At 39.6% G+C, this 61,888-nt stretch overlaps 3 long non-coding RNA genes across 3 annotated transcripts; 2 read left to right on the forward strand and 1 right to left on the reverse strand.

Moving 5' to 3' along the window:
* Positions 1–4,285: 4,285 nt before the first annotated feature.
* LOC129049268 (uncharacterized) lies at positions 4,286–56,240 on the reverse strand. Its single transcript, XR_008512234.2, has 6 exons — positions 56,068–56,240; positions 22,991–23,060; positions 19,001–19,376; positions 16,826–16,935; positions 6,990–7,094; positions 4,286–4,504 (listed from the first exon to the last, which is right to left on the reverse strand). It is a non-coding gene; the product is annotated as an uncharacterized LOC129049268 (long non-coding RNA).
* LOC112135855 (uncharacterized) lies at positions 43,727–51,796 on the forward strand. Its single transcript, XR_002917088.2, has 3 exons — positions 43,727–43,783; positions 44,776–44,843; positions 51,444–51,796. It is a non-coding gene; the product is annotated as an uncharacterized LOC112135855 (long non-coding RNA).
* On the forward strand, positions 56,237–58,263 carry LOC129049269 (uncharacterized). The gene is made up of 3 exons (XR_008512235.2): positions 56,237–56,620; positions 57,578–57,652; positions 58,102–58,263. It is a non-coding gene; the product is annotated as an uncharacterized LOC129049269 (long non-coding RNA).
* The last annotated feature ends 3,625 nt before the right edge of the window (positions 58,264–61,888 follow it).

Below are 61,888 nucleotides of genomic sequence, written 5' to 3' on the forward strand. Positions count from 1 at the left end.
AAAAAGCTGCCCAGTTATGATGACCGTGATTGCCCACAACTAAATTACAGGGCATGAGGTTATCAGAAAGGACAATATTTTACACAGGCCATGCCACGCTTGCGTGTGAGATTGGAGATGCACTGCCACAAACTCAGTCCTGGTTCAAATCAGTAATCATTACATTAGCTTTACACATGAGATACTAAAACACAGATCAATGGATAGAGAATAACATTAAATTTGCCAAATTTATAGTTTGATGAAATGGCTTCAGATCCCTACAAAAAGAAAAAGAAAAGCCTGCTGGCATTATATTTTCATAATTGATTTTATTTTTATTTTTAGATGAAGTCTTCCTCTGTCACCCAGGCTGGAGTGCAGTGGCACCATCTCAGCTCACTGCAAACTCCGCCTCCTGGGTTCAAGCGATTTTCCTGCCTCAGCCTCCCGAGTAGCCGGAATTACGGGCATGAGCCATCTTGCCTAGCTAATTTTTGTATTTTTAGTAGAGACAGGGTTTTGCCATGTTGGCCAGGCTGGTCTTAAACTCCTGACTTCAAACAATTCACCTGCCTTGCCTCCCAAGGTGCTGGGATTACAGGCGTGAGTCACCATGCCTGGCCTAATATTTATTTTTATCCTTCAGTTGATTATAATGAATCTTTACCTTTAATTTGAAGTGAGAATATGCTAAAAATATATAGATATCATCTTTATTGTATTGAACCAACTAATTTATTATTATTATTATTATTATTATTATACTTTAGGTTTTATGGTACATGTGCGCAATGTGCAGGTAAGTTACATACGTATACATGTGCCATGCTGGTGCGCTGCACCCACTAACTCGTCATCTAGCATTAAGTATATCTCCCAATGCTATCCCTCCCCCCTCCCTCCACCCCACAACGGTCCCTGAAGTGTGATGTTCCCCTTCCTGTGTCCATGTGTTCTCATTGTTCAATTCCCACCTATGAGTGAGAATATGCAGTGTTTGGTTTTTTGTTCTTGCGATAGTTTACTGAGAATGATGATTTCCAATTTCATCCATGTCCCTACAAAGGACAAGAACTCATCATTTTTTATGGCTGCATAGTATTCCATGGTGTATATGTGCCACATTTTCTTAATCCAGTCTATCATTGTTGGACATTTGGGTTGTGAACCAACTAATTATTTTTAAAGCAGGATTTATACTTTAGAAAAAGAGTATCCATGTTCTTTTCTTAAATTAACCAAGTCCTTGATACAAATACTCTCCAAACTCTATCTTCATGAAGAGTACTCTACCGAGAATTTTGGTAGATTAGTTCTTGATCTTCAGAAAGTCATAGTACGTTTGTGTGTTTATATTTTTTTATAAATATATGTGTGTGTATATATATAAATGGACACTTGCAAATATATAGTATATAAATGTAAAATACTTATAACAGGTACTTAGAATAATAGAGTAATTAGAAATATTATTTGAGTATTATTAATGTGCTAATTTTTAATAATATAATAATAATTGAGCAACAATTAAGTACCAGGTACTGTGCTAATTGTTTAATATGCATTATCTAATTTATTCCATCCAGCAATTATTAAAATAGATGTATAACACCTATTATTATTAAAATAGATATAGTTATTATACATCTATTTTAATAATTATTGGACTGAATAAATTCGATGTATGCCTGGATGTATAAACACCTACAAGCACAGAAGAGTTTATGCACAGAAGCCTAGATTATTGTCATACCTATTTTACAAATGAGAAAAAGAAAAAAGTTGATTTGTCTGAAGTCGTACAACTAGCATGCAGCAGCTGCCAGAATGAAATCCAGTTCCCTCTGACTCCGAAGCTGTGCTCCTCACCAGGGTAGAGAGAATTAGAACAGTCCATTCCCCAGAGCAGAAACTGTGGGTAGGTGCCAGGAGGGCCACTTGAAGTGGCATCTGTCATTCAAGAAGGATCTTGAAGACGACTCACAGCATTATCTGCTAGGGAGACCGTGCCCCCAGAAGGATGGAAAAAAGACAGCCGGTAGCCATAAACCAACCTTAAAACACACACACAGGACCTGGCAACAAAAGCAGCAGTGCACTGCGAGTCACTGTGTCTTAAGGGGTATAATTATATGTTGCTAGCACAAGTACGTACACATACATTCATCTATTTAAAGTGTTAATTTAGAGAATGTAAGCTTTTGAAATACACCACAGTTTCTGTAACCCTATATTAGCATTTTGCCATTAAAAAAAAAAAAACCAGCTTATCAGGTCAAGAAAAAGAATCATCTGGGCCTTCACCCACCTCTGATGGCCTGATCCATGAGTAAACTGCTGATGCTGGGACGGAAATTGCATGTAAATGATGGGGACGTTGGTGCTGGGGAAGTGGAGTGAAACTGGACATGTTCAGCATTTGTTCATCCAAATATAATTCCAGATGTGTAACCACCTACAAGCACGGGAGAGTCCATGCACAGAAGCCCAGATCCCCAGCAGCCTCATCTTCCCTTGAGCAAAACCTTTCTTCTCCATCATGAGATGAAGAAGGAACCCTAACCCCTCCATCAGGTAGAGAGGATGCTGGGAAAGAAAGGGGTCCTCTGCCTGCACAGGCCAGCGAGCGGCAGCCGACAGGGAGAGGTCACTGGGCAGGCAGAGCGGCCACACCCATATCCCCAATTCAGCAGCAGTGTCCTGAAGATCCCACAATCCAAATGGCAGGGGGATGTGGAGCCGCTCAGCCCTGTGGCTCAGAGATGGCCGGCAGATACCCGCCCAGGGACACAGCTCAAGATAACCCTCAGAGTTGACAGATAGTGCTGGTCTCAGCCACACAGTTATTCCATTGAGCCCTTTAATATCTTTCACTTCAGGAATCAAAACATTTAGTGTGCTCCATTTTAATCAGAGACAGGGCTGTGCCTCCTATTTGGATGCTATTTCAAAATAAATAAAATAATGGCCACAGCAGGTTTGACACATAGTTCAAAAATTGACTGCTGAATGGTGATATTGTTTTTATGTGTTTTTAAAAGGATAGTGTTTTTCAGGTTTAAAGCATTAATTGGTCAGAGTGTATATCTTAACTTCTGAACATGAAACACTGTTTGATGTAGCGATTGAAGCGGTAAAACAATTTCTCTTGAAACTCTATACATCTCAGTTCCTCTTCAGTGTTTCTCTAAACAAAATGTTAGAAGGCAAATGTTCTATTTTCTAAGGTGGAATATTAGTTTTAGTGTCAGGTATTTTCTAAATGAAGTGTTTGTTACATTCTCTGAGGTTTAAGTAAATGTTTTTTCTTTGATACGCAGGTACTTTGAAGATGTTTCCACTTCCCTTCAAAGATGTTCAATATCCCTGCATAGAATGAAAAGTGCCACCTTCTCCAGCATGAGACACATCCCCACGTGATCCCTTACCACACAGACTCCTGGCTGAGTTAGGAAGAAAGAACAAAAGTCAATGCATTCCATTTATTTTCAAGACACACCCAAAAAGAATGAACTTAGATATTTCACAGAGCTTCCAATTTACCTGCCTGTATTTACAAAATAAGTGTATGGTTTCTCCCCAAACATTATTTTTTGCAAGTTACATGCCAATAACTTTTTGCTGAATGAAGGATTGTGAATTATCCTTCTAGCTTTCTTTGACTTCATTACACATTTCAATTACTTCTCTAAACACTGACTGACCCCATAAAGTATCTTTAGTTCTTTTCCCCTACGAAATGTGCTGCCAATAATAATGTTTTACTAGAAAATAATGCACATAAATTAGTATGATCACAACCTAGAATTATAGAAAATAATATTTGCTTTGTATTCAAGCGAACCTTTCCATGGACAGAAACAAGCACCTTGTCACACTTTAAGTAAACATTAATTATGAAAAACAAATTATTTGCAAGGAGGCAATACAAAAGTGGATGCTGGACTTCTATGTTAGAGTAAATATCTGACAGATTTAATATGGAACTTTCTTTAAAAGTCTTAAGTTTTCAGTGCTCCTATTGGCAAATGATGTATTAGACCTAGTAATGTAAAACACAATGAAATAGATTGTATCTACTGGAAACGTTAGTACTTATTAGATCTGACAACTGTGAGTCTAAATGTGAAACCTCTACTTCATGAATTATCACAGATGGTATTGCAGATGATGTCTTCACGCTCTTTTGCCAAATAAACTCCTTATTAAAGGAGGCCCTGAGGATGATTAAAACAAAATTTAGGGCAATGGTTACATTAGGGGAAAGCAAGGGAGGAGAAAATTGGAGAAGTGCACCCAAGAGGCATGAGCAGTATTCATAATGTTTTATTTCCAAATTATACCTTATGGGCACCACCATTTGTTATATTATTCTTGATATCTATAACAAGATGTTATGTGCGGATTCTTTCAGGACTCAGAAAACGATGGAAGGCAAGTACTCCCCCTTTCCAAAGTGAGGTGCTGACCACTGGTAATGCAGTAAATCTTGAGGATATCAAAGGATTGAAATGGAAGAGCCCTGAAAATTGGACATTAAAAAGGCATTAATTTCAAGAGCATTTTCTCTGTACTGTAATTTCCCCTCCAGTATGAGATTACGGTGGGAAGATGCACCTCTCCACTTCACCAGTTGTGAGATGAATTTTGTTTCAGTTTGACGTCACTCAGAAATAGATCCTGAGACAAGGTGTCAAGTTCTCAGGGTTTATGTGGGAGATAATCCAGAAAGCACTAGTAGAGAAGTGGGAAAGTGATACAGGAAAGAGAACAAACAAAGGATGCGTTACCCCACTGATGTCAACTGGAGTAGGATCCCACTAGGATACGCATGGTCCTGGGTTCTCATCTTGGGCAGAACAAAGGTAAGAGGACAACCTGCGTCTTTAGATATGTGATATGAGAGAGATATGACATCTGTAATGCAGATACCAAAGAAATCAGAGAAACGTAAATCCCTCACGATTTTGCAACTAACTTAGGGAGGGCACTGGACTTCCCAGTCCCTTTGCCGGGGGAGGTGGGGGACATGGAAACACAACATTTTTTTCTTTTAATGCCAAATGACTGTATGATCACAGGTACTATTTGAGTTGAATATCCACTGTCATTTTTGGTTAAACATAATGAAATTTATCTACTAGACTGCAGACTCCACATGGATAGGGCGAGATCTATACTTTCCACTGTTTTCTTCCTAGTTTCTTGCACATTGCCTGGCTGGAGGGACAAAGCAAGAAAATGATATTACTAAAACCCAGATTCGGCAGGGCTCAGTGGCTCATGCCTGTAATCCCAGCACTTTGGGAGGATGAGGTGGGCAGATCACCTGAAGTCAGGAGTTCAAAACCAGCCTGGCCAGCATGGTAAAATCCTGTCTCTACTAAAAATACAAAAATTAGCTGGGCGTGGTGGTGCGTACCTGTAATCCCAGCTACTCAGGAGGCTGAGGCAGGAGAATTGCTTCAACCCCAGGTGGCAGAGGTTGCAGTGAGCCAAGATTGAGCCACTGCACTCCAGCCTGGGCTACAGAGCAAGATTCTGCCTCAAAAAAATAATAATAACAAATAAAATAAAACCCAGATTCACAGTGGGAGCTGGAGCCAGAGGAGACTTGGCCAGTGCTGAAAATCTAGCCTGGGGAGTGGAGCAAATGGAAGAAACACCCTGGTCTCTTTCTTCCTCGCACCTCCCAATCTCCCAGCAGTGCCTCTCACTGGCTAAATTGAGCCTGAAGCCAGCTAGGAAGGAGTCATGCACACTGCAGTTTCCTGGGATTCTGGGCAGAGGTGGGGAAGGTTTGGAGAAAGATCTGATCCGCAGGTGAGCATCCTCTATGCCCGGGGAACCATATGTACGAGAGAGCTTGTGGGGAAAGGAAGCAGACAGGTGCCCCCAGTGACTGCAGTTTGAGAATTGGCCCCAGGGCACCATTGTCCAGGAGGCAGGACGTCACAGCCTTAGCTATATCAGGATCCTCCAAAACTCAGACCCTTTCTTATGTGGGAGAAGATTAAATTGTTTTTGCATAAGGCCAAACCTTATTGTCACAGGAAAATAAGTTTTCTTAAAAAGTATGCATGATTAAAACTCTCATGTTACTGATAATTGTTTTTAATTTTAAATAAGTTGATTGGAGTGACTTTTAAGATGATCTTCGAATATGAGGTTTGTGTCACTGCCATCTAAGAATTATGCAAATTTTAAAAGAAAATAAAACATGGCCTCTGCAGAGCTCCAGTAGAGAACTAGTAGTAAAAGAATATTATTTACATTTTTATTATAAAAGCATTGATTTGAGCTAAAACAGGCTCCAGAATTTCCTTCTAAATCCTCCCACACCATTTCTTTATCTTTGGATCAACTCTTTATAGTGTTACATCACCTCTGATTGAAATTTTCTTTGAACAGAAAACAAGAAACTTCTATAATATGATGAGGCTGAACCAAGATATGTGGGTGTATAGGATTGGCTGACATTCGGCAATTCTTATATGGTTTATTTCTTTTTAAATATTACTCATCTTTATTTAGAGAAGAAGTAGAGTATTTCAGATGGGGAAAGAAAACAAGAAAATATTTGTTCAGAGTAACTTTATTTGCTCTGAACATGTCAGCTCTGTCCTTGAGTTTGAGTTCTCGCTCAAAAACAACAATAACCAACCCAGAGATTAATTAGAAAGCCTATTCTCGGTAGGTCTGACTGGAGACATACATATTCTATCCATATCCATATATGGATATATGTATTGACATATAATACAGTTCTGTACAAAACAAGCATTGTATATAATGCAAAGTAAGTATAATGTAATATGTAGTGCATATAGTATATATTATTTTAATATATTAGAATATCTAAACACATATATATAGAAATTATATTCAGTGATTTCATGAAAGGAGATTTGACATGGATCCCTATTCCTACATTCTTACATCATTTATACATAAATTATATTCAGTAATTTCATGAAAGGAGATTTGACATGGATCCCTATTCCTACCTTCTTACATCATTTATAGTCTTCATAAAAGTTCGGGGTCTCAACAATGCCCAGGTGAGCCATATTTTAATCTGGTCTTGATCGCTGATATGAAAGACTAGACACCTATGAAAACAAAAGAGCAGGCGAGTCTTGAAGAAGTGGAGCTTGGACATGGGATAGACTGAGTAGAGAGAGAAAGGAGCTAAAGGTCCTTGTTACCTGGCACAGAGGAGGTGGCATTTTAGATGGAAAATACTATGAACATGTGCTATTTGACCTTCTCCATTTTAAAGGCCAGTTGGTGCTCTGGGGGCAGCACCTACCTGGGGCATGTTCCTCTGGTGGTGAATGATAGCTGTGCAGGCCAAGCTGGGCATCATATTGAAGCCCTCTGCTATTGTCCCATCTGCTAACATTTCACTGAGCTAAGCAGGTGATATACCCAAGCCCAAAGTCTACAGGAGGGCTAGTATATTTCATCAGAGAGGGAGGGTGTGCATCACTGCAAGACCGAGGATGCAAAAGTATATTTTTATAAATGGTAGGAAGTGAAGCATTAAGGACAATAATGCAGTCTACTGAAAGCTGTTTAAATCCCAGATATACCACTTTACTTATTGCATAATGCTCCAAAGTGTCACCCTATTCATCTGGGCTTCTAGAGCAACATCATACATTCCACAGAGACCAGAGGAATAAGAGCCCTCTCTCTCTCTCTCTCTCTCTCTCTCTCTCCTTTTCTTCTTTTTTGGGATCAACAACTACTAAAGCATGAATGCTCACAGCCTTGTCCCACTATTGCTACCTGAAGTTTTATCGTTTTTCCATGAATAAACATTCACTAACTTATTGTGTCTTTGGTCAATTGCCAGGTCACTGAAATGCTTGCTTTTTACCACGTCGTCAAATGTCATAGTTGTTTTTCATTAAGAGATTTTGCTGAGCTCCTCAATATCTCAAATTGAAGTTCCCTTTATGCAAAATGTCTCAACCACACATGTCTTTATGTTTTTAACCTGTAAAAGAGATTATTAGAAATAATATCTAATTTATAAGGTTGCTGTGAAAATAAGTGAGTGTATTATTTATTAAAGACTGAGGAGAGGGTCTAGCACACAGCGTACTAAGTCATACTAAGTGGTGTATTTGTTAATGGAGTAACACGTTTCACAGCCTCATGAAGCTCACCTAAGGTTAGTTTAAGCAGATCCAAAAAAAAAAAAGATCCTGCTCCCTGCCCTGCCCCCACCCACACACAAGGCCCATTTGTTTTCTTATTTATTTCAATCATTTTAACTATTAGTATGAAGTAGATGTTATTATTCAGTTTTACAAACAAGAGGGCAGAGGCTCAGGAGCTTAATCTATCTGGTTAGGTTCCATATTTAGAAGGTGGCAAATCTGAGACTTGAACTTAGGTCTATTTGGGTAAACAAAGTCTGAGATCCAACTACCACATTAAACTGCCTGCCTCTGTAAACACGGAGGCTGTATAAAAATGGCATCTCTCAAAATGAATTTATTGTTTAATTAACAAAACAGTGAAAGTAAAAGCTGGAAATGTAGCCTGAAATCTCAATTTAAACTCACTACCCTTTTATAGGTTTAAAGTTATAGTTTTAAAGTATCTCCTGCTAGCAGAGCTGGGTCTCTTGTCTGCAGAGCTCAGAAGCAGCAGGGATGCTCAGACAGCTCATTGCCCTGGAGTCACTGTCAACTCAAACTCTCTGAATGTTTCTCCTTGGAGAAAATCAACCTTTCTTGCACATAAAGCATCACTAAGAATCCCAAATAGTTGTCTGTGTTTTTAATGACTTGATTGAGATAGAATTCACACATCATGAAATGCACCCTTTTAAAGTATGTAATTCCATCCAATAGCTAATAGTGTACTCACACACGGACATGTGCAACCATCACTAATACCTAATTTCAGAACTTTTTCATCATCGCAGTGAGAAACCTTGTACCCATTAGCAGTCACTCTCTGCCACGCAACCCTAGGCAATCACTCGCCTATTCTCTATCTCTATGGAATTGACAAATCTGGATGTTTCACATAACTTCAAACACCTAATAAGTGGTGGTCTTCTATGTCTGGCATCTTTCACTCAGCATAAGATTTTCAAGGTTCATACATGTTGTAGCATGTGTAAGAGCTTTATTCCTTTTAATGATTGAATAATATTCCATGGAATGAAGAGACTCCATGTGTTCATCCATTCATTAGCTGAAGAACATTTGGGTTGTTTCCATTCAAATGCTAGTTTTAAGTTTTCCATTTGTCTATAATTCATTTTAATAATATAAGGGGAAAAGAAGATGATGAAATATAGTATTTTATATAAAATATCTTAAAATACATTTTGATATCATACAGATGTTAGCAATGGAGGAGGCTTTAGGTGTTTCCTAGAATATATTTATTGCATTTCCCCATATATCACATTTTAGATGTGGAGGTGACTTGTATAGTAAAATAATTAGATATGGGGGAAATCTTGTCTGAGACACTTCATTTAGCCTAAGCTGAATTTCTGAATTTGAATAAACCCTCCTGAAACTCAGAGGTTAAGAATTTGATAATTCAGTTTCTGAAAAAAATCTAAGAAATTCATAATTTAGCCTCTGAAAAATCCTAATGAAAGGAAAAATAGTTCTAATTAAAATTAATATTAATCTTAAAGGAAAATAACAATTCCCTGAGTTTCTGTTTTTTAATGAGTCTCATAAAGGATTTGAATTAACTAAAATTTGTGTTTGATACTGTTTTTTAAATTGGTGATCTTTTGTATTTCAGACTAACAGTAGTCAACTGAAAAATTATTCCTTTTTTTTCTTAAGTGTCAGGGTAAAGACCCAAGTGCTCAAATGTGGCATCTCTTTTCCTGGGTGTTCACTGTTCTGTTTATGTTCCTTCCTTGACTCTCTAGCCAGACATTCGTTACTGAGCTAGAAATGGTTGGGGAATTCCTTTTATGAAGGACCAGCTGAGATAGGCACCTGTTAACGTCACCATCACAGGTCATAGGGGCATCATCCTAAGTGACCTTATTCACCTCCTTGTCTAAATATTGCTGTAAGTGTGAGATTGTCTGAAAAAACTGCAGTCACTCTGAATAATAAAATCTTATTAGAAATACCAGCTACCTAACAAAGACCCCAGTGTATATAAGCAAAAAATGACAAAGTTAAGGGCGGAAGTAGAAAGTTCTACAATGAGAATTGTTGACTTCAATATACTATCTAGACACAGCAGACAAATAGAGAAACTGTACTCCATATTCCCTGAAATGGACAAGAAATAGATTTGGTTTTCAGATTCCGTGAGGTGGTTTTCAGAAAGTAATTTAGCAACCTCATTATTCTATGGCATACTTACTTTTAATAAAATTTGTCATTCTAAGATTTGCATAATATCATATTTGATTCAATTTTTCTAGTATATTTATAGTTATACAACCATAGCCATGGTATAACTTTAAAATATTTCCTCTATTAGCATTAGGCAAACAATAATATATTATCTGTCTCTATTGATTTGCCTTTTATGAATATTGCTTTTATTTTCTCTTTGTTTTTAACCACATTATTGTAGTTTGATTAACATTTTGTATAAATGAAATGATATATTAAAAAATAGAACTAGAAATACCATTTGACCCAGCCATCCCATTACTGGGTATATACCCAAAGAACTGTAAATCATGCTGCTATAAAGACACATGCACACGTATGTTTATTGCAGCATTATTCACAATAGCAAAGACTTGGAACCAACCCAAATGTCCAACAATGATAGACTGGATTAAGAAAATGTGGCACATATACACCATGGAATACTATGCAGCCATAAAAAATGATGAGTTCATGTCCTTTGTAGGGACATGGATGAAATTGGAAATCATCATTCTCAGTAAACTATCGCAAGAACAAAAAACCAAACACCGCATATTCTCACTCATAGGTGGGAAGTGAACAGTGAGAACATATGGACACAGGAAGGGGAACATCACACTCTGGGGACTGTTGTGGGGTGGGGGGAGGGGGGAGGGATAGCATTGGGAGATATACCTAAAGTATAATAATAATAATAATAATAAAATAAGAGTATCAAAAAATTCCAGCTATATCATTATATTTTGAAATTCCTAGAATGCAACATTTTAAACAATTCCAACAGTGCTCAAAATAGTTTCAGAGGCTTGTTTTCCAGCCAATACATGTGGAGTTTTTGCTTCTATTGTTCATCCTGCTGAATATACAAGAGCTTACAGCCAAGGAAGCTGCCAGCCTTAGCCATTCTGGAAATCCCTTTGTTCACTGTTTTTGAAAAGGTGAGCGACTCACAGTCATGGAAATCCCACTCAAGAGCCCCATGTTGCTAAGGCAATGGAGAACATTTGACTACCTGAAGCACAGTTGCTTGTCTTAGTTTAAAATGTCCTTTCCCACCTCTTTTCATAGTAAAGAAAAAACGGGCTGTGCCAACTGGATGGGAACGGAGTGTGTGTGGCCAAAGAATGATCCCCATACAGGAGCAAATCCAGTCTTCAGAGTGGAGAGGGATAAAGCCACTTTACTTAAAATAAGAGTAAGGATCCTTGTATTTTTGTGCAACCTTGTCATTCCTGGACCAAACTGAGGGTCAGGGTGCTATTTCTCGCTGCTCAATAACGAGATGCAGATGAACTGAGAAGGAAGAGAGTTTTTATCTCCGTTACTGGTTCCAGGGAGAAGTCCTGGAAAATATTAGCAGACCAACTCAAAAGTGCAAAGTTTCCCAGAGCTTATATACTTTCTAAAGTATATGTCTATGTGTAAGTGCATTCATCTAAAGACATAAGTGATTAACTTCGTTTAATTTGTAACTAAGATCTGAATCTTGAAGACCTTCCTCTGGATCCTCAGTAAATTTACTTAATCTAAGTGGGTCCAGGTGCTGGGGTGGTTACCCTTATCTTGTATCCTGCTAAGTCATAGAGGCTTGGGGAGTTTCTTAAAGCTTGTTTGTGGAGACCTGGGGAGTTTCTTTAGACCCCCAATAAAACTTGTCTAATCCTAAACAGGTCCTGTTAAGAATTCTTTCATTATCTTGTCGTGCTTCAAGGCCCAGAAAAGGCCTAGGCAAAACTCTTGGGGGGCTTTTGTTACATTCCAGCTTTTGTATAAGGACACTGGCTCTTTCAGCTTTTAATATTTAACTTAACCACTCAGTCCGTGCTGAAACAATTGTGATGGAGGTCTGCGTTAGTGAGACCTGGCCTGCCAAACTGTCACATGGACCTTGGGTTAGATGCCTCCAGCTCTCTAGGCCTGAATTTCCCCAGGTACAAGAAGAGAGCAACAATGCTGCCTGTCTGCACTTGAGGCCAGTTGGAGAAGAGGGAAAAATTCACGGGTATTTTCCAGGAATATTGTTTGGTCTTGAGCTCTCTGCTAGCAACTCAATGTTTGAGCTTCTTTTGCCAGTGAGACTGAGATCCTGCTTTTCACAGGTAATTTATGTCTAAAGGCTTCCAAAACTCTACCATGTTTCTATCCATTCCAAATAATTAGCCACCACTGGACAATCTGTGTTCTGATTCTGATGTCACTACCAACACGCTCTGCAATTCAGGTTTTTGACTGCCAGCCTTTGCAACTTTATCAGCAGTGAACTGACACCTGTCTTCCCTGGCATGATTCTTACTTAGATGATTGAACTCCTGGAAACATTTGGCATCCGTTAAGAATGGACTGTTAGGGGCACGTCAGAAAAGCACTGTATATATTACCCATGTGAAGTTGTCATATGTTCTCAGGCAGCGTCCTCTCTAGTGGCTCCTCTTATAAATACCTATCCTAAATGTTGCCATTCCACCTCTCCTTACCCATGGAAGACTAGTCTAATCATTCATAACACCCTTCCACCATCCCTCCTATAGTTTGTCCTGGGACCTGCTTACTATCTAGAAAAAGAAATATAACATCTATCTTTCAAACCACAGTTTTCTCTTCTGTAAATTGGAGTAATAATACCTACATCCTAGAGTTGTTGTGAAGGTAAAATGAGATGATACATAAGATGCACGTCGTCAGAGGGAGGGACAGACACATAAAAATGATTCCACAAAGGGTAGCTGTTATTATTATACTTTAAACTTCTTGAGGTCTGGAATAGCATTTGTTTTTTTCTGGTTTGCTTGGGTCTTACTGCTGATGTCTTAATGAAGATACAGATTTAAACAAGTTAAATATGCACTTTACCAAAGACAGTTTAATGACTGTCTTTGTCGGACATCACTTGCTCAGACACTTGCTGTTTTGTTGCTCAGCCATGCCTAGGGGAATGTTGTGATGCCGCTGGTTTAAGATGTTCAATTACTGCAGCAATTGAACATGGGAGGGCACATGGGGAAGAGAAGGCCCTGCCCCTTCCTTTTCAATGCACATCCCAGATAATATACACTTCATTTAGTGTACACCCAAGTGGCCACAACTCAGTCACATGACCACACCTAATTATTTGCAAAGTATCCAGAAAAATAGTCTTTATCCTGGTCATCTGGTTTAAAACACATGTTCTATTACAAAATAAAGAAGGTGAAAGTATATTTGGGAGCAATTGGCCATCCCCATCACAGCTGTACAGTAACGGCAAACACAGTGACACAGGTCAAGAGATACATGGTCAACACATTATTATTATTGTATTTTTTTAACATTAATATGTGATACTTGCGGATATTCTCTTATTTGAAATATCTCCATCTCATTAATTCAACATTATCCAGGGTCAATAATTTTTTTAATTGCTAAATTCACAGTGTTGTAAAATTACCACCTCTATCTAGTTCCAAAATATTTTCATCACCCAGCTGGACACGGTGGCTCACGCCTGTAATCCCAACAATTTGGGAGGCCAAGGTGAGTGAATCACCTAAGGTCAGGAGTTTGAGACCAGCCTGGCCAAAATGGTAAAACCCCATCTCTACAAAAAATGCAAAAATTAGCTGGGCGTTGTGATGCGCACCTGTAATCTCAGCTACTTGGGAGGCTGAGGGAGGAGAATTGCTTGAACCTGGGAGGCAAAGGTTGCAGTGAGCTGAGATCATGCCACTGCATTTCAGGCTGGATGACAGAGCGAGACTCTGTCTCACACACACACACACAAAAATTCATCATTTAAAAGGAAACCCTAATAACAGCCATTCTCCAACAAGCAGCTACTCCCTAATGACCTCTCCCCATGGCCCCTGATAATTAGGAATCTGCCTTTTTTTCTCTGCAGATCTACCTATTCTGGATGTTTCATATAAATAGAATCATAAATATTGTGACATTTGGTGTCTGGGTTCTGTATCTTAGCATAAAAATACATTTTAAAGCAAACAAAAAATTGTTACTACTCAACAAGACAAATGACACAATTAAAAAGTGGGCAAAAGACTTAAACAGATATTTCTCCAAACAAAATGGCCAATGAGCACAGTAAAGAATGTTCAACATCTTTAGTCCTTAGGGAAATGCAAATCAAGACCAGTGATTATTGGAATAAAGTGAATCATTGTGCTTAAAGGTTTGATTTACAGGCCGGGCGCGGTGGCTCACGCCTGTAATTCCAGCACTTTGGGAGGCCGAGGCGGGTGGATCACGAGGTCAGGACATCGAGACCATCCTGGCTAACATGGTGAAACCCCGTCTCTACTAAAAATACAAAAAAAAAAAAAAAAATAGCTGGGCGTGGTGGCGGGTGCCTGTAGTCCCAGCTACTCGAGAGGCTGAGGCAGGAGAATGGCTTGAACCTGGGAGACAGAGCTTGCAGTGAACCGAGATCGTGCCACTGCACTCCAGCCTGGGTGACAGAGTGAGACTCCATCTCAAAGAAAAAAAAATGGTTTGGATTACAAATATGGGTAAATAATGATCCTTTGTTTCTGGATAGTTGTGTCATGATTGCTTGGGCAGAGTTAAGAGACGGCTCTCCAAGACATGGTCCAGTAGAATGCAGAGAGTTTGGAAATGAATTAATAGGGTTTTATTGTGGAAGAACTCCCCCCACTTACCCAGTCATTTTCATACACTCTCAATGTGGCTACCACTAGGCCATATTCCCCCATTCAAAAATGATGCAATTTAGGAAACCAACTAAGTACAACTCATCCCAATTATTGAAAAAGCTTTTCTCAAACTGCAAAATTGCAAGCAAGGACGAAGTCAGACATGAAAGATGATGCATCACAGAACAAAAGAAGCAGCTGCAAACGTTCTAAGCCCTGGCTCCCATGTGACTTTCCTGTCAACTCTGCTTTCTTAAATGGCCAGAAAAGCTACTTCGTGGGGAAAAATGTATTTTCTGCAAATAATTTCATGCTTCTATGTGATTCGTATTACTTTTTATTTTCATTATCAATGCAACATTTGTTTTTTCCATATTACTAATATTTATGTCTCTAAATTAAGAAAAATGATTTTGAAAATTAGAGGCAATATCCAGTGCAATATAGCACCATTTAAATGAGCATGAAATCATTCTTGTAAACAAAAATATCTGTCACTAGGTAACTGAATTGTTCATCTGTCACCCACATGTGATGCAGGCTCTGTTTATGCCTATTGTGCCCGCTAATTATTTATAGCATTCTCCTGTCACTCTTAGAAATGCCCTAATGTGGATAATACATTATTTTACCATTCTAATTAGAAGCTTCTTTCAGGTCCTTTACTTTCTTGGTGTATTAATAAATTACTTAATTTAAGATGCTTTTCAGAGTCCTGTTGGCTGAAGAGGATAAGGACTGCATCTCTGGCCACGTGCCTGTGTTCCCATGGATTTGTGCTTGGGTGTAGAAGGGAGATGGGGTGAGGCTGGGATGGTGGTACAGGGGAGGCAGCACCCTTTAGATCTGCAGTTCACACATGGGGCTAAGTGCTGGGGTGACTTCAAGCTGGCAAGGCCACTGTACTTAGAGTCCTGGAAACACGCACCATATGTTTATATTCGTGTCAATGTTCATGCATAGAGTTTTCCATTTTTCTTAAAGAAAACAAACAATAGCAACAAAGATGAATATTTTTGTTTTTTAAAACCTGGGCATGCTATTTGCTACCCCTGCAAAGTAATATATACCTTCGAGGATTTAGTGTTGAGATTCTACTACCTCCTTTGCCACAGAAAGAAGGGAATCTCCTGGGCATTACAATTGAAGCCTGTTTAGAGCAGTTAAACTGCTTCCTGAAAGCCCAGGGTCCCCCATCTCTACCAGTCCTTAAGGCAGAGGAAGCCCCTGTAAGAGTTAAAGAAAAAGGAAATAAACATGAAACACAGCCTGGCAGTTAAAGACAGGTTTACTTTAGATAAAACCTGAGAGGGACTTCTGGCTGATTTCAGTCAGGAGTGCTTTCTCTTACAGACTACATATTGGTTTTAGGATAAGGGGCTTATTACAATCTTGGAATGTTCCTGTGTGAGGGAGAAGTTTTATGGCGGGGTTGGAATGTCTCTGGGAGGAGGCAAGTTTGTCTAGGGCAGACATCTTTCTGGCAGGAGGGGTATTATTTTGGGGCTGACATCTTCCCAGTCAGAGAGGGGTTATCTTGGGGCTAGCATGTCTTTGTTTGTGGGGGGCGTTTGAAATGTTTCTGGTCAGAGATGTTATTTGTGGTTTATGATCATGCTGACCCTTATCCATTAGGTTGATGCCCTTTGGATTTAGGTGGTTTTTTATTAAGGTGAACTTTAGAATGAGGGGCTTGTCCAAGATGGCGATGCTCCCACTCTGTCAGCCCCTAACCCTGCAGAGGCCCCAGAAGAAACAGGTCTGCCTCTGTTGCCTCTAAGAGTGGAATGCCCTGCCTTGAGCACCACTCACCTGGGCAGGTCACATCAGCGCCACTTCCCTTTAGGCCTCTTGAGGGTCACGGAGTCTGTGTTCCATGCCTGCTGCTCATGGGAGGTGGAGGACTCAACATAGCTGATGTTCTGGAGGGTCAACCATGGACGAACATGAGCAAGAAGGGAAAGAACAGCAGCTGAAAGTGGGCCAATCTATCTGCTCTGACTTTTGTCCCTTCCTATTCATTCCAGAGGCCTCTTAGAAAGAATCATGCAGACCCTGAGGCTCCCAGCTTAAAACCCTTCAGTGTTCTCCATCAGCTTCACTCTGTGCACCAGCCCTGCCCACCTCTCCAGCCACATGCCTACCCTCTGCCTCTCATCCCTCACCCACCACGCTGGTCTTTCTCCTCTTCCTTAAACACATCAGGCTTTTACCTACCCCCCAACATGCCCTTCTCTTTGCTTGGAGAACTCTTCAGTCCTCAGTCCTGTCTAACTTCTTTCACCTGGCTAAACCCTACTCATCTTTCTAGTCTCAGCTTAAGTGTTTCTTCCTTAGCGATCCCCTGCCTTGACCATTCTTACCCTAAAAAGTGATCGAGTTGGTTGGGAGAGCACAGAGGATGTTCAGGTCAGTGAAACCACAATGTGTGGCACTATCATGCTATATACATGGCACTCTACATTTGTCCCAACCCAGAATGTACAACACCAAGAGTGAACCCTAATATATAAACTGTGGACTTTGGGTGACAGTGATGTCTTACTACAGGTTCATTCATTGTAACAAGTGTACCACCCTGGTGTGGATGTTGATAGTGGGGGAGGCTGTGCATGTGTGGGGGCAGGGAGTATTAAAGAAATCTCTGTACCTTCGTCTAAATTTTGCTGTGAGCCTAAAACTGCTGTTAAAAAAAATGTTCCATTACAATGAAATGTAAAACTGAAGCACCAACAGCAAAAAAATAAACAAAAACAAACAAACAAACAAAAAAAACCACCACCACCAACAACAAAAACTGGTCCAGTCTGCTGTAACTTTGTTTCGTTGGGGCAGGATGCTTTGTTATCAAATCACCCAGCGCTGGGCATAGAGTAGAAATCCATGGAGTTAGGCTTCAAAAGTGGCCACAAACTTTGACCCTCACTTAGTCACACTCCTTTGCAAATGATTTTCCCCTTTCTTCTAACCAAAGGGGAAATCTATTCATTCACATCTCCAATCTGAAGTTGGAACTGGGAATTGCTTTAATCAATAGTAATTTAGTAAATATCACTTAAATGGGGTTAAAAAGTGCTTCCTTTTTGAAGCCTGCCCTCTCTTGCTGCTCTTGGGAAGCCTGCAATGGCCACCCCTGAACAGGCTTTAGCTAGCCTGTTGGGTGAAGGACACATTCCCCGTGATCCCTTATCACCTCTGCCCAGAGCCGGCACCCACTGCCTGACACATAACTACACTGCTGAACCCCCAGTTACTGTAAACACATGAGTGAACCCATCTCAGCTGAAGCTAGACCAAATTCTCAACCTACAAAATTGTGAGCAATCAAATAATTCTATTTAAAGCTACTTTGTTTGCAAACAGTCTATTATGCAGGAGAACCTGACATACACAATAAATATTTGTGGAACGAACAAATGAATGAATAATGGTCTCTGAACTTACAAAAAACAAGACATCTGTGTCTGTGTATTTATTTTTACACATAAAAGGCAACATAGATATTATACATATGCATTCCCTTCTGGTAAAAATTAAGAAAGTACAACTGTCTCTGTTAAAATACTCATTTTGTCAGTAGGTTTCTATGGCTATTGCCTTACTAAAATTATTAGCATGGATATTTCCAGTTGGAAAGAACCTGAAATATTGCCAACTCCAGCATCTAGAATTCACTGGTGAAGAAATTGAGGCCGAGAAAGGATCGAGGACATGCCTTAGGTCGTGCAGTCATCAGCAATCACTGGAGCTTAAATGTGGAGCCTGGAACATGCAGTCAGCAAGACTCCAAGAGTTGAAGATCTGGGTAGCTTCCCAGAGTTCCATAGGATACAAAATTAGCGCAACTCACTCCTGGGGAAATGCATTTCTGGGTGACTTCAGGAAGACTTGGAGGAAGTTTGCATATTAAAAGGGTGAATATGGTGGAAATAATGGTGGTGGTGGTGAGGGTAGTGATGGTGACTTTGTGTATGTTCATGCTCTTACCTTGAAACTTGTGGAACTCAGTGGAGAATGTGGTATTATTCAGGAGAGAGGAAATGGACATTTCTGCTGCTGCGGGATTGCAGGGAAAGCCACTTATTCCATTTCCTTGAATTCTTATCACCTTCTACAAATACAGAGTTGATGTCAGGTGCAGATGAATCAATATCATTGCGAGAGAAAAAAAGTATTATGACAAAAAGAAAAACAAGTGGTCACCAGAACACAGTTGATTTCATAAGGTTTTTGTTTGCATGCAATATTATCAAGTCATGTAATGTTTCATTAACTTCTTTCATCTGCCTTCATCTCAGTCTCTAGAAGTTCTACCTTTGATCTCCACTATCTTTCAGGAGAAAGAATTCTGATAACTCATGTCCTGAAAAATAAAATTACAGAAGCCTACAGTGTGAAATTGGAATTTGTCCATGTGCATAATTTCCACAAGTTCTCTACTTAGATATATATTCTGTTAATAAAAGAGATTTTTTCTGCTCTTTACCCTCTTGGTAGACTTTTACATTTCTAATTTTTTGTATAGAAAGCATAAGAGAATATGGACATGGAAAAGTCAAACTATAACTACTCAAACATTGACAAGTTTGTTTATAAGTTATCATGATTTAAAAATAAAGATAAAAAACTTTTACAATAAACTAAACATTTAATTAATATAAATTGCAGCCAACTGATTATTTGATTCCCCTCCTTCCAGAAATAGAGAGAGAGGAACGAGTGGGAGAGAAAGGGTGAGTGAGAGATTTAAACTTGTCTTTTCAAAAACATTATCATAATTTTTATTTCAATAGTTTTTGGGGAACAGGTGGTGTTTGGTTACATGGGTAAGTTCTTCAGTGGTGATTGCTAAGATTTTGGTACACCCATCACCTGAGAATTGAACACTGGCTAGAATGTATAGTCCTTTACCTCTCACCTCTCACCTCCCCACACCCTTTCCCCCAAGTTCCCAAAGTCCATTGTATCATTCTTACACCTTTGCATCCTCATAGCTTAGATCCCACTTAAGAGTGAGAACACACAATATTTGATTTTCCATTTCTGAGTTACTTCACTTAGAATAATCGTCTCCAACTCCATCCAGGATGCTGCAAATACCATTATTTTGTTGATTTAAAAAATTTCCACAAGACAATTTCTTTGGGGGGAAAAGTTGCTTTATATCCTTAGTTATTAAACATTTTATTCTCACTCCAGACTGCCTGGCCTAACTTTTGTTTAGTCAGCATAAGTTCATCTTAAATTAGCCATCTGAGCCAGGCGCGGTGGCTCATGTCTGTAATCCCAGCACTTTGGGAGACTGAGGCAGGCGGATCACAAGGTCAGGAGATCAAGACCATCCTGGCTTACACGGTGAAACTCCGTCTTTACTAAAAATACAAAAAAAATAGCTGGGTATGGTGGCAGGCACCTGTAATCCCAGCTACTCGGAAGGCTGAGGGAGGAGAATCACTTGAACCTGGGAGGCAGAGGTTGCAGTGAGCTGAGATCACACCACTGCACTCCAGCCTGGGTGACAGAGCCTGACTCTATCTCAAAAAAAAAAAAAAAAAAAATGACATCTGTAGGAGTCAGGAGGCATTGAATCCTAAATAACAATGCAGTGTCCAGATTGAAAGCAATGCACACTCCATGGGCTAATGGATTACTGGTCTCAATGGAAGAGTCAGATTTAAAAGATAAAGGTTTGGCCTGTGGAAAATTTTAAAGTGGCTTCTAAGGCTATATTAGAGAGAAAGAGCGCCAGAAAGAGCTGTATGCTGAATATTGCTTTCACTGGGACATGGCAGAGTGTGGGCACAAAAGGTATTAACAGGTGGCCACAGAGGCAAGTCTATAATACAGAACAATGCCTTAAACTCCATCAGGAGTGAATCAGAGAAATCTTGTCTGACTCATTACTTTTGCATGTTATAATTGGGCTGAAATTCTACATTTCTGTACCTGGCAAATGTTCTTTGAAATTAATTTTACATTTTTGTAAAATACAGAACAATGCCTTAAACTCCATCAGGAGTGAATCAGAGAAAGCTTGTCTCACTCATTGCTTTTGCATGTTACAGTTAGGCTGCAATTTTACCTTTCTGTATCTGGCAAATATTCTTTGAAATTAATTTTACATTTTTGAAATTTTGCATATTTGTATCTGGAAAATATTCTTTGAAATTTCACATTTCTTAGAAACTAAAGGCATTGCTGTTGTTGGAGAAATACTATATAACTCTGCATTTTTAGGTTTATATTTATTTGAGAAATGTTACTGAAATGTAAGCTGTTTTTATCTCTTGATGGTAGGGGATATGGGTGACTGTATTAGGCCGCTCTTGTGTTGCTATGAGGGAATGCCTAAGGCTGGGTAATTTATAAAGCAAAGAGGTTTAATTGGCTCATGGTTCTTCAGGCTGTACAAGCATGGCAGCAACATCTGTTCAGCTTCTGGGAGGCATCAGGAAGCTTACGATCATGGGGGAAGGTGAAGCAGGAGCAGGCACTTTGTATGGTAAGAGCAGAAATGAGAGTGAGGGATGGGGATGTCCCAGACTTTTAAACAACCAGATCTCGTGTGAACTAATGGAGCGCAAACTCACTTATCACCAAGGGGATGGTGCTAAACTATTCATGAGGGATTGGGCCTCCATGATTCAATCACCTTCAAATCCATGATTTGGGCCTCCATGATTCAATCACCTCCAAATCTCATGCTGAAATGCCGTTCCCAGGGTTGCAGGTTCAACATGAGATCTGGAGGGGACAAACATCCAAACCGTAACAGTGAGTTTAATTTTTATTTATGTTTTTAAAAATAATCTGTATGTTCTGATTATTCTAAAGTGATTGTATGATTGTATTTCACGTAATCAAATACATCTATAAGAAAAATGGAATGGTTTTAAAATGAAATATGTCATTAGCTTGAAAATGAGGCTGCAGGGTTATCCTCTGGCAGGGGAATGTTCTCACACACACCTTGTTATTGTGCTTGTTATCATGATTCAGTCTGATGGGAAAATGACTCCTTTCACTACTGTGATTAGCTCATGTCATTTATCCTCACCCTGGTTCAGACTCGTAACTCACAGAGACGTGCCTTTTTTTCCCCTTAAAATAACTGAAGGCATGAATCATAGCTACGTACCTTCCTGATTTAGGGCATATTTGTGGCAGAAACGCATGAATGAATATGATGATTATTTACTTATGAACCTAATCAGAGATTCAGGCATCAGTCTTCCCAGGATGAATTCAGATGGACTTGGTTCGGAAGGAATAAATTATAGGGCATGTCCATTTGTGATGCACCTGCATAATATGTGGATGTTGTTTTCACACGATTATGACTGCCATGATACATGAATTTTGCATGGTTCTACTTTAAAGGATATAGTTGTTAAGTTGCCAAATTTATAACTTTAGATATTTTTCCAATTTGTTTTTGTTTTGAGACAGAATTTCCCTCTGTCTCCCAGGCTGGAGTGCAGTGGCACGATCTCGACTCACTGCAACCTCCGCCTCCTGGGTTCAAGTGATTCTCCTGCCTCAGCCTCCTGCGTAGCTGGGATTACAGGTGCCCACCACCATGCCTGGCTAATTTTTGTATTTTTAGTAAAGACGGGGTTTCACCATGTTGACCAGGCTGGTCTTGAACCCCTGACCTCAAGTGATCCAACCATCTCGACCTCCCAAAATGTTGGGATGACAGGCATGAGCCACAGTGCCCAGCCATTTTTCCAATTTGAAATGACCACCTGAAACTTTTTTTAATGACTGTGAAATATGACTCGTCATTAAATGATCAGATTTCAAAAGACCTAGAAAACTCAAAAGAGGTAACAATGAAGTAACTATTTCTAACATAAAATAATTTCCTCCTCACCCACCTTGCTCAGATTTCCTAGGTCACCTTGAAAGGATCTGTGCTTTAGAAGCAAACCTTAACAATGATGTTCCTGTCATTTAACACTTAAAAAAGCCTACCTTTTGATTCTAATGAATTGATGTATCTTTTTGATGGTCGTTTCTAACAGAGACGAGGAGCTCTATCCGTCTGGCAAGATAAAATGAGGATAATTAACCTCTAGGAAAAATAGGGGTACAGTTTTAAAATGCATAAAAAGCAGTTCTTTTTTTTTTTTTTTTTTTTGAGATAGGGTCTCACTCTGTTGCCCAGGTGGGAGTGCAATGGTGCGATCTCCGCTTGCTGCAGTCTCCTCCTCCTGTGCTCAAGTGATCCTCCCACCGCAGCCTCCTCAGTAGCCGGAACTATAAGTATGTGCCACTGTGCCCAGCTAATTTTTGTATTTTTGTAGAGATGGGGTCTTGCTATGTTGCCCAGGCTGGTCTCCAACTCCTGGGCTCAAGTGATTCACCCACTTTAGCCTCTCAAAGTGCTGGGACTACACATGTGAGCCACAGTGTCTGGCCTAGCGATTATTCTTAACTGCAGTGTACTTTCTTTTTGAGGGCAAAGTCAGTTTTGGACTTAATTTATGTTTATTTTAAAAGGATATTTTTCTACTTTTTTCTTTCTCACCTTAAGTGCCAGCAAACTAGAGCTGAAAAGTCTTCAAATCTATTGGCCTCCTGTGCTTTTCACTGTTTATTGTCTCTTCAACAGGCACTCTCCCCCTTCCTTCTATGACAAGGACCCTGATTCAACACGGCTGCCCGTGTTCCCAGCACCAGGAGATAAATGAAGTCAAACCTAAGCCACTCATGACAAATTTGTCTCCTGTGTAATTGGTCTAGGCACAAGCACATGACCCATTTATAGACAATGAGACAAGACAGGACGTCTTAAAGCACTGGAAATATTTTCTCCTTGACACATAGAAAGTAGTCACACCTGGCAAAGACCTTCAACTGCACTCACATTCCATCCTGCTTTGTGGGGACCACGTGATGGCACCTGAATGAGAGGCAGCCACCTAGGGACCATGAACGACTAAGCCTTAAATAAGCTAAAGAAGGCAGGAGAGGATGGAAAAAGACCTCCAGGAATTTCCAAGTCAACCCTGGGAGTGTCCACCATGGTAGGCGTATCAAAGATACCAGTGTTCTAATTCCCAGGACTGCTAGGTCACTCCCTACATATAATTGAACCTCTGTGGAATTGAAGGATCCATGGAAGAAAGATGAAAACCATTTGTTTATGTAAAAGACAGAGCAAGTATACTAAAATCACAGGGGGGTCACTTAATAGTAGAGTTTGAAAAATTAATTTGCATGGGGAAATACTATATACAGTTTTAAAATCAAATTGATACTATCTTGGTGCCATTTAAAAAAATCAGAACAAAATTCTAAATGTGCAGATCTGGCAGCTCTGTAAGTACGGTTTTATGGTAGAGTATGGTTTTTTTTTTCCATACTTCTAAAACAATAGATAAATACAGTTTCTGTAGTCTATATGCTGAATTATATTAATAGGCATGTATATGTTGTTTACATTATAATTACACTTCCCATATGTCAATGCATCTTTACAAAAACCTGTGTTAAGTGTTATATTTCCCAGTTAATTCTAATGCCTAAATGCTTATTATCTAGAAAAGTTCAGAAAACTTTTTCCATAAAGAGCCAGAGAGTAAATACTTTATGGTCTCTATTACGAATACTCAACTCTGCTCTTGTAGCCACAAAGCAGCTTAAAAAATATGTAAATGAATGAGTGTGGTTGTGTTCTAATAAAAACTCGATTTGTAAAAATAAGCAGCTCCCCTAGGCCATAGTTTGCCCAACTCTGACTGAGATAATTTATTCCACACTGATTTGTGTATGGTGATCTTTTATGTATGTATGGTGATCTTGTATGTACGGTGATCTTGTATGTATGGTGATCTTGTATGTATGTATGGTGATCTTGTATGTATGGTGATCTTGTATGTACGGTGACCTTGTATGTACGGTGATCTTGTATGTACGGTGATCTTGTATGTATGGTGATCTTGTATGTATGTATGGTGATCTTGTATGTATGGTGATCTTGTATGTATGGTGATCTTGTATGTACGGTGACCTTGTATGTACGGTGATCTTGTATGTACGGTGATCTTGTATGTATGGTGATCTTGTATGTATGTATGGTGATCTTGTATGTATGGTGATCTTGTATGTATGGTGACCTTGTATGTACGGTGATCTTGTATGTACGGTGATCTTGTATGTATGGTGATCTTGTATGTATGTATGGTGATCTTGTATGTATGGTGATCTTGTATGTACGGTGATCTTGTATGTACGGTGATCTTGTATGTATGGTGATCTTGTATTCTGCCACCTTGCTGAACTCACTTATTAGTTTTCACTTTTTTTTGTACATTTCTTGGGATTTTCTATATAGACAATTAAATACACACTCCTAAGTGAAACCAAACTCAGAAGGTCAAATACTGTGTGACTTCACTGCAAAAGGCAAAACTATCAGAACAGGAAATAGATTCGCGGTTGTCAGGAGGTGGAGTAGGGCGTGGGATAGATTACTATGGGGGATGAGGGAGGTTTTGGAGGGATTAAACTAACCCCATGTCTTTGTAGAGGTGGTTAATTTACATATGGTGAAATTCACTGTTTTAATGTATGGTTCTGCAAAATATATCAAATTTGTCAAATTTTGTAGAACCAAACATTAAAACAATAAATGCCACCATATGTAAATTATATTCTAATTCAAAAGTAATTCAAAAATCAGATCTCTTGACTTGTTCTGTTCTGTTCTTGGATAAAATCACAGGCACGGTTCAGAGTCTTGCTGATTCTTTTTATTACATAAAAAATCTCATTGTAGTAATTGGAGTCTTGTGCAGTATAATATCAAAATTCTGCCTTTTCATTCAATTTAACGTTTCTTTTTTTTCCATTTCAGGTCCTTGTTGAATTAGAACACTGCTGCTAAAATCGAAAGCATGGTAAGTTTTTCTCTTTCTCCTTCCTTCTCCATGTCCCCTTCCTATAAAACTGGATAAGAGGAGAGAAAAGGAGGTGAGTGAGCAGAACATGTCTTACCTCACCTGCACAGTAATGACCTGGTGTCAGCACCTCCTAGCTAAAATGAACTCACCTTTTCTCCTGTTATATGCTTTTGTGAGTTTCTGGAAGAGCATTATGCAATCTGCGGATGTTTTGAGAAGAGTCAATCAATGTGTTTAGGGGAATCCCACTGTGGTGGGTCATTGTCAAAGGCGGCTCCAACCTCTCCTCCTGCCATGTATGCTCACCCCACTCCTCTGATCGAGAGAGGAAGTCTCGTTCCCCTCCCATAAAACTTATACTGTCAGTTTTCAAATTTAAATTTTATTTAATTAAAGTTATAAATTCAGTGTCTCAATTGCACTAGCATCATTTCCAGTGCCTCATTTCCAGTATTCAATCTACCTTATAGATGCAGATGTTCAGCGTCTACCTTATTGATGTAGATGTACCAGCATCTTCCTGGAAGAGCAGGAACTCACAAAAGGAGTTTTGTGGCTACGAGGATCATAAGTAATACCTTGGGGTTCCAAGAGAGAGTCTCCTTGGAGTTTCTGGTGTGATGACCACACACAGCATTCAACTAGCATTGTTGATGGAGGTTTTTCCATAAGGCAATTCCTCCTCTTCAAACTCACTTCATAGAACTCCAGTTATTTTGAAAATTTCTGCAACCCAGGGTTCAAGCTGGCTCTCTCTGATTTGGGGTACTACCCCATAATGCTTATTTGGCTTGTAAAACCCCTCGGCTCCTTGTCACCATCAAGGCGGAGTGGCTGCAGAATAGTGACAGTTGTGAGACCTATGGATAGGGGTATTCTATTGGCAAAGGCAAATGCTGTGTGGTGGAGGCGAGCACAGGTTTCTCATGGAATCCAGATGTCCAGCCTCACAGAAAGATGACTTCCTACAAAGCTACCCTGCCAGTTGCTATGCGTAAGGCTTGCTGTATCATCCTCTTCTCCCTGGACATTTAAGCCTTAACCACATCTTCCTTGTGAACATTTAAGTCCTGAGCTAACTTCAGAGAAACCTGGTGCTTCTTTCCTGAGCAGCCCATGCCTACCTTGCTCTGTGGACCTGGATGCATTACGGCACTTGGTACTAAAGGAGCACATTCTCGGCCATGGGGTCACTCATTCAGTTTCTCGGTTGCACTGGTATCATTTCCAATGCATCACTTCTGGTGTGTTCAACATCTACCTTATTGGACAACGCCTGGTTGGAGAGTCACTCATGCTTCTTACAGTAATGTTATTTAGGTGCTTCCAAAACAGCCATGCCTTGGTTGCTCTGCATGGAATTAGAAGACAGGAGCCTGCCAATTACAGAAAGTTTACTTTTTGCGAAAGAAAGTCTATTTTTGTCTTTCCTCTTTCAGTGTTTCTCAGTATTGACATTTGTTCACCCTAAATACATGTAATATGCAGGCAATTTAGCTCATTTTCATCATTGTCTCATGATTTAAAATGTCTTCCTTGATTGACCAAGCTTAAAAGGGAGAGGCGTAGCAATGCTGTTTGTCTTTGGTTTGTTTTTAAATCTTAGAAGTAGAACTCTTAGAAAGTTAATAGGTGCCAAACAGACTGGCTCAGTCCTCCACCTTCATATGTCCGTATTGCTTCTGCAAACTAAAAGTAAAATCCTGAGCCCCCAAACTGACCAAGAGGTCTTGTCCAAGAGGACCCCAGAGAAATCTGAAAAACATAGTTCTGTATCATGATGTGATGGAAGGCTAGATGCACTTCTCTATATGCCGTTTTGGAGTTTAGGCAAATCTGACCAGTGTTAATGTTAAATTGGAGATTATATGACCGACAAAACAGACAGACTGTGGCAATAAGATACCAAATTATAAACAAGACATAAGGCCATTCAAAGTAAGAGTTAATTTGTGTCTGCAGACCATCAGTCTTGCTATGTATCATCTTTGTTTCAGAACATTTCCACTTTGGGAGGCCACGACAGTGGATGGGTTGATCCCAGGAGTTTGAGACGATTCTGAGCAACACAGTACAACCCCGTCTCTATAAAAAATACAAAAATTAGCTTGGTGTGGTGGCACAGGCCTGTAGTCCTATAGCTACTTGGGAGGCGTAGGTGGGAGGATTGCTTGAGCTCAGGAGGTCGAGGCTGCAATGAACTGTGATTGCACCACTGCACTCCAGCCTGAGGGACAGAGCCAGACCTTGTCTTAAAGACAAAACAAACAAACAACAAAAAAAATCTTTTTTTTTTTTCAGACCTCTCTTTCTAAACAGAGCCTTACTCCTTCGACCCACTGCAAATTGAAGAATCTCTGAATCCACCTACAACCTGTAACCACCCCCCACTTCAAACTATCCCACCTTTTTGGACTGAACAAATGTATATCTTCCAGGTATTGGTTTACATCTTTGCCTGTAACTCCTGCCTCCTTGAAATGTAAAAAGTATACAGTACTCCAGGCAGGGCATGGTGGCTCACACCTGTAATCCCAGCACTTTAGGAGGCTGAGGTGGGAAGATCACCTGAGGTCAGGAGTTTGATACCAGCCTGGCCAACACTTCTCTACTAAAAATACAAAATTAGCCAGGGGTGGTGGCATGCACCTATAACCTCAGCTACTCGGAAGGCTGAGGATGAGAATAGCTTCAACCCAGGAGGCAGTGGTTGCAGTGAGCCGAGATTGTGCCACTACACTCCAGCCTAGGTGATAGAGCAAGACTCCGTTAAAAAAACAAAAACAAAAACAAAAAAACTGTGATGTGACTGCCTCCATTGAGACTGTGGTGCCTGGGGCCAAGGTCACTCATAACAGCTCAGAATAAACCTCTTTAAAATATTTTACAGAGTTTGTTTTTTCTTTAACATTTTCATTCTCAGAGGATCCCCAGGAACCCGTGTCAGTAATTCCCTGAAGGCTGTTCTGAAGTTTTATGGAATCACCCCTATTGGCTCCATAGGAGAATGATACAAGGGCAACTAAATGAAACAGAGATACAGGGTCTTCTCTCTACCCAGGGTGCAGCCCCACACCCATCAAAGCTCCCCTTGGGGAACGAAGCCAAGCAAATATGAACAACCTTCTTTGTGAGTTTAGATGAATGACATGAGTCAGTCTCTTTATGCCTGGCTAAAACCAGAGAGTCATTTACTTGTTTAGAGCAGTAGAAATAAAGGCAATTTTGAGCTACTGGAGTGTGAGATTTTGACTTCCTGTTAACACTGATCTCTTCCCAAGTTGCATCTCCATGCTCCTATGAAGATGTTTAGATTGATCTCTGAGAGGAAGGTCCCACAGCAGGTCCTTCATTTCACTTTCGCAGAGCAAATTGAGGGCACTGTTGTGAGTGGATGAGGTGGTAAGAGTGAGCTTGGCTCTCATTCCCTTGGGCTATGTTTGCATGTGACTATAGAGGCTGGATGTGTGCAGTCGCCCTTTCTGGAACGTAAACCTACCCAGGGGTGGTCAATTCTTCAAGTGCAATAAACTCAGAGTGATCTGACACAGGGTTGTTAGAGTTCTAATTAAGAAAATGTATAAAGTAGAGAAACTTGGAAAACTGAATGTTTGAAACTAGCTAGATACGTGATGGTTTCATTGAATTTTCCTTTGCTCTTTTTTTTGGAGAAATTTAGATCTTTGAATCAAAGCAGAAGAAGAGAAAATGGCTGTCATGGAGATGCAAAAATAAGACAGAAGTTCAAATAAAGTGATGGGGAAAGGGTCAATTTCTGCAGCACAGTGGCCAGGATTATCACTGAGAGAAGGCAGTGAGGGTGAACGGGAAGGTCTCTCCCTTCGACCTCTCTATTACACAGACAGCATCCAGAGGGACAGTCAGTAAGAAAAGGTGAAAAGCTGAGAGATACACGATTGGGCTAGGTACAATGATCTCTGCAACTGAAGGTTAGGAACATGATTTCACTGACATTCTTATGAGAACTAGAACAAGTGGATGAGGTACCACCATTTTGGAAAACTATGTAGCACTATTAACTAACGGCAAAGCAATATTATCTAACACCTGCAGTTAGTATCTATTCATTGGTACTACTCCCGGTTATCTGCCAAGGAAAATGGGTGCATATGCCCATCAAAACACGTGCACAAAACATGTTTCTAGCAGCCATACTCATAACACCTAAACCTAGAAATAATCTAAATCACCACTTAAAGTGGAATGGATAAAAAATATTGTGGTGTATTTATATGGAATACCGTGCTGGAGTTAAAAGTAAAAGGTAAAAAATGTGTCATCGATATACGCATAGCAACTTGGATGGATCACACAGAAATAATGTACAAAAGATGTCACCCAAGGGCCAAGATTTGTATTATTTCATTAATAAGAGATTTAAGAACAGATAACAATCAAAAACATGGCAATAGAGGTGAATGCTGAGAAGATAGAGTGCTGAGAATCTAAAAGGGCAATAAGGAGCCTTCTGGGGTGTTTGTGTGTGTGGGTGTGTATATATATGTATGTGTGTGTATATATGTATGTATATGTATATATTTGTATATATGCATGTGTGTCTATGTATTATATGTATGTATGTGTACATATGTATGTGTGTGAATATATGCATGTGCATATGTGTATGCATGTGTATATATGCATGTATATATGTATGTGTATATGTATATATGTGTATATATGTATGTGCATATATGTGCACATGTGTATTTTGTGTATGTGTGCATGTATATGTGTATATATGTATATATGCATATGTGTATTATGTATATGTACATTATATGTTTATACATAAGTATATATAAATATATACATAATATATACAAATATATTAAGAAATACACTTCAGATTCCACCATACATATATTATACATTTATACATTAATAACTTTGTTAAATAGTGAATTTTCTTTTGAATTAGAAAAATAAGCAATAATAAAAATACACTATAGCTAAGAATTATTGATCCTTTATGATGTCAGGCATTTTATATTTATTGCTCATTTTCTCCTAACAATAAACTTATAATGTACTGAATTTTAATCCTTATTGTATAATGAGGAGACCATGGCTCACAAAGGCTAGTAAAGAATTTGTCCAAGACTCATCCACAGCAGATGAAGTAGCAATGTCAACACTTGAACGAGCACTTCACAGCAGAGTCTGAGAAGGAAAGAGACTGAAGTAGAGGGAATACTAAGAAGGATATTATATAGAGGAAAAAAGAAGAAAAGGAAAGTGGAAGGAGCATGTCAACTCTGCTCCCGTGTTTGCAAATCTCTTCCAAGGTTCTTAAAAATCCCATTCTAGGATGGCCAGCCATCCAGGTGTGGCATTGAAAGTTCTGCACCCTTGGAAATCCTCCTCAGGTTGTGAACAACCCTGAATTTTAGTAATGGGTATAAAAGACTTCAGAGGACAGTATAAGACTCATATGATAGCCCCCAAATGGGTGCTGAACAATGCTGTTTTGAGACTCAAAGGGTCCCAGCATGGCTTATCTACCTCTGCCGTGGCTGTCTCTCTTCTTTCCCCAGACCACCTTGGATGCTGGCAACCATCATCTGAGGTTCACACTAAGGGGTCATTCATTATTCCATTTCCCTCTCTCCCTGTGATGCAACTTAAGTGCACCGAAGTCATCAGCACTAATGGTTCTCTTTAACTTTGCCTGTGGATTAACTACTGTGCTTCTTATAGAAATAGAGCTCATTTATTTTTTTAACATTGTGACTATTGTGACCATGTTTTGTAAAAGTTCAGATCATAAAAATGAGAATGAGTATGATACTGACACCATCATGGCCCAGGCATAACTGAAAAAATAATGTTTTAAAAAGGTGCTATTTCAATGGCAGACACATAAAAATAGATAGGGAGGTAAGTCACCAAAACAAAGCATCCTGTACGTTATGCAGAAAAGGATTGGACATGGGCATTGTAGAAAAGAGGACGTGATCCCATATATGGAGACTGAATCTCCCAAGTCTTGGATGGGACAGGCAAGCACTTGTAAATCAATCACATTTTCTCATCTCCTCAAAAGACATCAATGCTCAATTGAAAATAGTGGCTACTGAATGAGCCTGGCAGATGTCACAAATGAACATACCTGGTTGTATGGTTCCCTTACCCTGTCTAAGAAACTGACTAATGTTCCATATCTCAATCCAATGGTTGAGACTAAAATGGCTTATGGGCAAACAAATAGGGGATTCTGATGACAGATGTTTAAGCCATCACCTATAGAGCCGATTCTGTCAGCTCTCACCAAGGGTCATGATTTCTAAGCTATGTCAAGAGATGTGGCCAATCCCAAAGACAAAAAAAGTGTTCCCCTTAGCTCTTAGGTACATTGCCTTGAAAAATGGAAGCTCAGATGTCTCTTTGATTCCACAAAGATTTTTTTAAAACTGTGGAAGATATTAAATATAAGTATTACATGCATACATACACACATGCATTATGTTCAGATGCAAACCAGAATTTCCTAATTTAACTACATATTTGCACAAGAGTGCAAATGTGAATCTTGGCAAATCCCATTCTATCTATAAACTCTCCCCCAAAATAAAAAGATTTTATGCTAAATATCCAGTATGTTCCATGCACACTGATACGTAGGGATGTGTTTTGCCTACCTATAATATGAGGTTTTCAAAATGAAAGTGTCAGTCTATTTTTCTGTTTCTTTAAAATGTGCTGAAGCACTTAAGGAACTTATTTTACTTTATAGAAACAGAAAGACACGGCCTTCTTAGATATTTACCTACAAGATGGCTATTAGGTTTGCTCTAGAAAAGATGTTAAAATTTTGGCGTTCCATGAAATAATATTTTCAAACTGTAGGAGAGAAAGTATGTTTTTCTCTAATGTGGAAATACATAGGGATGAGAACAGAGAGAACTAGCACATTTAAACAAATCTATATGTTGTTTCTCTAAAGGTGTTTGATGCGATTTAAGAAAGTCATAGAAGAAAATGAATTGATCCACCTGAAATATTTTCATTCTATGTGTAGCTTGCAATAAAATCTCATACAGTGAAATAAATGTCACCTATTTTTGGAAATAAGCGTGATTTGGAGCTACAAATTAAATAGGAGAGCAAAGCACAAAAGATCATCTGTAGTATACTACCATCATGTAAGAGGTGGATATAAGAAAATATGCATGAATGTAGTCATTTGTACAAAAGAACTACAGGAAGGAACAACTTGAAATAAGTGAGGTTGCCTGCAGGGTGACAGTAGAAACAGAACGTGATGAATGGAGGATGAGGATGAGATTGCAGGTATCAGGAGGAGTGGCATTCCTCTGAGTACACTGTTTTTTAATTGCTGCCTTGTGGAACCATGGTAATGTTTTACATACTTCCTAAATAAACAAATAAATAAAATCAACCAAATGCGTGTGGTGGGTGGGGGAGAGCAGAAAGAAAGGAATGCAAATAGTGCATAGTGACATCCATATTACAAATGAAAAACATCAACCTACTGAGAGTGAGAATGCAAAGAGCTAACCTAAGCAAGTCTGGAAAACAGCGTTTTGGCTGTACACTAAAAGGCTGAAGACTAAAAGAACCGTACACTGATGTTTTCATATAGTAGCACATTTGTTTCTCACAAAGGTGTTAAGTTAGCAATTCTGAAAACTACTTTCTATGAATTCTGAAACTACTTTATATGTATACTAGGATTGAACACACATGTAAACATGTGGTAGAGCCAGGTTTCTCAACAATGGAGGAAAACTACACATATGGAAGTGGAGAAGGCTAGAGTGAACCCAGGCATGTTAGATCAGAATGTGAAGTATTAGAGCAATTGCCCCTTGAACAACAAGGGTTTGACCTGTGTGGGTTCATTTATATGCAGAATTTTTTCAACCAAAGATAAAAACAATATTCATGGGATGTGAAACTGAGGTATATGGAGGGCTGACATTTCCTATATGTAGGTTTCATGGAGCCAATCGCAGGACTTGAATATGTGAAAATTTAGTATATGCAGGAGTCTTGGATCCAATTCCTCACCTACATCTAGAGGCAATTGTATTAACTCACACACATACACAAAAACACACACCCATATGCAGATGAATAGATACATAAATAAAGATGCATGTACACACAACTTAATACACAAGCATATATTCCCTAGCCCTGTCTTTTAAGAGGGCCTAAGCAATGGCACGTCAGTAACAATGAGACCTCCTATTTCCCAGATCTTGGTCTCTAATACCATATTCCAATAACAGAAATCATAGTTTCCTGGAAAAAAAAAAGTGATTATTGGGCTGAGACAGAGGAATTACTGGATAAGCCTAGAGCATCTTATGATGCCCCAAAATAAGAAAAAACTCAACTGTAATGGAGGCCTATTGAAAGGTCACAGAAACCAAATTGGAGGAGATCAAGATATTTGAAGCTGGAACAATTTGAATAACAAAGTGTGGTAGTATTGAATAACTCAAGAAGAAAATATGATATTGATGTTAATCAATAAATCAATAGTGGAGAAAATATAGCTTTTTAAGGAGTAGACTCACCATGAAAATGCAGAGAAAATATGTGAAATGGGAAATCATCTTGAGACCAATTCTACAGTAATAAAATTATTGACTAATGTCAGTATACTTTCAACTTTTAAAGTCAAAAGTTTGAAGAGAAGCATAGTATTTGCCAAGGCTCAAAGTATCTGTCTACAAGACACTTACTCATTACAAAGAGAGGCCAGTAATTTCAAATGAAGACACTTGACAGATACCACTTTAAGCAATACAACTTAACATCACTAATAAAACAAAATACTGGCTGGGCACGGTGGCTTATGCCTGTAATCCCAGCAATTTGGAAGGCCAAGGCGGGGGCGGATCACTTGAGTTCAGGAGTTCGAGACCAGCCTGGCCAACATGGTGAAACCTCGTCTCTACTAAAAATACAAAAATGAGCTGGGCATGGTGGTGGGTGCCTGTAATCCCAGCTACTTGGGAGGCTGAGGCAGGAGCATTGCCTGAACCCGGGAGGTGAAGGTTGCAGTGAGCTGGGATCACGCCACTGCACTCCAGCCTGGGCGACAGAGCAAGACTCCATCTAAAAAAAAAAAAAATCAATGCCGTGCACCACCTGGTATGATGCACTGAGAATGGCACAGCCTCTGTTATGTGGATTTATATCAAAATAAACAGGACATGAGAAAAATGCAAATTGAGGGCCATTCTTCAAAACAATTGACCAGTACTCTTCAATAGTGGAAGGTCATGAAAGATAAAATAGTGTGTGGAACTATCACAGATTGGATGAGACTAGGGCAATATCATAAACTAAGTCCAAAATGGATCCTGAACCAGAAAAAAAAGCTGGTGTGGGAGGGAAAGTAGACTTGTGAAATTTTGATAAAGTTTGCTGATATAATAGTATTACATCAGAGTAAATTTCCTGATCCTAAGCATCAAATATGGTTATGTAAGTAACATCAGGAGAAATTGGATGAAGAATATTTTGGAACTCTCTTTACTAATTTTTAAGCTGTTCTGGGAGTCTGAAATTATTTAAAAAGTGATTTATGCTATTTGGTACGAGCTATTCCAAAGATTCAATGCTCTTTAAAGTTGATGTATCTCTGGGTCTGGAATGATTCAGTGGCTGGGTTTGAGTTACATTTTACCTGAATTTGCAAGAGCTATAGGATTTTTAACACAGAATACGAAATGGGGTATGAATTTATGTTTTTGTTGCTATGGTGATTTATATTGTTACTATTTTAATAACCTCATCAAATGCAGGCGTTCCATGGCAATATGGCACCTCTACATAATTTAACACCAAATCATGCATAACAAAGTGTGGCACCACTTGCAAGATAAAATGAGGAAATTAAAAGCAAATAGAAGTATATTACCCAAGTCCAAAACCTATAAATAATTGAACACTAAGTGTGAACACTCTATAAAGGAAATTTATTGATAGGAATTGATTTGTATAATAAATAGTGCAAAACTTTTATTACTAATAAAGGAAATACCTTTGAACATCCACTTTTCAAAATCTCTAGCTCTCTACTAGAAAGAAAGTAAACACATTTTGGTTAATCTTCAGGACATGTGGCAGGGAGAGGTTTTACATAGAGTTTAGTGATGAATTTTTAATCATTGACTACTGGGGTATTAGCTTTTGTTAAGAATATTGTCATATAAATATTATCATTTACTGCAGACTGAATCTGTATCCCAAAAATTTCCAACCAGTTAAATCAGATTGTTGATGTGCATTCCTGTAATTTTCTTATTTTACTTATTTTTTACTTAGTTCAAATATCTATTATTAAGAAAACTGCATCAACATTTTTCTCTGTTGTTTCATTAACACAGAGAATCATGCGGAAGTGGTTCTGCTTTTGTTAACGGGGAATTTCTACTGCTATTGGTGCTTTTCTGGGTTGGGGGAGCTGCACTGATGTAACCAAGGAAGCTTGTTTCCCCTGGAGGCTCATTTGAGGTGGAAATGTGGCCTGGAATGAATTTCAGAATTAGAACAGAAACCAGTTCTTTATCATTCCATGGACAAGTGCTTTTCCAAATTGCACATCACAAGCCACACTCATATATCAGGCTCTCAGTCAGCTCCTCAATGCAAGTATTTCCTATGAGAAGAGAGTTGTCAAGGGCAACAAACTTTCCATATGCAGACATTTCAAGGTAGGATTTTCTAATTGCCCTGTGGTACTGTGAGAATTGTCACTGTTGGCATGCAAATTAAAGTAGGAGTGAATTCCAATATTAATTCAACAAGCCATTGTGAAATGGTTACTACATACAAGGCTGTAAACTTGATGATTTTGGATAAGCTCTTAATCTCTCTCTACCTCATTTTTCTTACATATGAAATGATAATAGTAATACTCACCTTAATATAAATTAACTGCTTATAACAGTTCCTGGCAATGGAACTTCATGCATGGTGGGTTGCCATGCAGCAATAGAACATTAACGCAATTATTAACTATTATTGTCATGATGATGATGATGATGATGATTGTATACTCCCCTCCCTTTTCTATGTGGATGAAATTTGTTACCATATTTAACAAAAGGGAGATTATCTGGGTGGTCTAATCTGATTGCAGGAGCCCTTTAAAAGCAGAGAGTTTAGCTGAGAGCAGAAGAGGAAGTCAGTGACTCCAAGCCCATGGGGGATTTGACGTGCCATTGTTGTTCTGAAGACCAAGAGGAGCCAAGGGATGTGAGCAGCCTTTAGAAATTGAAAGTGGTCCCCGGCCGATGGCCAAGAAACAGACAGGGACCTCGGTCCTACGTTGTCAAGGACAGGATTTTAACCAAGAGCCTGAATGTGACTGCAAGCATATTCATCCCCAGTGCCTCCAGAACAGAGCCCAAGTAACTGACCAGCATTTTGCTTTTGGCCTTATGATTCCCTGAGACAGATCCAGTGGAGCCCCCTTTAGACTTGTAACCTACAGCACTGTGTGATCATAAATAAGTGTTGTTTAAACTACTGAATTTGTGGGAATTTGCTAAGTATCAATTGGAAAAATCATATAGTAATGATGCTATATGACACTTTAGGAGGGATTGAAATGATAGTTTATCATTGCTAACACATATTGAACATGTACATCTGCCAGACACTGTGATAAGTGCTTTGCTTGAATTGTTTTATTTAATCTCTCCACAATGGCGTAGGGTGGGTTCTCTTACTAATACCATTTGAGGTAAGTGAGGCAAACAGATAGGTTGGGTCACATGAGGAAGGTCATGTAACTAGCAGGAAGCTGAGCAGGAATGTGAATTCAACAGTGCCTGGTCCGGGGCACACATTCTCAATCGCTGGGCAATATGGACCCGTCTTTGTCTTTACTGGAATTTGAAGTCCGTGAGGCCAAACATGACAATCATTATGTGGGGCATACAGGCAAAGTGAGGCAAGAATTCAGAGAGGTCTTGGGCTTTTCATGAGGCACTAATAGGAAGATGCTGTTATTTTTGGAAAATGTTTATAAAGCAGTATATTTCAAACTGCTTTTTTTTTTTTTTTGAGACGGATTTTCGCTCTTGTTGCCGAGACTACAGTGCAGTGTTGTGATCTCAGCTCACCACAATCTCCACCTCCCGGGTTCAAGTGATTCTTCTGCCTCAGCCTCCCGGGTAGCTGGGATTACAGGCATGCCCCAAGACACCCAGATAATTTTGTATTTTTAGTAGACACTGGGTTTCTCCACGTTGGCCAGGTTGGTCGCAAACTCCTGACCTCAGGTGATCCGCCCGCCTTGGCCTCCCAAAGTGCTGGGATTACAGGCATGAGCCACTGCGCCTAGCTCAAATTGCATTTCAAAGACTGCAAGCAAAAATTGCTTTATTTGGGAGTTTCCATTTTGATGACAAAGCAAAAATCTCAGTGTATCCCCTACCTTCTGGTTCAACACCATCTGACTGAGTCCAGCCCATTTTAGCTTGGAGCATTGAGTGTGTTTTTATAACTGTTATCAAGAAGTATTTTTATATGCTTCACACTAATTAAAAGATGATAAAGTTTGATATGAGACATTAAATGACATGTTTGTGCTGGGTAATATTCCAATGGCCTCTTGGCACATAATATGGTTAATATTTCATTGTGTTCAATTAGAGAAAGGGTGTAAGAGTTGAGTCACTAAAGCATGCACAGGGCTCTGGACTAGCTGAACTAAATATAGCAAACAAGCAGCATAATGGCCTCGACCACAATCATATTGCAAGCAGTGGACAAGTTTCAGAAAAAGCAATACTGTTATCACGTTTAAATTGAACTGAAATTGCTGTGCAGTTTTGTTTTGCATTTAATGTTTAAATAGATCTTAGTTGTATACTTCTGTAAGGGCAATAAACATAAGATATCTACTCCCAATGTTATGGATATAAAGATTAGGTAATATAATAATAATTTCAAGGCACAATTAGGGTCTGTACAATTTTTTATTTTTATAAATTCATGGGGTACATGTGCAATGTTGTTACATGCATAGATTTCATAGTGGTCAAGTCAGGGGATTAAGGCATCCATCACTCAAATAACACACATTGTACCCACTGAGCAAGTTCTCATTATCTTCCCTCCTCCCACCCCCTCATCCTTTCTAGTTTCCATTGTCCATCATTCTTTACGTCCAACTGTGCACATTTTTTAGCACCCATTTATGAGTGAGAAGCTGCAATATTTGACATTCTGTTTCTGGCTTGTTTCAGCTAAGATAATGACCTCCAGTTCCATCCATCTTGCTGTAAAAGACATAATTTAATAACATTCCATTGTGTGTATATACTGCATTTTCTTTACCCATTTTCCCCTGGATGGACACTTAGGTGGATTCTGTATCTTTGTCATTGTGAATAGTTGTGCAACAAACATATGTGTGCAGGTATCTTTTTGATATAATGATGTATAATTTGATATAATGATTTATTTTCCTTTGGGTAGATATCTAGTAGCGGGATTGCTGGATGGAATGGTAGTTCTATTTTTAGTTCTTTGAAAAATCTTCATACTGTTTTTTGTGGAGTTTGTACTAATTTACACTCTGACTAACAGTGTACAAGGATTCCCTTTTGTCTGCATCTTCATCAATATCTGTTATTTTCTGTCTTTTTAATAATCATCATCAGGGAAATGCAAATGAAAACAAAAAATGAGATATCATCTTATTACCTTTGTCAAAATGGCTACAAGAATTTTTTTAAGGGGAGTACTGATGCATTTAAAAGAAGGTTGAAGTAAACGGCTTTAGACACAGGTCAATGAAATCAGGTGCTTCTGAGCAGGGCCAGGACTGTGCCCATTTCTCATCTTGTCTCCTTCACTAGAAATACGCTTTCATCCTGCTTGATCAGGGGCCTGGGCTTGCCACAGAAAAAACTGAAGTGATGTTAGGTTAGCAGCCAGTTGAATGTAGGGCCCTCCAGGATAGACTACAGAGTGCGAGGCAGGAGAGGGGAACGGAAGTGGGTAGAATAGGGAGCTTAGAATAAGGTGGCCTGATGAGTCACACCTGCAACCGACAAGTATATTCACAGCAGTTCCCAAGACTTCCTGCAAGCTAAAATCACCCAGAAAGATTAAAGCAATCCCATAACCAAAGTTGTATCAGTCACGGTTCTCTAGAGGGAAAGAACTGGTAAGATAGATGTACATATGAAAAAAAGTTTATTAAGGAAAATTGACTCACACAATCGCAAGGTGAAATCCCACCACAGGCCATCTGTAAGTTGAGGAGCAAGGAAGCCAGTAGTGGATCAGTCTGAGTCCCAAACCTCAAAAGTAGAGAAGCTGACAGTGCAGCCTTCAGTCTGTGGCTGAAGGCCCCAGAGCCCTGGCAAACCACTAATGTAAGTCCAAGAGCCCAAAAGCCAAAGAACTTGGAGTCTGATGTTTGAGGGCAGGGAGCATCCAGCACAGGAGAAAGATGAAGGCCGGAAGATTCAGCAAGTCAAGTCCTTCCAGCTTCTTCTGCCTGCTGTATTCTAGCTGCACTGGCAGCTGATTGAATAGTGCCCACCCAGATTGAGGGTGGGTCTGTCTCTCCTAGTCCACTGACTCAAATGTTAATCTCCTTTGGCAACACCCTCACAGATAAACCCAGGAACAATACTTCATATCCTTCAATCCAATCAAGTTGACATTCAATATTAACCATCACAAGTCTACCCTTGTCAACTTGAATCCATATATATCTCCAAATAAAGATGATAAGGTCATAATTATGCCTAAAATAATACAGCTATCCTTCGTACAACCAGAGGCGCACTAATCCTTAGCCTAAATGCTATTACATAAAGTTAACAACACTTAAATGCTGATATGGAGTCAACAAATCTTATGTCACAAGATAAAGGAAAAAGAGTGGAAATAAAATGAAGATATTTTCTTAGTGCAAGTGTATACATACACAGACATATTCTTAACAAAATAAGGAGGACATTCTCAGTCCTCCTTGTCTTACAGTTTTTGTTTCTGCAACTGGCCACATGGTCACCACTAGATAACTAGTTTCTTCTGTTACCGATTCTGTATTCCCTTTGCCTTCAGCAAGAACCTCAGCATATTGTAGTTTTTTTACCTGGTAGCGTGACCCAAACCTTCATTCCTGAAGGATCTGGGGCCATGTGTAGTCCTGCTTGGATTGGATTGTAGTTTCCCATTGACCTTAATGACAGGGCATGGTGATACTAAGAGACTCCCTAAGCCTCAAGTCTTCTCTTACGCAAGGCGATGCAGTTCCAGGTTGTTTGAATGAGCGCCAGGCAGCATTTCCAGCTGCGTGGAAGGATTTCACCTGCCTAGGGCTAGAGCTGGAAATGAAATATTATTGTTTTCTTTTCTCATGGAGCCTTTGGTCTGTACAGAACAGGTGAGACCTGCTTCATGGCCAGGCTCTGCCCCTGGGGAGCAGTGGGCAAGTCAGTACAGAAAAGATGTGATTCTAGCAGCTTCTCCTTGTCTAAGCAAGAAGGCAGAGAATTAAGCCCAGTGCAGAATTTGGGGTAGTTCTGGGGCCCTGGGTTGCTTTCTGTGGCCTGCCTGAGAGGCAGGTACTGTGTTTCATATTTTCTTAAACCACATGTATAAAAGAAAGACAATGATTCTATCAATCAGGGTTTCTTAAAGATGCAACAGACACTTGGTATAATTTGTAAAATACTGAATACATTACAGTCAATTCTTATTATTTGAGATTGTGCGTTCAATCAAGTCACCATAATGAATTAGCACATGTTGAACCACTGCTTCCAGGAGAGATACAGGGTTAGATTTCTTGGAGCCACTGGTCCCAACATTTCATCAATCAATACATATACCTGTTTTATGCATATTCCTATTTTAAAGACACAGATATTATGTTAATAACATTATACATTATGTAATATAAATCATTGACTCTTGTAGAATGAACGCATGGCCAACAGCTCTGTAACTTATGCCTTGAAGAAGCTTATCTAACATACACATCTCTATAGACCATATCACAACGTTCTTGAGCCTGAGAACACTAAATAGCACTTGAGCAGTATGCTTGGGGGTCATTTATAACAGTAAAATCATCAACATAAAGCATAAAAATGAAAAAAAAGTGGCATTTGATAGACCACAAAAAGACACTTATGTACAGCATGAAAGCTTAAACAAGAAGGCTGAGTTTTGCCTTATTCAAAGATAGTGATTTTGGGGTTACAAATAAATTTTAGCATGTAGGCAAATTTGCAAATGCAGAATCCATAAATAATGAGGATCAGTTGGTAGGCCAATTATAGGGAAACCCAAAATGCAGTATCCTGAGGACAGCAGCAGTAAGGAACATTGTTGTCATCCCTAGTTCTAAAGGGACAAGGGCTCAGGGAAGTTTCTGGAACCAGGAGAAGAGGACCATAAAGAGAGTGCTGTGTAGACAGGGCCACCTGGTGGGAGCTGGCCAGGATTCAGTCAGGAGATATAGTCAGCTTGTGACTAATCCCCCAATGAAATATAAATGTTATTATGAATCCCATTCTATGTGTGAGTACTCCAAGACACAGAGAGATTGAATAAATTATCCAAGGTCTCACACTGAGCCAGGAAGTTACAGAATAAACATAAAAACCCAAGCAATCAGGCTCTGAAAAAACCCTCTTAATAACTCCGTTGATAGAATTGTGTGGTCTCTGGGAAAACAAGAAACGGTGAGTGGAGATACACGCACAAGACCCCTTTAAGTGACCCATGGCAGCCACAGGAAGATGTTTGTTAGGTTTTGAAGGGAAGGTGGGGGTTAAAGAAAGACACACAGAGAGAGTTGGCGGCTCTACAGCAAATGCAGGTTCTATGTCCAGCATAAGACTGGCAGAGGTGGAGGACCAGCTTAATGCCCACTGCTGCTTACAGTCTGGGGCAATATAGGCCTGAATGAGAGGGCTTTCGGAGGGGAAGGGGCACGTTCTGTTGCCTGGAAAAATATTGATAACAAATTCCCATGATGAGGCGGTTTGGCCCCTGTTCTGACGGAATGTGATGTTCCTTGCCCTTTTTCCCCCAGAATGTGATAAAGTCAGGCAGTTGGGCAGGCTGTCATAGCGTGAACCCCTGTGGAATGTCTCACTTTGACCAAGGTCTGTGAAATGGTGGGGGGGTGGGGGTGGCGGGGGGCTTCGAAAATGGTGCAGCTTAAACTAGAAGTGTTTCCCTGTTGGTTTGGGAGCAATGCATTGACATCCCCACTAAAATTTGTTGAGTATTTTGAATTGTTAATATCTAAGAAGGCAGAAAAAAGCAAAACAAGTAACATATGTTTTTCTGTTCTCATCATAGGGGCTTTCATTTATGCATGGACACATTCATTATTGAATCCCACTTCTGTGCCATGTACTTTACCAGGTGCTCAGTAAACACGTTAATAAAGCAGCATGGTTTATCCCCTCAGACCACGTGCACTGAGAGGACATTTCTATTTTCCAACAGGAGCACGGTTCACCACAGCACTCATTCATCATGGGCCGATTCCATGCCCTGACATTGTAGGATATTGCGAAGCCTCCATCTGGGTCACAATGACCCTCGGTACCTGTTAATTTATGCACCTTCATCATGAACCCAGAGTATTAAACAACAAATGAGGCTTCCTGCAGTCACTAAGGATCACGATTCTAAATAAATCTGGGAAGCCCAGTAATAGAGGTCCCCCCCTCCCCCGGGCAGAGTCCTTGATATCTGAAACAAGGCTTCACATCATCTGGCATTAAACTATGGGGCTGCTTGAAGGCAGAATTCATCTTATTCTGATGTAGGATGACCAAAACATCTGGAGAAACAAATTGGGGTGAGCCCTCTCCAAGCGTGTTAATGAAATACTAGTTGTCAGCATAAGACAGACGACAATGCAAGGTTAGCAAGGCCTAGGGCTTAATTGATTTGTCTTCCAGGAAATTAAGGGAGTGAGCACAGGGACTCACACCCAGGTATCAGGTGGAACAGTCATTAAAAGCCTATTAGAGGAACAGATCCAGCCAAAAGACCTAAAACAGGCAAAGAGAGAGGATATTTCTCCACCACAAGCTCTATCTCAATCTACTTCTTCACACAAACATCCTTTTTCTTTTACTGTGCCTGAAATAATTAATATACTAGGACAACTTGAAGTGCAAAAATTCCTGTGCCTGAAGCCAGAGGCTACTGTACAGATGAGGGAAAGGCAAGTTCTCAAACTCTAGATTCTAGAACCTAGAAGACTGAAAGGGATTTCTTCTCTAGGCACAAGGTTTATTCCAGGTGAGATGTTAGAATCCATATGATTGCTGAGTGTGGTGGCTCATACCTGTAATCCCAGCACTTTGGGAGGCCAAGGCAGGAGGATTGCTTGAGCCCAGGAGTTCAAGACCAGCCTGAGCAACATGGCAAGACCCTGTCTCTACAAAAAAAAAAAAATATTAAAAAATAGCCTGGCAGAGTGGTGCATGCCTGTGGTTCCATCTACTCAGGAGGCTGAAGCAGGAGGATTATTTGAGCCCAAGAGGTAATGGTTGCAGTGAGCCGTAATCACACCATTGCACTCAGCCTGGGCAATAGGGCAAGATCCTGTTTCAAAAAAAAAAAATTAGAATGTGTTTTATAATGTCTCAATATCTGGAAATGTGTGGCAGAGATAGAAACATACATATATCAGTGAGATCTTTATTTCTCAGATTCACCCACAGCTAAACTGGGGGTCATGTGACTCACTCTGGGAAAGCAAGTGACGCCTATCACTTCTGGAACGAGATATTTAAAAGCTGGTGTCTTTTTTATCTCTCTCTCTTTTCCCTTGCTACAAAGACCCAGAAGCCACTTGCTCCACGTCTGCAGTTACAAGGCAGAACAAAGTTGCCGGAACCAAGCTACAGGTACTACTATGAATTTAGTGTGTATTGGTAGTTGGTGATAAACATCCTGACTAATCCAAAATATGTCTTTCCAATTCTTTCTCAAAAGCCCAAACCAGTAATATGGAAATGGCTATTTTTCCAGGCAACACAATCCAGAAATAGAGTTCCTCTGTTTCAGCCCGAGGCTACTGTATAGGAGGCAGAAATGTTTGTTACTAGATGCTAAAATAGTAACGATACATCCACGGTGGCACAATTCCCAAATCTGATGGAAGGTCGGAGCTCTCTGGGCTTGTAGTGATGAATTATGTTCACATGAACTAAGCAGATTCAATAAATCATAAGAAGATTCTATTGACTATACTGTGAATAGAGCTTGAGCCAGAAGCCTGACATTCTATACAACTTAAACTAAGAATAATAGTTCCTTCTCTGGTCATTTACCCGATAGGTAGAATAAAATATCAGAGCTGAAGGAGCTTTCAAAAATGATCCTAATGAATCCCCTTGGTTTAGTCCAAAGATTTATTATGTTCCATGGGCTTTGATGGACACGGAGATAAAGGATACGTGACACCCAACACCTTTCCACAAGCTTATAGTTTACATAAAAAATATTCAGAAACTAAAAATTGACAGACGCATACATTAGGTTTATATAAAGGGTACTATGCAGACTTAGAAGAGGGGTACCTAGCTCAGCTTGGAGTTCAGATAAAGCTTCCAGAAAGAATGAGAATCAAGTTAGATTATGAAGAATGTCAGGCAGAAAATATAGAGATTTTCCAAAAAGAGGAAATCTGTGAGCAAAGGAATAAAACTATGAAACAGCGTGGCATAGAAACCTCAAATGCATGCATGGCCCTTTCTGTGTTTCACAGGTTGATCTCAATTCTTTCTACATCATATTTAGTTGGATATTGCTCAAGTGTAAAATGGAGAAATGGCGGTGTACAAAGTTGGATAATATAGACCAGAAGGGAAATCTACTTAGTGAAGGTAGGTTATTAGTAAATGTTTTATTTGTTTGAAGGGCTTTAGAGGCATTAGTATGTGGTAATATAAGAAACCTAGTATAATTTTAATTAGGTTGTATTAAATTAGTAGGTTTAGGGGAAGAAATCTTAGTAAGAAATTGTATTAAAATACAGGCAAGAAAATAAAGAAGCAATACTGGGGAAACTACATCCTTCTAAGGACAAAAATTACGGGATCCAGGCATGTTAGTTGAGTCTAACCTGGTGGGTGAAGATATCTCAGGATGAGTAGTTATGTCTATATCAGCCTTACCTAAAAGATTCCCTCCTCGTGATAATGATATTATACATCAACACCAATGCACAGGAAATAAATGAAAGTGAGTGGTGCCATGATACCTGGTGTTGCGGGTTCCACTTTGGAAGAGGATCTGAATTAAAGTTTGGGAAGGGTTTTCACAAAAGACAGAGAGTGAATTCCTACGAGAAAGAGCCTGGGTAGTCAAGGCATTAGATGCACTGAGCCTGGGAGCCTGGGGGAACTTTTGGACCTTGCCTTCAGAAATCACACGGGGATCCAGAGGTGTTAACCAAGTACGGGGAAGTCTAGGAGGCTGAATCGTGAACTCTCACAGACAGAGTCCTGATGGAAGAATTTACCTAAAACTCTTAGATGACTTAGCAACAGCTCTTCAGTGACAGGCACCCCAAACCAGACATGAGTGTGATGTCATCGGGCTCCACACACTAATTTGAAAGTGAGAAAGGCTCAATTGTTCCCTGGGGAAAGTAAGATTTTAATCTGATTTTGTATTTTCCTCATGCTTCCTTTTTATCCCTCTGACCTTGTTTTTTCTTATCACTGAAATGAGATATATTCACTTTGCACAAGTAGCAATGTTGTATGTAAGAACATCTCTGATCATCTACAGATGGCCTGATTCTCGAATTGCAGGCTTTACTTTTTGAATAAAATGTCATGCATTTCAAATCTTGGAACATTTTCAATAAAAAGAAAATCATTTTGAGAAATACTTTGTGCATATGGTTAAATATTAAATCTGTGTTAAGATGGGATTTTAGGTGTTTTCAAATATGGTGTAGAATAGCAATCCTTCAATAATATCTTAAATATATAAAGAACTCTTAGAAATAAAAAAGAAATGAACAAAACAAAACAAAATTTAAAATGTGAGTAGACATTTCTTCTTTACCAAAGAAGAAATAGAACTGAAAAATAAACCTCAACATTTCCAATAATAGAATACATTAAAGGTACATTTATACTCATAATATTTTAAATTAAACATATAATTTTATGCACAGAACATTAATAATCCAAGCTTGAAAAATACATTGGATATTAGTACAAACTGCTGGGGTGCATTAGTCTTTTCTCATGTCACTAATAAAGACATACAGAAGACTGGGTAATTTACAAATGAAAGAGGTTTAATTGACTCACAGTTCCACATAGCTAGGGAAGCTTCACAATCATGGTGGAGGCAAAGGAGGAGCAAAGGCATGTCTTACACGGCAGCAGGCAAGAGAATCTGTGCAGGGGAACTGCCATTTATGAAACCATCAGATCTCATGAGACTTATTCACTATTACAGGAACAGCATGGGAAAAACCCACCCTCATGAATCAATTACCTTGCACTGGGTCCCTCCCATGACACATGGGGATTATGAGAGCTACAATTCAAGATGAGATTTGGGTGGGGACACAACCAAACCATAATATGGGGAAATTGTATATTAGTCAAACTTTTCCTAAGGCACTTTTGCAATATGTTTCAAAAACTTGAACAATATATAACCTTTAATCTAGCTGTCTTATATTTGTGATATTAACCCTAAGATTTTATTCATATATTTCAGTTCTTTTTACATTGCTTAATATAAAAATTGGGAACAAACTAAATGTCTAAAATTCATGAATGAGTCAAATTTGAGTTAAATCCATATAAGGTTGCAAACTGGAAGTTAGGAGGACAGTATAGCCTAGAGGTATTTTTTCTGGGGCCAACTCAGTGATTTTTTTTAAAAAGTTCATTAACTTGCCAATATTTATAAATATGCTTTTAAAATAAATCCTGGAATGTTGGTTTGCCTCAAAACACCAGAACATCCATAAACACTGCATCTTAACATGACAGAAATTGGCCACGGTAAAATAGGAATTGCTTTCCTTAGACTGTGTAAGCATTTTCCTGTTTATCCCAGTACCCATCACTTTATTGATCTATACTTAATCATTACTTCAATCATTTCTATCACCTGTCTGGATATTGAAGTATTTAAGTTCATGGTTCCTGGTGTATATAAAACATAGCTCATTTATATAATGTAATATTAGCCAGCACTAAAAAGAAGGTACTGCTGAAAAATACTAATAGAAAAAGATATGCATGATATTAAAAAACAAACGTTATCAACTATTGTTTACAACATAATTATTTTCTTGACTCCAAAATGCAAAGAGTAAAAGACTAGAAGATTTGAATCCAAATCGTAACAGAGGCTGTCTCTGACTGTTAGAACAGCTGGCAGTTTTTGTTTTCTTCCTTCTCCTTATCTGTGATTTCCAAATGTTCCACAATGTGAACCTTTGCCTTCATCTCCTTTTGCTCCCCATCTCCTGCCTCTATGCACTCACCCTAGGGCCTTGGCTGCTCCCTGGAGTGCTCTGCTACAGGTCTCTGTCTTGACCTGTCTTGGCTCCAGTGACATCCTATGTCTGACTCCATGGAAGCCAATAGTAAGAGCAAAGCCTTGTTGGCAGTGTCCAGTTCTGTTCCTCCATCTTGGAGCTCAGCTCTCTGAGTCTCCATTACTTAATGTTAGCTTGAGCATTGTGAAACCTTAATAATAGGCTGTAAGACTCAGAGATTTGAAATGTGTGACAAGATTATCTGTTGGGAAATGATTGTAATAGGACATGGGAGAGAAAGCGAGACTCAGAGAGAGAGAAAAATATATTGCTCTTACCATCTTCATTGTATCCATGACTGGCATACAATTTTGATTGATAAAAATCTTTCTGCAGGGAATTTCCCCCTGGCCTGCGGAGAGGAGAAAGCACATCTGTCCTAGGTGTGTAAATAATTGCATCCTTTGCTTCCCTACAGAGTCAGCAATGTGGCATTTCATTTCTAATTATGGGCACTGAGGTCAGTCCCCCCGGGTTTCTAAAACACCACCTCAGTGGGCTCCCAATGCTGGGATTAAAGCCCTGAAAAACAAATTAATTCTCACATTTCCCCTTCTTGTTTGGGCTTATATTCTGATGACCTTAAAAAATAGAGGATGCTTTTACTAATCCTTATCTACGTATGACTGTGAAAATGCACAGTTACCTTAGAGCAGTGAGGGAAAAAAGGAAAAGATTAAAATGAAGAAATGTTCCTCCTTTGCAGGGAAAACTTTTTAAAATACCTCAGTGTCATGTTTTTTAACCATAAGCAAAGATTCTATTTTAATTAAAACCACCCCCATTTCTCCTTCCTCAAAAGTACTTCTACGAGAAGCAACGGCCTCTTTTCCGCTCTAGCCTGCTGGAAGTGAACTGACGATTCTGCAAAGGTCTTTTCTCTACCTTGGTTTTTTCAGCAGACATCCCTGTTGCTATGTGTCTGAAGAGATGCCACAGCTGCTGATATGCTAATTCCTGCTTACTTCCAAATAGGCCTGGGTTTGTTTTGTACTTCATCAGCTGTCAACAAAGACATTTGAGAAATAACTCCAGGTCTTTACAAAGAGAACACAGTAGTGTCTTACTGTGGGCTTTTGAAGCGTCAGCCCAGAGAAGAGCTCTGAAGAGAGCAGATGTTGCACCCAGCCCTTGGGACTCCATTCCTTGGCTCAACGAAGATGGGATACTTTTGCGATTAGAAAACGACAAAAGAGGCAAAGGATTAATACATGTATGCTCTTTAGCCTAGGAGGCAAAAAATCGTCCTTGGATGATTTTTATCCCATTGTTCTCACTTATGGAAAATAAGAGATACTAAACCCACACACACAGACAGACAGACACTCAAAAATGCATGGCTTCCTTTGAAATATTGGAATATGGGCAATACTGAGTTCACATTTCTCACAGGCACACCTACGGGAGCTGAGTAACAGGCAGCGTTTCGGCGGCATGAATGTTCAAGTTCACCAGTGTCCCCCGCTTAGAGGTCCATGTTGTTGCACCGTGTATTTTCACTCATGTGTGTTATCTACTGAGTGATTGCAGACATTTGTGGTGTTGATTTTTTTTTTTTTTTTTGAAAGGATATCCCGCTGTCACCCAAGTTGGAGTGCAGTGGTGCGATCACAGCTCACTGTAGCCTCGACCTCCCAGGCTCAAGCTGATCCCCCTCAGCCTCCTGAGTAGCTGGGACCACAGGTGCATGCCACCTCACCTGGATAATATTTTAATGATTTTAGTAGAGACAGGGTCTCCCTATGTTACTCAGGCTGATCTTGAGCTCCTGGACTCGAGCAATCCTCCTCCCTGGCCTCTGCAGACATTCGAATGTGTGACCCTGATAAATTTTCGAACATCTTTTGTTAATTTAATTAGAATAGAAAGTTAAGAAATTTGCAAGGCACAATAACTCTGGAACTAAAGACACCAAGCCGATACTCTATCCCTGATGATTGCCAGAAACTACCTTCTTAGTAATCATACCACAATGCTGTTTGCTCTTTTACTCTTTCTCTCATGAGTGTGCAGTGGAGTTTCTCAGAGGCTACAAGATACTGCAACAGAATGAACACACACACAGCTGTTTCCTATCAAGCTGGACAAAGAAGAGATCAGCAAACATGCGAAATACTTCCATTCTCCTCCCTCACTTTTTTGGAATAAGTTATTTCTATAAAAATATGCTGTTTATATTACCATGTAATGGATTTAGTATTTTTAAAAACAGGCATCAAAGGCATTTCTGTTTTAATTTCGAATATAATAAATATTGATGGATAGGACCCTCAATAAATAAAAGTCCTTTAGAGGTATTAATAATATTTAACAGTATAAAGGGGTCCTGGGGCTAAAATAATTGACAATTACTGATTTAGGGCCATATGAGAAGTGTAACTACTTTCTTTCAGTGCCTTTCTCTGAACTTAAGATTTTCTGAACATTCTAAGCTATTTGCAATTTGCACATGTGCTAATAGTTTCTTATTTATTACACAAGCATTTTATTTTTTATTTTTATTTTAAGTTCAGGGTACAAATGCAAGTTTGTTCCATAGGTAAACTTGTGTCATGGGCGTTTGTTGTATAGATTATTTTATTGCCCAGGTATTAAGCCTAGTACCCATTAGTTATTTTTCCTGATCCCCTCCCTCTGCCAACCCTTCACCCTCTGAAAGACACAAACATTTTAATAAGCAGGTTCTTATTGAGACAAATATGTATGTATGCATGTATGTGCATATATGTATATACGTATATATGCATATGTATATGTGTACACACACACACCTTTCTTTGCAATTCTGCAAACCTAGTTCTGGGTTCATAAAGCCTGTTACTTTCTCTTTATGTTGCTCTGATTCAGTTCATCCTCCTCCCTGAAATTACAGGTGTTAGAGATGGAAAGTAATGAATACAGTTCACCATAGTCTTTCATTCTACAGATGGGGAAACTGAGGCCTGGAGTAACCAGTCATATTGCTTCCATGCTGGGAACTCTCCAATGACATCTCACACAATACAGAGTCAACCTCAAGTCCCCCACCATAGACCACAAGGCCTTGCAAGTTCTAACCTTGCCCAATCTCCCTTATACACCCTCAGTCCAAGTGCCTCTGTGATGATGGATTGAGTCCTTCTTGGCTTCCTCCAAAGGGGCAGAACTGCTCTGGAAGATTCCTCATGGCATTGGCAATGATCTTATTCTGTGCTGCTTAAAGAGGTTAAATTGACTTTGCTTTTGTTACATAATTAATGGTTAAGAATAAAATTCTGAACATTTTCAAGGAAACTTTTAATCCTAAAGCAGGTTTTGTATGCCTAAGCTTTGGTATATTTTCCCACTCAACACTCAGAAATAAGCAGGGAACTTTCTAAAATAGATAACTGTGTTATTCTTTTTCCCCCAGGACTTCTATTTTATCTATAAATGCATTTGTCTTTTAGTTTAGTTTATTTAGGTAGAATTAAAGTAGTTTTAACTTAGTTTTCCCAATGAAATTAGATTTTAGATACATGAGAAAAAGATTAGTAAATCAAAGACCATTTAATTTCTATTGATTGAGGTGGTTACTATTGTCATCTACCCTCTCAGCCAACTTTGTCTTTATTTAATGAGTGCTGAATGAAATCACTCAAGTGTACAGGAAAGTCTTTTGACACTCATATCTTGTCTAATGAAACAATGCATTTGATCTTGGGTTCACACAAAGGCCTGGTTTGCATCTTAAATCCTGATTTACTGTACTCAGTGAAGAAGAACACATTCATTCACCCTCTGGGGCTTTTCTCTGCCCATTGTTTCTTGAGTTTATATTTTCCTGCCCATTAAGCAGAAAAGGCTGCAGCAGCTGCCCATCCTCTAAAGCACTGGACGTGTTTTCTCTGCCAGTCCCTGGATCGTGATAGATGATCACGCTCTAGCCCTGCTCACCTGTGCATCCAGACCCTGCAGCTTCTCATTGCAGGATATCTCATTCTATCATGCACACAGTTCAGGCCCCTTCTCCTGGGCTTCCCCAGCCCCATCACTGAGAGCCTGGCAAAAACAAACAAACAAACAACAAAAAAAAACCCAAAAACAAACAAAATAAAAAGTAACAAAACATACAGGCACAATGATATTTGTGATATTTGTGAGAGCATCATTAACATAGAAAACTAGGGAAAGAAACTATGCAAATGCAGTTGGGACTACCAGTATTTTCTCAAGGATTCTAGAGCGCCCAGGGTCCCAGGAACAATCCCTTACTCAAAAGAGAGGAAGTCTGCTGCAAGACAGATGGGCCATAGGAGTTTTTGTTTGAAACCCTGTTTTTCATTTTTTTGGGTACACACCTAGGAGTGGAATTGCTGGGCCATATGATAACTCTATATTTAACTTATTGAGGAACCAACAAACTGTTTCTATAGAGGCTGCACCATGTTACATTCTTACTAGCAATGAATAAGCGCTCCAGTTTCTCCATATCATCACCATCACTTGCCATTTTCCTTCTTTCTTTCCCTTTCTTTTTTTTTCTTTTTTCTTCCTTTCTTTCTTTCCTTCTTTCTTTTACTTTTCAATTTTTCATCACCATCCTAGTGTGTGTGAAGTGATATCTCAATATGGTTTTGATTTGCATTTCCCTAATGAGTGATGTCATGGAGAATCTTTTCATGTATTTGTTGGTCATTTGTATATCTTCTTTGGAGAAACGTATATTTATCTTGTCAATTTAAAAACTGGCATTTGTCTTTTCTGAGTTGGAATTTTAAAATATATTCTAGATAGGCCGGGCGCGGTGGCTTACACCTGTAATCCCAGCACTTTGGGAGGCCGAGGCAGGCAGATCATGAGATCAGGAGATCGAGACCATCCTGGCTAACACGGTGAAACCCCGTCTGTACTAAGAAATACAAAAAACTAGCTGGGCATGGTGGTGGGCACCTGTAGTCCCAGCTACTTGGGAGGCTGAGGCAGGAGAATGGTGTGAACCCAGGAGGCAGAGCTTGCAGTGAGTGGAGATTGTGCCACTGCACTCCAGCCTGGGCAACAGAGCGAGACTCCGTCTCAAAAAAAAAAAAAAAAAAAATATATATATATATATATATATATATATATATTCTAGATAATAGACTCATCATATGGAATATCCAGAAGAAGCAAATCCACAGGGATGAAAACAGATGTGTCATTGCTAAGGACTAGGGAGGAAAGGAATAGGAAGTGATGGCTTAATGGGTAGCAGGTTTTTCTTTGGGTGACACAAATTTCTAGAAACTACATACTAGTGATGATTGCACAACATTATGAATGCACTTGATGCCATTGCAGCATACACTTTAAAATGCTTAAATTTGGCCAGGCACAGTGGCTCGCGCCTGTAATCCCAACACTTTGGGAGGCCGAGGTGAGAGGATTGTTTGAGCCCAGGAGTTCAAGACCAGTGTGGGCAAGGTGGTGAAACCCCATCTCTGCAAAAAAAAATACAAAAATTAGCCGGGTGTGGTGGTGCATGCCTGTAGTCCCAGTTACTCAGGAGGTTGAGGTGGGAGAATCGCTTGCTTAAGCCTGGGAAGTTGAAGCTGCATTGAGCCCAGATTGCGCCACTTAACTCCAGCCTGAGTGATAGAATGAGACCCGGGCTCATACATAATAATAAAATAAAATAAAGTGCTTAAAATGGTACATTTTTTTATGTGTATTTTATCAAAATTAAAAACAACAATGTGAAGAAGAGATTAATAGGGCGCTCTTTGCCTGGTGAATTTTACCGTTGGAGAACCCTGAAGGGGAAATTGTCTCTTGGGACTGCTGGGCATACCTCACTGAAGCCATGTGCAGTGGTGGGAGTCGATTTGAAAACAGCTACTCTAGAGATCAAACAGCGAAGAAAATACAATGCTGGGGGGTTTCTCCATGGCACAAGAGTGGGCAGGACATGTACAAAAAAGTCCAACAGGATTCAATGTGATCGGGAGAGGATTCACTGACAAACAACAAACAAACAGAAAAAAAAATGCAAAGGAAGACAAACATAACAAACAACCTGTGGACAGTGGGGCTCTGATGCACTGTCTCCCCCAGACATGCAGGAATCAGGCAGAAATGAAGTTCCCTGCTCAAGATGCCCTTTCTGTCTTCAACACCATGCAGTCTCAATAGCAGAGGTAGCATCCTTACAGGGGCAAAATTTGCTGGTGGGGTTGGTAGGGAGCACAAAATAATACAAGCCTAGATGCAGTATGCAAACAGATATGCAACACATCTGCAGCATAAACATTTCATGGAGGGAGGGAAATGATTAGGAAATAGTCTTAAAAGTCTACTCAGGGTAAGAGAGGTCAATAATGAAAAACAAAGTTGAAACACTGCCTTACACAATAGCCACACACAAACACACACACAGTCGTAAAACAGAATAACAGCAAAAACATCTAGTTATAATAAAACAACTCAATAGACAGATCATGCATGAAAACCCTGAAAAAGCAAGTCAGCAATAATAAAATAAAATGTGAAAATTAAACATTTGAGAAATAAATCAACAGAATTAATAACAAAAAGAATCAACATAAAATTACAAATTTTTTTTCACTGATCAAACTGAAAAATATTTTAAAAGGTTGCGTTTTCATTGCTGGCAGAAAATGTTGAAGTATGCACCTAACAGGATTACTAGGAGGTCAAAAAATTACTGTAGGCTTTATGGAGGGTGATTAGACAATTGCCTTGGAAGTGAACATACCAATTACCTCAATACTTTCTCTCCTATGTATTTATCTCAAGCAAATAAACTAAAAAATTAGAGGCTTCTCTGAGATAAAAATTTCTATCTCAGAAAAAGTTCAAGCAGAAATAAGTGGCTGACTAGTGAGAATTTCAGTGAAACTTTCTCATAAAAATAATGGTAGGATGAAATACAGCATCACATCTGAAATGTTATGAATTAACTGTATGCTGTAGAAACAGAACTTCATTAGAAATATGAAGATGTTATAGGTCCTAATTATAGTAGCAATAATAAAATTAATGGCTCATATTTATTAAGCTCTCAATGTGTGCCAAGCACTGTTTTAAACATATTTGCATGTTAACTCATTAATACTATAAAATACCCCCGTAATGTGTGTGTTACAATTCTCATTCGCCATGAGCAAAATAAGGCACAGAGTTTCCAAGCACCCTGCTGCAAGGCAAACAGTGCATAAGTCACAGAACCAAGGTCTTAACCAGGCCACTGTGTCCACAGTCTTATCTCCTACTTACATTGCCTTTCATGAACTGGCTTTGCTTGAAGTCAGTACCTGAATGTTGTTTCTCTTTAACTCCGCTCTAGTAACTCACCAGATCTGTATGCCCTTCCCAAGTTACAAAACACTTGCAGCCACAGTTATGTTATTTCATTTTCTCAACAAGCCTTTGGAAAGGGTGAAATAGAAATATTACCCATTTGTGTGGAAACTAAAGCTCAGAGGGGTTTGTTTTGTCTTAGAGACTTCACAATGAAGTATGGGAGACATTCCTGCTATAACCTTCAATGGCTCCCAACTGAATACAGGCTGCCAAGCTCAACTTGGACCTACCTGAGATGCCCTTTGATGACAGATGCATGTTATTGCACCTGCAATATTTCTCATCAGAAAGATGATATGATTCTATGTGTCCAGCTTGTCTTATGCACACCCCTTTTCTACTGTTCGAGTTCTAGAATGCCAACTGTTTGCTTCATTATTGTTTCAAGGATCTATCACTACATCATAAACTACTCCAAATCAGGAGCTTAAAGCAATCATTTATTTGCTCACCACTTTTGTATCAGCAATGCAGACAAGCTAGGATGAGGGGGGCTTTCTCTGCTCCACGATGTTTGGATCCTTGGCTGGGATGTCACAAATAGTGGTGGCTCAACTGGGATCACACACCTAAGGCCTCTGTGGTCACTGGCGGCCTGGTTACTTGGGTCATCCCTGTCCACATGGCTTGTGTGAGCTTCCTCATGGCATGGCAGCCACAGAGTGGCTGGAGTTCTTACATAGTGCCTGGCTTTCCCCAGAGAGAAAGCAAAAGCTGTTGGACCTCTTATAGACTGTGACTGGAATCATCATAGTGACCCGTTACCACCTTCTCTTGTTCAAGGTAAGTTATAGTGCTAGCCCAGATAAGTTATAGTGCTAGCCCAGATATAAGGGGAGGAGAAATGGACTCCCTTTCTTAACAGTTTGAGTGTAATGTGCGTGGAAAGAGGAATAATATTTATGATAGTCATCTCTGGAAACTATCATGACAATTAGATCTCCTATTAAAAAATTAACATAAGCATTTGATAAAAAATTCAAATCATGTAGATATATCTACTGCATCCAATGCTAAGAGATCTTTATGATTTATGCACTGTGCATTTTCACTGCATAGAGAGAGAGAAGATGTGGGATTTTTTTTTGCCCAAATAGAAACATACAATATATGCTCTTCTGCACTTTACTTTTACATGGGGGCAGGATGTAGGTCTGATTAACTTTTGCATTTCTGCCATAGTGCCCAGTCTATTTGTGGAAATGTGTTTTTTATTAATGTTTTCAAAAGGTATTAAAATAGGAGACACAAACTCCAATGCCCATAGCGGCCTGACAAGTGACATAAATGAGTGTCAGAAACCAGGCTAAGGCAATTGGGAGTGGTGGGGACTGTGGCGTCCTGAAGATCTAATGCCGCCTCTGAGGCAAGCAGCTGCTACTCTGCTCCTGGCTTTTGCTGCTATGCAGAAACACAGGCCCAGCATTGCCACATCTTTTAAACTTTCAAGAGTAGCCTGAAACCCAGGACCCTGCACATAAAACCCCCTGAACTTTGACTACTGAGAACCAATGTGATTTTAAAAGCAATGATGTGTAGGCCAAGAAAATATACCTATAGGCTGTATTCAGCCTTGAGTCCCCCAATTTACACCTTCTGCAATGTTCTCATTGAGGAACCCCAGTGGGTACCATGACTCTCTCCTTCTAAGTTCTCTTTCCTAGGTTTCATCTTCCCACATATGGGCAATGTTAGAGGCACTTCTGCCTCATTTTATAAAATTTGGCCATTTTCTACCAGGCCTTAAAGAGAAGAAGAGATGGAGTTAAGTGAGAAAAATATCGCTATGTGGAGAGTAAAGTGAATATTCCAAAAGTAAGTATCCTCTGGGATGGAAGAAAGAACGAAGTGGACAATTATCCAAGTGACTCTTCTGTCTAAACTGGCCTTGGGTAAGAAAATATGCCCTTAGGCTGCTCTGTATTTTTCCACTCTGGGTGGCCTAGCAGCCTACCTGGCCCAGGGGATGACTTTCAGGGACCACACTTTAGCTGGGCAAAGCACAGCTTTTCTGGGTTGTTACGTACAATTTCAGACTAACCTTCAAAGTCTACCCAGGATGATTCATCTTGAAATAATTTCAGATGCCATTTATTACTGCTGGGAGCTTAGGAATATCTTCAGATCCATTGATGGGAACACTGACTCCTGAACACAGTCACTTGAGGTGTCTTTAAACAGAAAATTTCAATGTTATCTCAGTTGGGACGCACTTTTTCAAAAGCATGATCAGTTGCCAAGAATAACGGGATTTCATATTGCAGAGTGAATTCAGAGGATCAAACTCCAGGAGCCTTCGGATGTCTGATTATTGGATCATGCTGTCTGGCTGCATAAGATGTATCCACGATATTTACTTGGTGCCCACAATATTCCAGGATTGTCCTAGTTGCTTATTTGTTCTAATTTTATTGGTGTGTAAAGGAGCCCTTGCCATCTTTCTTTCTTTCTTTTTTTTTTTTTTTTTTTGAGACAGAGTCTCACTCTGTCGCCCAGGCTAGAGTGCAGTGGTGCAATCTCGGCTCACTGCAAGCTCCGTCTCCCAGGTTCACGCCATTCTCCTGCCTCAGCCTCCTGAGTAGCTGGGACTACAGGCGCCCACCACCACGCCCGGCTAATTTTTTATATTTTTAGTAGAGACAGGGTTTCACCGTGTTAGCCAGGATGGTCTCGACCTCCTGACCTCGTGATCCGCCCGCCTTGGCCCTTGCCATCTTTCTACTTGAAAATGAGATTGAAAGTTGTTTCAGCTCAGATCTGAACTAAACACTTTTTATGAACCAAAAGTTCCCACCCACGGGGCTTAAGAGTTGCATTAGTGACAAATAATTGACTTAATTATTTTTAGCCTAATGAAAAATGTCTCATTTTCTACTTGATTCATTGATTCTGTATCCTTTTAAAATTTTTTTTTGGTATGACATAACTATCTGAACTATGTCTAGCTCTGTTTATATTCTGACTTGGAGGAATTCAGGGAGCCAAATCATAGCTAGAGGTGTGAATCTTCACTCATCAAAATGGGTGGAATTTTCTGTAAAGATGCAAACTGGCTTGACTGTGTCCAATTATTGCTCCTGAATCCTAATTGCAGTGAATGGAGGGCGGGGCAGTGTACTAAGTGAGAGGGTGGGTCTTGAAAACTAGACATCCCTGGGTGCTAGCCCTGTGTTGAACCTCTTTCTTGTGCAGATTTGGACAAATATTTATTTCTGCACTTTAGTTTCCTTATCTGTAAAATGAATATGATAATAATTATGTTTACTTACAATATAAACCTCTTCAATGAGTAGAAGCAGTGAGAGACATAGTATAAGTACTCAATACATGCTAAAAGTCTCAGAAGTCAACTTAGAACATTAGTATAATGTATTTTTTATAGTTTGATTTTAAATTCACAAATAGTAATTGTATATATTTATGGAATAAAATGTGATGTTTTGATGCCTGTATACATGGCAGAATGATCCAATTAGGCAACTTAGTATATCATCACCTCAAATATGTATCATTTCTTTGTTATATGAACATTAGGTGTTTTTGAACTAAGTGAAACAGAGATTGTTTGGAAAGCCATAGAAAGTAGCCACCCTCTTTTTATCCTCACACCAAAGAAAAGCTGGCCATTTGCTAACCAGCCCACTTATTTCACCTTAAAGTAAATTGAATCTGGAACCCTGGATCATTCTATGAAATTTTCAAAAAAGCTAGTCAGAGGCCGGGCACCGTGGGTCACACCTGTAATCCCAGCACTTTGGGAGGTTGAGGCAGGCGGATCACCTGAGGTCAGGAGTTCGAGACCAGCCTGGCCAAAATGGTGAAACCCTGTCTCTACTAAAAATACAAAAATGAGCCGGGCGTGGTGGTGGGTGCCTGTAATCCCAGCTACTTAGGAGGCTGAGGCAGGAGAATAGCTTGGACCCGGGAGGCAGAGGTTGCAGTGAGCTGAGATCCCGCCATTGCACTCCAGCCTGGGTGACCAGAGTGAAACTCCATCTCAAAATAATAATAATAATAATGATTAAAATCTAGTGAGAAACCAAATAAACTCAAGGAAGTCCTGGCTTTGCGATTTTGTTTTGTTATTCCTAAGCACTGCCTCACCTGCTCTAGCGTGGGAGCTGAGTCGTCAAGGGGAAAGACAATGAAATTGCTCTAAGTTATCATCTCTCCAGGCATTGTTCTGTAATAACCGTCACTGCTAACAGAAGAGGCCTCCCTCCTGCAGTGGGAATACCAGGGGTGGGCACTGTCAAGAGACCCAACTTTGACTTCAAATGCCACCCAGAGGGACAACTGCTCACTTTCAGAGCAGGAGCAGGAGGCCAGCGGAGAGCGTGAGTCTGACATCTGCACAGCGAGAAGTGCAGGAGAAGCAAAAATGAGATCCAGGCTGGAGCGGCTGTGCCAGAGTAACTGTTCCAGCGGGTGTGGGGGAGGGTCCTCCAAAAAGGCTTTTACCTGGACTGAATGGGAAATAATAGAAAATAGGAGCAAGAGGCTGTCACTTTATAATAGGTTCTGTTATGACCTCCTACAACAATATGTTAGAAATTATGATTTCTAATATGTCTATGATACAGATAGACATATAGTTAGATAACTAAATAAAGAGACAGATTTTGAGCTAGGTATACTTATGGATATAGACATCGATATCATAGATAAACATGTTCTTTAATTTTATATTGTCAATGTTTGTGTTGCTGGAAAAAGGGGTCCCTATGATCCAGACCTCAGGAGAGGGTTCCTGGACATCGCACAGAAAGGGATTCAAGGCCAGTCATAGAGTGCAGTGAGAAGAGATCGTTTATTGAAAATTCTTCAGATTCAGAGTAGGGTGTCCTCAGAAAGCAAGAGGAAGAATGCCCTGCCTTTGTTTTAAACTCTTCTTACACAGGGGTCTTATCTACATAAAAGTTAAGCTATCTCTGTGTGTGGGTGGGCTGACAGTGTGACAAGATGTAGTATTTTGGCCATTTAAAGAAAGTTATCCTTGGCATTTTAGTTTGTGAGTACATGAAAACATGATTATACATTTCTTAAAAGCGTATATTGTTACGTGATATTGGGACATGTGGACTTTCTGCTGTTGTAGGAGTTTGTCCTTGCAGGCATTGCCAAGCTGTTTCCTCAGCAGTAAACATCTTATGACCACGGGTCATGACTGGCAAGGAATGTGTGTTGCGAGTTTAAAGATGGAGTTAATTTTAAAATGATTACACCCTGGCTCTCTAGGCTCCTGCTTTTCTAATATTTCTAGGTATAAACCTAATCTTCCTTGCTAGATCACAACCTCCAATGATCTATTTTTCATCTTCAGTTGTCCCAAGCACTAGCTTATTCTGCGAGTGTCTCGTTGTCATGGAAAACTGATAAAGCACAGCATGAGAGGCTCAATGGATAAGAATTATAAAGAATCACCAAGTTTGCATAGGTGTTTTGATTGTGACCTACCGAGGAAGGAAGTGGAGAGGGTGTGCGGGAGGGAGGACAGCAGATGTGTAGACACGGCTTCATTTGCCTCCCACTGGGAATTTTGCCTGAGACTTACGGATAGAATGGCCATTGGCAGAGGCTGAAAGAGTTGATTTGATTCTCTGAGGCCTGATGCATTTGCTGAATTGTTTTGGGGTCTCTGTGGCATTAGGATAGGGGCTTTTCTTCTTTTCTTTTTTTGTTTGTTTGTTTTGTTTTGTTTTGTTTGGTCAAATGTCCTGTGTTTTACGTTTCAACAAAGACTTTGGGACTTTTGTTTGGTCAAATGTCCTGTGTTTTACTTGAAACCCTGATGGACTGCAGTGTTCAGAGAAGGAGGGAACAAAACCCTCTGGAAACCTCTGGAATTAGTGGCTGGGAAATAGCCCTCAGGTTGCCCTATGGACAGCAGATGTCCCGGACAGAGCCAGAGCCTAAGGACATGGGAGGTTTTCTCGTTGTCGTTTTTGTTTCTGTTTTAAGACAGAGTCTCGCTCTGTCACCCAGGCTGGAGTGCAATGGCATGATCTCGGCTTACTGCAACCTCTACCTCCTAGGTTTCGGCGATTCTCA

Source organism: Pongo abelii, chromosome 10 (assembly GCF_028885655.2).
Source record: "Pongo abelii isolate AG06213 chromosome 10, NHGRI_mPonAbe1-v2.0_pri, whole genome shotgun sequence".
In the NCBI taxonomy this organism is placed as follows: domain Eukaryota; kingdom Metazoa; phylum Chordata; class Mammalia; order Primates; family Hominidae; genus Pongo; species Pongo abelii.